Source organism: Schistocerca nitens, chromosome 4, assembly GCF_023898315.1.
Source record: "Schistocerca nitens isolate TAMUIC-IGC-003100 chromosome 4, iqSchNite1.1, whole genome shotgun sequence".
Taxonomy (NCBI): domain Eukaryota; kingdom Metazoa; phylum Arthropoda; class Insecta; order Orthoptera; family Acrididae; genus Schistocerca; species Schistocerca nitens.
Window position 1 is genome coordinate 835,378,549 of NC_064617.1, and position 72,089 is coordinate 835,450,637.

General features: G+C 45.0%; 1 protein-coding gene and 1 non-coding gene across 2 annotated transcripts; both read left to right on the forward strand.

Moving 5' to 3' along the window:
* Window positions 1–14,796: 14,796 nt before the first annotated feature.
* On the forward strand, window positions 14,797–14,869 carry Trnat-agu (transfer RNA threonine (anticodon AGU)). Its single transcript has one exon. It is a non-coding gene; the product is annotated as a tRNA-Thr (tRNA).
* An 11,190-nt stretch (window positions 14,870–26,059) lies between these two features.
* LOC126252600 (uncharacterized) lies at window positions 26,060–57,767 on the forward strand. The gene is made up of 3 exons (XM_049953503.1): window positions 26,060–26,175; window positions 32,973–33,214; window positions 57,709–57,767. Exons 1-3 carry the CDS (start codon window positions 26,060–26,062, stop codon window positions 57,765–57,767), a joined length of 417 nt encoding a protein of 138 aa, XP_049809460.1.
* The last annotated feature ends 14,322 nt before the right edge of the window (window positions 57,768–72,089 follow it).

Sequence of the window (72,089 nt, forward strand, 5' to 3'; positions counted from 1 at the left end):
CGTTAAAGTAGGTATCCAGAACGAGATTTTCACTCTGTAGTGGAGTGTGCGCTGATATAAAACTTCCTGGCAGATTAAAACTGTGTGTCGGACAGACACTCTAACTCGGGAGTTTCGCCTTTCGCGGGCAAGTGTTCTACCAACTGAGCTACCTAAGCACGACTCACGCCCTGTCCTCACAGCTTTACTTCTGCCAGTGGCTCGCCTCCTACCTTCCAAACCGTACAGAAGCTTTCCTGCGAACCTTGCACAACTAGCACTCCTGAAAGAAAGGAGAGCTTCTGTAAAGTTCGGAACGTAGGAGGCGAGGTACTGGCAGAAGTAAAGCTGTGAGGACGGGGCGTGAGTCGTGCTTGGGTAGCTCAGCTGGTAGAGCACTTGCACTCGAAAGGCAAAGGTCCAGAGTTTGAATCTCGGTCCGGCACACAGTTTTATCTGCCAGGAAGTTTCGTTAAAGTAGGTGTTCGAAATGTTGTCCCTGCGTCCGAATGCAACACTGAACTCCTCTCTCCAATGAGTTGCGAATCCTCTTAGGCAATCCTGAGAAATTATATAAATGCTGGAATGCTGCTTCAATCCCCAAGCGTAGTTCAAGAGAGCTGACTTCGGTAGCCTAGACCAGGCTTTTGACGTGATCCCACACACAGAAATTCATGGGATTTAAATCCGGTGTGAGAGTTAGAAGCCGGCGCATTCGGAAATGAAAATGTGCTGGAGCACCATCAAGCGTGAACCACATGTCCAGGCGTTGATTCAGTGGGACATCATCATGTATATCTTGAAATAAACTTCGCAGAAACCGCATGCACTGCTGTCAGCTTTCTGTGGTAGGAAGTGTGGTCCAATTATGCGGTCTCTGAGAAATCCTGCCCAGACGTTCAACGATTAACGCTGCTGACGTCGTGATACGTGTGTTACATTAGGACTGACATCGGCCCAAATGTGACAGTTTGGTAGGTAAGAACACCGTCACGGGTAAATCCAGCCTGCTCCGTGAACAGGATACTGCTAGCAGACAGGAGATTCTGGGTACACTGTTGTTGCAGCCACTGGTTGAAATTCTCTATGAGGGAAGTCTGCATTGTTGAGGGCTTGCACTCGCTAGAGAAGATATGGACAGAGTACTTGTCAATGTAAAATCCGCCACTCACTACTGTGGCTCACGACACACTCCCAGGTAGAAATCTTCCTTGTACAAGTACTCGGACGTGCGTGTACAGTGTGTAACACCCTTTCCTCAATATTGGTGGTAATGGATCTGGATCGTCCTTCTCGTATATGGTGTGCAAAACTCGCGGTTTTTCTAAGGCGCTGATGTAACCGGCTTAATGTACGCCTGTCTGGATTCCTACGGAGAGGAAAAACTTCACACACTCGTGCAGCCTCAAGGGCGCTGCTGTTCGCTTTGCAATACATGAAGTGCATGTCGGCGTACCCTTCATTGATGTTATTTCTGCCCATAGTGCCTTCACATTTTAACTCATCGTGAGGCCGGCTTAGCATAGTGCACGAAGGGCGAAAGGAAAGTAGTTGCGCGTGTGTAAACAGACAGTCGATCCCAACCCTTCAGATACCAACGTAAATACCGCAGTGTCCATGGGCGTTTACAGCTGGTTTACATCTCGAATTAATGCGAGACCACAGCAACGTTTCAGCTGCGAACCCATGTTTGTTGGAGGATTTTAGCTACTTTCGCCCTATACTTTCCATGTGTGAATTATTGACCATCACTTCTGGAACACCCTGTATGTTAATTTCAGGCCTAACTTCCACGCAGCTGCTTCCAAAGTAGCATTTATCCTTTCTTAGAGTCTGATCCGCGCGCAACCCAGGGCCTGCTGCAGCATAATAGCAATCTCTGTGTGTCTGCAGGCAAAGTGATGCAGCTGGCCCAGTGTCAGAGACCAATAAAGCGCTACGGTTCGTGTACGTAGCGTAAACGTAGTTGTGCGTGTTAATAAATTTTCATTCGATACTTTAAATGAAATTACCAAATTACGAGGGCTATTCGGAAAGGTATTAAAAACCATGGAGAAGAAATAAAAAGTTTGAGGTTCGCCGATGACATTGTAATTCTGTCAGAGACGGCAAAGGACTTGGAAGAGCAGTTGAATGAAATGGACAGTGTCTTGAAAGGAGGATATAAGATGAACATCAACAAAAGCAAAACGAGGATAATGGAATGTAGTCGAATTAAGTCGGGTGATGCTGAGGGAATTAGATTAGGAAATGAGACACTTAAAGTAGTAAAGGAGTTTTGCTATTTGGGGAGCAAAATAACTGATGATGGTCGAAGTAGAGAGGATATAAAATGTAGACTGGCAATGGCAAGGAAAGCGTTTCTGAAGAAGAGAAATTCGTTAACATCGAGTATAGATTTAAGTGTCAGGAAGTCGTTTCTGAAAGTATTTGTATGGAGTGTAGCCATATATGGAAGTGAAACATGGACGATAACTAGTTTGCACAAGAAGAGAATAGAAGCATTCGAAATGTGGTGCTACAGAAGAATGCTGAAGATTTAGATGGGTAGATCACATACCTAATGAGGAAGTACTGAATAGGATTGGGAAGAAGAGAAGTTTGTGGCACAACTTGACCAGAAGACGGGATCAGTTGGTAGGACATGTTCTGAGGCATCAAGGGATCACCAATTTAGTATTGGAGGGCAGCGTGGTGGGTAAAAATCGTAGAGGGAGACCAAGAGATGAATACACTAAGCAGATTCAGAAGGATGTAGGTTGCAGTAGGTACTGGGAGATGAAGAAGCTTGCACAGGATAGAGTAGCATGGAGAGCTGCATCAAACCAGTCTCAGGACTGAAGACCACAACAACAACAACAACAACAACATTCGGAAAGTAAGGAACGATAGGTCGCGAAATCGAAACCACAGTGAAAATCAAAACTGTTTTATTTGCAACGGTTAGCTACACCTTCAAGCTACTTCTCTACACAGTCGCCGCTTAGACTCAGACGTACGTCGTAGCGTTGTACCAACTTATCAATTCCCTCGTTATAGATGACAACCGCCAGTGCTTTTAAACAGTTTTCTACTCTGGAATGCAGCTCGTTGTCTGTGTCAAAATATTGTCTTCATAGTCAGCGGTTCATTTGAGCAGAGATGAGCCCCCGGGGGTAGCCAATTACGGGCTATATTGTGGGTGATCAAACACTTCCCATCGAAAACGCATAGCTTCAGGAGAAATCTTTTGCCAGGCCCTCATACTTGGCGGGAGGCGCTAATTTCTAGCCATCTTTACGTTCTCACTGTGAGCTCAGAACTGAAACGAGTGACATGATGCGATCGACGGGCGTACTAGACACAGTGCCCAACACATCTGTGCAAAGATTATCAGATTTTCACTGTATTTTCCATTTAGTGACCGATCGTTCCTTGCTTTCAGTCTAACCCTCGCACTTTATGATAAGTATTACACTTTCTTTCCGAAGAATCCTGCAATCGAAGTGGCGCAGAGGTTAGCACGCTCGACTTACATTGGGGAGGATGGCGGTTCAAATCCGTGTCCAACTATCAAGATTCAGGTTATTCGTGATTTTCCTATATCGCTCCGGGCAAATTCTGGGATGGTTCCTTTGAAATGACTCGGGTATATTTCCTTTGCCTTCTTGTTAAAGAAATTACCACTTATTTTAAATGAGAACGTTCACGTTTGCAGTGACATGCATGTTATCACACATCACGCGTGTCTGTATGTGCGTGGCTTACGTATATGGACATAACGGCATCTGGCCACCTAGTACCCCTAGCAGTACATCATCTGCAAAATAACATGGAAATTCCGTGGAGATATGCGATAACGCTAGGGGGAAGAACCAGATTACATTTTTGACAATAATATTTTTAATATATTGTAATTACCAAAATTTACTACAATTACAAAGTTACTGAAACTCGTCATGACGCCGGCCGCGGTGGTCTCGCGGTTCTAGGCGCGCAGTCCGGAACCGCGCGACTGCTACGGTCGCAGGTTCGAATCCTGCCTCGGGCATGGATGTGTGTGATGTCCTTAGGTTAGTTAGGTTTAACTAGTTCTAAGTTCTAGGGGACTGATGACCACAGATGTTAAGTCCCATAGTGCTCAGAGCCATTTGAACCATTTGAACTCGTCATGACGTACTGAGGAAAACGTAAACACAAATTTTAAACTCAGAACTGGTTGTTCGGAAACTATTTAAAAAATGTATGTGAAATCTTATGGGACTTAACTGCTAAGGTCATCAGTCTCTAAGCTTACACACTACTTACCTAAATTATCCTAAGGAGAAACACACACACCCATGCCCGCTGGAGGACACGAACCGCCGCCGGGACCAGCCGCACAGTCCATGGCTGCAGCGTCGGAAGCTGTTCATTCAAATTAATACAGGAGGTAGAAAACATCAAAACAAATGTGTATGATCCCTGACGGCAATTTCCGATGCTAAGGTCGATTTACACAGAAGGTAGTTTAGCATGCTACGTACAGCAGTGGCATTCACTCATACTGCCCCAATGAGCGACCATTGGTCTGCATGCACGCAGTACGTAGTTGGACCATGGACTGTGTCAGTTCGAAGGTTCCTGGCATATCCTCAGTGGTGCCAGAAAGAACGGCAGTTCTAGCGACAAGGTCTTCTTACACATTCACAACGGTTTCATACACCAGCTGCTTCGTATGACCCAGAGGAAGAAATTCAGACACATGAGGTCAGGTGACCTTCGTGAGAAGGCTACAGGACCACCTCGGGAGATCCATCGATTCCTGAAGGTGGGTCTCACATGATTCCTCACAGCAATGCTCAAATGGGCTGCCATCCCATCGTGCTGGAAGTAAATCCTTTTTCTAACATTCAGAGGTACATCCTACAGCATGTTCCACGAAGATGCGATATCTCCGCCCGTTGAGACGGACTGGAAGAATGTATGATCCAGTCAACCTATCGCCGAGAATACCTTTTCGCACAAGAGCACCGTATCGCTGTTGAGTATCTCGTGAATTCGCATGTGCCCAAACTTGCGAACTGTGGATATTTGAGTGTCAGTATACATTCCCATTTAACGACAGCGACACAGCATCTAACGTCAGCACCACTAACAAAATGTTCCGTAGTGTTACCAGCTGTCTTCAGAAAGCATATGTTCCTTACCTGAAAATATTTTTTTTGATATTGTCTGCCTGCTGTATTAATTTGAACTAATATTCCGGAACACCCTGTATACATCAATGCTGTATCAATTTTGCATGGTTTGTGTTTTTAAAAATCATAAATCAACAGTTTTTAATTTAATATATTATTATTTTTCGAAACATGCTACTAATATCTGCAGAACTTTACCGTGTATAGAATCATGCCGTGTTTCTGCTTATATTTGGAATTAAGAAAATGCTTGGAATGTACCAGTCTTTAAATAACAAAAAAACATGTCTTTTATATAAGTATTTTGAGTATATTTACAGATGACGTGATGAATGGTAATCAGTGTTAGTGAAATATAAAACTTGAAATAGTAAACATCTGCAACCTTACTAAAAGTATGTCGGCATGATTACTAAATGTGTGTGTCGCATTCTGCAATAGTTCCTCTCGATCTAATTCATAACACCATATAATCCGAAAACTGAGTTATTAGTGAAACATTTTACTAACAAAGAGAGGTTCCTAATAGTGGGATCGACTTTTTGAAACCATCTATACGGTGATGTAGGTTAAGATGCCAGGTATCACCCTCTGCAGTCATTCACCCTCGTTGACCCTCGTTTGCGAGTAATTGACAAAAAGAAATATAGGAACTTTGTACGGCTTTCAGTAACGTAGAATCATTACGTTTGTGCTGACTGGTTCCGTGGTTGGATGGACAGACAACTGTCCTCACGTGCAAAAGGGTGTGGGTTCAGATCTTGTCAGGTGACTTACATTATTAATCTTTTTAAATCTTTATTGGAATAACTTCAGTTTTATTCAGTTAAGTGGTTTACATGTAATTTTACATTTCCATCCCTTTGTCAAATTTTAACCATCATTTCAACTTCTTTATTTGCCCTTATTATTCTTCCTATCATTCTTTTGCCACTCCAAAATTTTATGAATGTGTCTTTAACTATGATTATCTTTTATGATATTTAAATATTTGAAAATGTCAGTCTATCGATAAAAAAAAGACGAAATAATCTATGTCGACGGTGCAATGGTGTCCAACGTGTATTTTTCGTTAAAAGATGAGAATTTGTTCTTGGATGGTAATCATCATAAAAAACATCTAAAACATGACCCAAATTCCTATTGCACTAAAGACAAAATAACGCAGATGAAGGTTTAAACTAAAGAAGAAACTCAATCGAAATTAATACCTAAACTTAATTAAAATCCGACGAACAAAGATTTCAAGCGGAAAAAGAATGATACGAAGAAAATGAGGGCAAATGAAGAAGTTGATATGATGATCAAAATGACATGACAAAGGGACAGACATGTGAAATTACATTTAAACTAATTAACTGAAGAGAACCAGTGATCAATTCATATATATAAAGATTTAAAAATGAAAATAAAAAATTGAAATTGCCTTACACGGTTTGAACCGACAACCTTCTGAACGTGAAAGTAGTACTCTGTCAATTACACCACAGAACCATTCGACACGTTATTACTTTCTTAACGCTGTTGAACGTCATGCAAAATTCAGTTTTTTTTTCTTCGATAACTCGCAAACGATGGTCCACCCCGTTGAATGGCTGCAGGGAGTAATAACTGGGATCACCGGATAGATAGTTTCAAAGAGTAGATACCACTCCTGGGGACTCCTCCTTGCAACTTCTCAAATTACAAATTTATAAAAAATATTCAAAATGTTCTTCACTTACCGACACTCAGGCATGAACTCGTCGGATAGTGCACTGTGGCATCCCCTGTAGCGATTAAGTATGTCTTCGCAAGCCTTGTGACACGCTGGTGAAGCTTATTCGGTTCAGAAAAAATGCGGCGTACTGTGGTCTGTATGTCATGTATGCCATTAAACTGGTTCTTCCCTACCAATCCATCCGTCATAGTAGATATCGTGCAAGTCACGTAGGAGATATCATTGGAATGCGCTTCCTCTTGTTAACAGGAACAGATCATGTAGCTTGTCTGGAAGAGTTTTCTGAACACATTTCTTTCAGACAATAACCAGAAGAAACGGCAGGGCGTCATAGAGAGACAGACACAGTTGCCTACCATTCCAGTGCATACACTGAATTGTTGCTGCAGCAGGTGTTATACGCAGAAAATTGAAAGAACAGTTTCTGAGCGAGGTATGTTATATCTTTGTGTGATTGTCTTCGTCATATACAGGGTGGCGCACGAAATGTGTTACCGATTGTTTGTTTCACAATTTACGACGCACATTAGATATCCCGTTTGGATCTCTATAGCAGTACCAGCAGAGCTTGGAAAAACAAATAAGCTACAAAATGACTTGTAATTCACGGTACTGTCGCTAGGAGATTAGTAAGCAGCAATGGCTGACAATGGAAAACTGACGACACAGCAACGATCGGCAATTGTGTTACTTTTTCATGAAACGAAAAGCCTTGTTGTGACTCAGAGGCGTTTTCGACAACAGTTTAACACACGATGGGTACCTTGCAAGAAGACCATCCACAGGTTGTACGATAAATTTGTACAGGAAGGAACAGTATTGGAAGCGAAGCGACCTCGGCCTAAGCCTGTTTGTCCGCCGGAGAAAATTGAAGCGGTACGAGTTGCTGTACAGAGAAGTCCCGGGAAATCGTGTAGAAAGGCAGCACTGCAACTGGGAATATCCAGACGCTCCGTTCAACACATTCTTAAAAGTTACCTCCAAATGTACCCACACAAGATGACCTGTGCACAGAAGCTCACTGAAGAACACAAGCAGCAGAGACTACAGTTTCCCTAGTGGGCGGAGGATAGGGAAGAAACTCTCAACAACGTTTGGTTTTCAGACGAAGTGCATTTTCATTTAGACTGTGTGGTTAGCAAACAAAATGTACGCTTTTGGGCCACTGAAAACCCACAAGTGCTTCATGAACGACAACATTATGCTCCGAGGATTACAGCGTGGGCAGCAATTTCCAGTCACGGACTTACTGGGCCCTTTTTCTTTGAAGAAACTGTAAACAGCGAGCGTTATTTGAGCATGCTTCGCAATAGCTTCATTCCACATCTTCTCGCTACTGCCTTGCCCTTCAACACGCAGTGGTTCATGCAAGATGGAGCAAGGCCACGTACTGCAGACACTGTGTTGGAGTTTTTACACCAGCATTTCGACATGCGGATCATTTCATTCAGGTATCCAGGTCGCTTCAATGACGGACAAAATTGGCCTCCCAATAGTCCAGACCTCAATCCATGTGACCTTTTTTCTTTGGGGGTATCTAAAGGAAAAAATTTTCCCGAAACGTCCACGTGATCTAATTGTGCTCAGAAGACTTATTCTTCAAGCTTGCAGTGAAATTACGGAAGACATGTGCCGTAGTGTAATCGCTAACTACAGTGTTCGTTTGAAGGAAGTTAGGAAACGAAATGGTGGACATATTGAGCATGTGCTGAGCTAGAACAAATCTCCATGGACGGCTCTTCATTGTAGTATATGTGCCTTTCAGACTGTATTGACAATAAAGGTTATATTCAAAAACAAATGGTTCAAATGGCTCTGGGTACTATGGGACTTAACATCTGTGGTCATCAGTCCCCTAGAATTTAGAACTACTTAAACCTAACTAACCTAAGGACATCACACACATCCATGCCCGAGGCAAGATTCGAACCTGCGACCATAGCTGTCACGCGGTTCCAGACTGAAGGGCCTAGAACCGCACGGCCACACCGTATTCAAAAACAAAATGGTAACACATTTCGTGCACCACCCTGTACATCACTTGTACAGAACATGGTGGATGCTTGTGGATTTATGATGTCGATCAGTATTTGTGTGTATATTCATGCTATGGAAATAAAATGTAACTTCTGCGTGCCTCACATGAGTACGAGCCTGGAAAACACGCGAAAAGTAGTTAATGCGAATAAACAAGTATTTCAGAAAGTGAGTGGTCGCAGTTTTTCCGAATATACACTCCTGGAAATTGAAATAAGAACACCGTGAATTCATTGTCCCAGGAAGGGGAAACTTTATTGACACATTCCTGGGGTCAGATACATCACATGATCACACTGACAGAACCACAGGCACATAGACACAGGCAACAGAGCATGCACAATGTCGGCACTAGTACAGTGTATATCCACCTTTCGCAGCAATGCAGGCTGCTGTTCTCCCATGGAGACGATCGTAGAGATGCTGGATGTAGTCCTGTGGAACGGCTTGCCATGCCATTTCCACCTGGCGCCTCAGTTGGACCAGCGTTCGTGCTGGACGTGCAGACCGCGTGAGACGACGCTTCATCCAGTCCCAAACATGCTCAATGGGGGACAGATCCGGAGATCTTGCTGGCCAGGGTAGTTGACTTACACCTTCTAGAGCACGTTGGGTGGCACGGGATACATGCGGACGTGCATTGTCCTGTTGGAACAGCAAGTTCCCTTGCCGGTCTAGGAATGGTAGAACGATGGGTTCGATGACGGTTTGGATGTACCGTGCACTATTCAGTGTCCCCTCGACGATCACCAGTGGTGTACGGCCAGTGTAGGAGATCGCTCCCCACACCATGATGCCGGGTGTTGGCCCTGTGTGCCTCGGTCGTATGCAGTCCTGATTGTGGCGCTCACCTGCACGGCGCCAAACACGCATACGACCATCATTGGCACCAAGGCAGAAGCGACTCTCATCGCTGAAGACGACACGTCTCCATTCGTCCCTCCATTCACGCCTGTCGCGACACCACTGGAGGCGGGCTGCACGATGTTGGGGCGTGAGCGGAAGACGGCCTAACGGTGTGCGGGGCCGTAGCCCAGCTTCATGGAGACGGTTGCGAATGGTCCTCGCCGATACCCCAGGAGCAACAGTGTCCCTAATTTGCTGGGAAGTGGCGGTGCGGTCCCCTACGGCACTGCGTAGGATCCTACGGTCTTGGCGTGCATCCGTGCGTCGCTGCGGTCCGGTCCCAGGTCGACGGGCACGTGCACCTTCCGCCGACCACTGGCGACAACATCGATGTACTGTGGAGACCTCACGCCCCACGTGTTGAGCAATTCGGCGGTACGTCCACCCGGCCTCCCGCATGCCCACTATATGCCCTCGCTCAAAGTCCGTCAACTGCACATACGGTTCACGTCCACGCTGTCGCGGCATGCTACCAGTGTTAAAGACTGCGATGGAGCTCCGTATGCCACGGCAAACTGGCTGACACTGACGGCGGCGGTGCACAAATGCTGCGCAGCTAGCGCCATTCGACGGCCAACACCGCGGTTCCTGGTGTGTCCGCTGTGCCGTGCGTGTGATCATTGCTTGTACAGCCCTCTCGCAGTGTCCGGAGCAAGTATGGTGGGTCTGACACACCGGTGTCAATGTGTTCTTTTTTCCATTTCCAGGAGTGTATATATATTCAATACACAATCGTGGATTAAAGAATATCCCTAAAGGACAAGCCTAATAAGATGGCGCCGGCCGGAGTGGCCGAGCGGTTCTAGGCGCTACGGTCTGCAACCGCGTGACCGCTACGGTCGCAGGTTCGAATCCTGCCTGGGGCGTGGGTGTGTGTGGTGTCCTTAGGTTAGTTAGGTTTACGTAGTTCTACGTTCTAGGGGACTGATGACCTCGGATGTTAAGTCCCATAGTGCTCAGAGCCATAATAAGATGGCGGTGGCTGTTGGGGCAGCAATACTCAGCACATCGCTGTCCCAGCCGACGAATGTGACTGCAGAAAGCGTTGCCTCCACTTCTTAAGGCAGCTCATCAATTGTTATCGTAGTGCTGACCTGGCCCTTTGCCCGTCTTCCCACAAAAGAAAAATCCATGACGGGAGCGACGATCGATCGCAGCTCCTTCGTGTCCCAGTCGAACATGCAGATGTCTCAACCAAGGAGCGTGCCGTTCGTGTAGTTAGACGTAAGACTCGTGTTACAGAGATTAAAATTACTCGTAGAAGTAACGTAAAGCGGTATAGAGGCCTAGAGCAAACTGCCCAAAAGACAAGAGGCATTCACAGGCTACGGATACCCAGTGAACTTCCTGTAAATTAAATTATTTTGTTTACTTTTAATCCTCAGTCACTCAAATGGTGCCATAATGAAGTTAAGAAAGATTGTAGAACACGCCTGAGACAGGTACGTGTCGCTCAAGATTGTGAGGGACCATAGAGACACACCGTGGTACAATAGCCGTGTTAGAAAGTTATTTCGAATGCAAAGATCACAGGTTTAAGCGGAATCAAAGTCTAGTTGACAAACAAAAGCAGAACAAAGCGAAAATGAGTGTAAGGAGAGAAATGGGAGAAGACCTCAGTGAATTTAAAAGTAAAATTTAGTAAACCGAACTGACTAAAACTTCCAAAATGTTTTGTGACTTTATAGGAGATAAGCTCACGATGTTATTCTTAACGGAACAAAATTGACAGATGGAAAGGTAATTTATGGAGTATCCAAATGTACTGTAGAGCGATTACTGTTCACAACATATGCCTAAGTGACCTCTTGAATAACGTCAGACGCTGCATGAGACTTCCTGCCAACATAAATATGGGATAACGCCAGAAGACTGGAGCGAATTCAGAAAGACCTGCAGAGGATTTGTGATTAGTGCATGGAGTGGCAGGTAACGCTGAACAAAAGTAAATGTAACATTACACGTAAGTAAGTAAAGAGGTCTGCTAGTGTTTGTTTGCACGATTAGTGAATAATTACTGGACACAGTAACAACCTCAAAATACTCAGGACTAACTGTACAGAGCGACCGAAAGCGGAATGCCCACATAAAATAAATTGTAGGGAAAACAGGCGCCTGGGTGAGTGTCACTGGAAGCATCTAAATGAAACAAATAGCAACTGTGAAAGAAGTGACTTACAAAACAGTTGTTCGACCGATTCTTGAGTGTTGTTCCTTACCGGGTTGGATTATTGGATTATTAGGAGAGAGAGAGAGAGAGAGAGAGAGAGAGAGAGAGAGAGAGAGAGAGAGAGAGAGCGGAATCAATGAAGAGTGGCGCGTTTCATCACTGGATCGTTGAGTATGCGCAAGAGTTTTACGGAGATCCTGAACAATCTCCAGTGGCAGTCGCTGTAAGAGAGGCGCTGTGTCACGGAGGGGGGTTACTGTTGAAATTCTGAGTGCGTATGTTCGGAAAAGATTCTGGAAACACAACACTTTCGCTCACCTGTGTCTCGTGAAATTACCGCGACGAGAAAATCAGAGTCCACACGGAAGCAGATTGATAGTCATTCTTCCCACATACCATTCGCGAAAGGAATAAGGAAGGAGGAAAAATTATAGCGGTAGCAGAAGTACTGCCCGCCACACACCTTAAGTTGGCTTGCCGAGTAGAGATGTAGATACAGAACTGGTTTCGACCACTCAGCATGTCATCAACTGATAGCAACGGTATGTGCCGATGATTGTCAGTTTAGTGACTTAAAATTGAAATATGCCGCGCGGAGAAGCCGCTCGGTGTGAGGCGCCATCTCACGGATTGCGCGGATAAGTAGTGTGTAAGTCTAGGGGCCGATAACCTCAGCAGTTTGGCCCCTTATGAATTCACACTCATTTGAACAAAGTTGAAATACGAGAAAAATAAATAAAAGAATTTTATTTAGAAATATCTTACCTCTTACAGGCCAAGCCAAGGTGAAGGCATAAAAGACGGATAGGGGTCGAAATAAACTGCTATGCAAAACAAATAATTTTTTATCTTGGAACTCTTCCATTGGACCAAATGTACATACAAAAACAACAACATGGGAATTGTGGGGCAGAAAATTCCGAACGAGGTACACAGAGCTTATGAGAGCGCTGAAGAGTGCCAGCACACATTCCACTTTCGCAGAACACAAAATGAAAAAAACCCATAGCCCCATTCATTTCGAAAGTTATCTACAAAACCTGAAAAACAGCAACAATTTATACCGACAACTAACAATAGAACAAATTTATTACATACAAAAGGTAATAGTGGAAGGGAAAAACGTAATAATCTAAAACGCAACAGTTTGCAACAGCACGCCCTTTACCACTTTGAGAGTACTGATAGAGGCCACGGAACAGGAAACACGCACACGCAAAGGAACCACCTCTCCCCGACTCCCCTCCCTCCCCACCCCCCCCCCAAAAAATAAAAAAAATCACGCAGAGACATAAATAAGGAACAGAAGTCGTCAGAATCCTCGCTACATGCGATACATTTCTTGCGACACTCACGAACAGCAAAATGGCGTAATGTTTTGGATTATGATCAAAGTACGAAAGTTACGTTATTGTGTGTATAAAAATAGCTGCAAGCCGTCCAACTAACGTGAGTACACGAGAGACTACGTAACAATCTAGTACACACCAAAACTGTACCCACAACACTATAGCAATCTCAATTGTATAACGCTGACACATACAAGTTCACGTTTTTGTATTTGTTTACTACCAGCCGCTCACAGGTGGCATGAGGGGTTTAACTTACCAATCCGTATTGTGAACTTAGAAAACCAAAATGATAGCAGTTCTCATACTATTATTCAGTAAATATAAGTAAGTGTGTCATCTTCTACAATAAAATTAAAAGCTGTTGGTAGCACCTCTCCATCTTTTTGCCTCCTGTGTCATGGTTACGTTGCGTTATTCACAGTCCTTTCTCGTCAGGAATCTTCTGTTGACAAACTTTCACTTCCTTAGCTACCTGTTCACGTGTAAACAGGCAAACTACCCGCCACATGACGTTATGAAAGAAGCTGCTTGTTTGGTTCCACGAAGCAAACAAAGTTTTACTCACATTCTCTCCCAGTCCTGAAATGACACTGACGAAGTAGGCAAGAAAAATAAATAACGCTGTGTTTTCCACAATCCCTTGGTCTTCATAAACATTGATATGTTCGTCATTCTTCACTCCTTTATAAGATCGATGCTACTCTAATGCCTGTTCTTACGTAGCCGCGATGGGGAAGATTAACCTCTGGCTGGGAGGGGAGGGAGATTGATCATACTGCTTCTCTGCTTCCTGAGTGTCAATCGATAGCAGATTTCATCTCTGTGTTTGACCAGCCTCCAGTCGCCCTAGTATTCTGCCCCTCATAACGTCATCAATGTGTGTTCTTTGAACCATTTCAAACACAAAGTCACCATTAGCACGTCTGAAAACGTCTGAACACTTACTCGCATGCTCCATACTCTGACATGCACTAACTCACCTGTGCGTATGTGGACTGCAGCCAGCGCCACCGTAAGACGACTGGAGGTCAAATGCACCACATTGTCATACCCCGAGGTGATTTAAACGCGCAATCCGCCCACCAGAGCGTTGTTTCACCATGTATCAGCATTATCCCTAATTTATGAGCATGATTGTATTAGATTGTGACAGATCATTTAGTGTGTCGGAAGGAGACATAAGTTTGAGTTGAAGCTGTGGTGGAATAACGTTAAGTATCTCTATTGTTCTGCTAGAAATCAAAAAACGATATGGTCAAAAAGGCTTCACTACTATGAATGTGTGATGTCTGTTTTTCCATATACCACGAATTCATGTAACTGATTTGCCTAGATGGGCAATGTATCCACCTTCTTCCGTACGGATGCACAAGTACATCCGACCTCCTGCGCGCATTTCAGAGAAGCGAGCGTGGAAGAAATGAACAAGGACTGCGGATAGATGGTGCTTGGTGAGGCGTGGCGATAATAGTGTCCCAGATGGCGCAGTGGTTAACGCATCTGCCTAGTAAGCAGGAGATCCTGGGTTCGAATCCCGGTCCTGTATACATTTCCACTCTTCGCCGCTGATTCCGCGTAATGTCCCGATGCAGCTGACATCAGTAATCCCTGCCCTGCCCTTTCCTTTCTTTTCTCCCCCGCCTCCCTCCATCTTCAGTCTACATTTAACACCGATCAGTGAGTATTTAAGTGCTTCCGCTAACACAGAAAATAGGTAAGTGGTGCTTCGGTGCTGTGATTAGGCCACCTATAAAATGAAATTCATGTGTGTTCATAATGCTTTCGTACTTGCGCTTCGGTAACGGGGTTTTGTAAATGTCTTTCCAGTCTATTGCATACTAGATTGTAACTTCCCACATTACCTGCCAGCCGTTGTCAGCGTGAGAGTTCATAGAAATCGGCATCAGTAACATTGTGACACAAGTACAGCCGTCGTCCTGTGAAGTGCTTACCTGATACTTCTCTTTCTGAAAATTAAACCGATGTTTCTCTTTAGTCAGGCCTTTTTTCTCTAAATAAACATATCGGATACCTTCATTGATGGTAAACGCAACGTGATTCTTAACAGCTACTTTTCTTTGCAGGGGCTGGATTTTCATGTTTGTCTTCTTTACGTTCCCTGTGTCACTTTTCTGCCTGTCTTAGCATGCTGCGGGTAATGGAAGCTCCAATATTTATGTCCGACGGCCTTTCACGACGTAGCGTTCACGTTGTGTGTCTTTGTGACCGCAAACAGGAAAAGAACAGAGTGCAAAGGGTATGGGGGGGGGGAGTGGGGGGGAGAGGAAGGATTGTTAACATGCAACTGTGCTACACGCAACGAAAATGCTCTGGTCTACTGAAGCACCGTGTGTCCTTCATCCGCAGTTACTACAGTTAATTAGAGGAAGTGACAGAGTCGTGTTTTCGAAATCAGTAATGTCTCCTCAGCATAAACGTATTTTCACCCAGATGAAAGCGCAAACACGCGAGAAAAGGAGGAGATACATCAAACAGTGCTGCAGTCTACTCATGGCGAACTTGTTTCCTGTTTCTGAAAAAATATATTGTGCCTCTAGTTGTACTCAGAGTACTGAATTCAAAACTGTTTTTACTTTTTTTTCTGTCAGGTATAGTTTATGAGTAATCGCAATTTTATTTCCGTTTTCTGTTTCTGATATAGCGCAGCAAACATGAGGTGAAATTCGATAAACAAATCCACATTTTTATTAGGTTATAAGTTCATCACATTAATGGAGGGTGATATCAAACATACAACACAGTAATCTTTGTGTATAAGCTTTGTAGCGTTTATTTGACATGAGAAATTACAGAAGATTGCCAAAAAAAATGAGCCCTTGTATTGTAATGCACATCAGTTTTTTTTTCTTGTACTGTGAATCTTTATTCTCTCGAATGATATTCCATCAATAATCTGCTAACGTGGAAGGTACCCACTTCCCTTCATAACTTCTTTCTATGGTAGAAACGTCTTTATGGAATCTTTCGCTGTGTTCATCTGATATGTCACAACAACTCTCTGTGAACTAGACCGAGCGAGGTGGCACAGCGGTTAGACACTGGACTCGCATTCGGGAGAACGACGGTTCAATCCCGCGTCCGGCCATCCTGATTTAGGTTTTCCGTGATTTCCCTAAATCACTCCAGGCCAATGCCGGGATGGTTCCTCTGAAAGGGCACGGCCGACTTCCTTCCTCATCCTTCCCTAATCCGATGAGACCGATGACCTCGCTGTCTGGTCTCCTTCCCCCAAAACAACCCTCTGTGAAGTAGTCCTGATGAGAGTCCATCATAGGTACCTTCAAAGACATATTGCACCCCAGATCTTGATATGGTTTCATCATACTATTCACCATTGCTTTGTAGTTAGTAGCTCTTCTACTTCTGAGGAAGTTTTCTGACACCATCTTGAAACAGTCCCATGGCGTCTTTTCTTTGTCGGTTAAACGTGCTTCAAAATTTGCGTCTTTCTGCAGATCCTTGATTTGTGGGCCCACATATACACCTTTCTTTATTTTTGCAGCTGAAAAACGGGGAAATCTGGTAGCTAGATATGCAAACCCACTGCCTGTTGGATCCATGGCCTTTACGAATTGTTTCATTAGGCTAAGTTCGATGTGAAGCGGTGGAAGTAGTATATCTTAAAGAGCTACCAGACTATCACGTTGTACATTCTTTTCGCCCACTTTCCATCTCCGCCTAGGCCATTTCTTTTTCGCGTAGTGAGAGTATCTGTCTCGACTATCCCACTTGCAAAGAAAACAGGCATACTTCGTGTAGCCTTGTTGTATTCACAGTATCATAGCGATTACTTTGAAATCTGCACATATTTTCCATTTGTATTCGTTGTGTTGTAATGAATTTAGCGTCCTTTGTACGAATTCGTGTTTGTCTTTGGTCAAGCTGGCGTAAGCTATTGGAACAGAGGGTATTTTATTTCCGGTATGGAGCAAAACACACTTGAGACTTGTTTTCAACACATCTATGAAAGTCTCTACTTCTGTGAAATATAGGTGAAGGTCAGCACATTCATTACGCCAGCAACAACGTTGCAAAATGTCATTGCTCCGTCAGTTGCAAAATAGGAAATAAAGACATGTTCTCTGTGCCTGAACACACTGATTTTGGTATTTTGGAGGAGCAGATTATACTCTTGTAATCTTGATCCAAGCAGCTGCGCCTTTCATTTACCTAGTCCTAGATCACGTACTAAACCATTTAAATCTGCTTATGGAAACAAATGTGGCGAAGTCTCAGTTGCGCAGTGATATAAAACATCATCTGTGATTTCTTCAGTACTAGTTACTTCATTGTCACTCCGAATTTGACCTGGAGCTGTTGAAGGTACTGGAAGACTGCCAGAATGCTATGGGCAGATCTGGGTAAACAATGTGCCTGTTCGATGTTTTGTTTGTAAAACCCTGAATTTTTGTTAGAAATAACAAGCAGTAACGTGGTCCTTGGGCTCTCTTCAAACCATGGGCACAGCGAACAACGCCACATTCTGTTTACCTTTCCACCACTGAATTAGTTTGCAGTAACATGTAGCACAACAGATATGTGGTTCCCATTCTTCATCTTGGTCTCCTACCTCTACTCCAAAGTAATGTTAATATGCTTTCTTTATGACTGTTGAAATTTTCTTCCTATTTCTGACAAAGGTGAACTTCCCCCAGATATAGCAGAGGTTTTTGGCTTATAGTGACATCCACGACGACGTGACATTTCTGAAAACTTAAAAATACCTCTTCAGTAATACACCTGTACTACAATGAAACCAGAGAAACTCTGATATGTAAAAATAAGCAGTCAATTTACCTTCAGCACCAGGCTAAATCACTTTAAACACAGGAACTTCTAAATTCAACTGTGCTCTGAACTATGACAGAGACGGTTACTAGGCAGCCAAAACAATTCGTTAAGATTGATACAAATTACGACTAACACCACTGTTGTAAACTCGGTGCACCTGCCTCTGGGAAGCGTGAGGTTTATGGTACTGCCGAGGCAGCCACCGGCTGTCGCAGTTCGAGTTAATGAGCTATTGGAGGTGGTCGTAATGACATAGGTGTGGCGGGGGATAACCCAACTACGTCTGATTCTTCCCACCTGCTGGTGAACAAGAAATTGTCACGTTCCATCACTACTGGATGCGCAACACACCCGTATTTCTCTATAGCGACCCTGTGTTTGCCATGAACTGTGAATATACATTTAAATATACATGTACATATTACATAAAAAGTATCCCTGACAACGGTATTTTGTTTACATATTTGAATTAGCCATGGTAAACTGGTTTAGAAGCACACACTTTAATATCAGTACTAGAACCCTTGTCGAACAGTGTTAGCACTTCTACTTTCGAAGTTTAACCATAGTAGGTCATTGACACCAAAGTAAGATTTTATATATTCGCTACCATGCGATAAAAAAGGCATAATAATACCGTGAAACTTTGAAAAATGAATACGAAAAGAGATTCTCAGTATTAAGTAACGCTGTTGCCCAGAAGTGAGAACTCAGTTTTATGAACTATAAATGGTTCAAATGGCTCTGAGCACTATGGGACTCAACTGCTGAGGTCATCAGTCCCCTAGAACTTAGAACTACTTAAACCTAACTAACATAAGGCCATCATACACATCCATGCCCGAAGCAGGATTCGAACCTGCGACCGTAGCGGTCACGCGGTTCCAGACTGTAGCTCCCAGAACCGCTCGGCCATATGAATTATAAATGAAGCAGACAATAATAAAAGTATGACAAGTGACATTTTGTGTAAATTTGCAATCAGTTTCTGTACTGTTTGTAGAACATAAATTAACAGTGATCTAAATTCCATGAAGGCGATATTGATTATTATTCGGAGACTGAATGCCAGTGTTAATAATCTGGAATTGAACCAGTAATCCCACCCCTGAGTCTTTAAATAATAGAATTCCGTTTTTAAAAAGCTAGTTTTACACACATCTCATTGTTTATGACATACTTCCTGACATATCTGTCGTACAATGAAATAATTTTGCAGGTCTATTCAGTGGTATGTGTAGTTTCTGTTTTCAAAATGTGTTTTGAGTTAGTAGTAAAGAAATAATAAATTATATTTCAGTGGATGATACCGAAGGTTTGCTGCGTAAACAACTAGTACCTATAAGCAATGACTTTTCCCTTTGTGACTTTACATAATGGATGTTCTGCTACTGACAAGGGAACCTCCCCATCGCACCTCCCTCAGATTTAGTTATAAGTTAGCAAAGTGGATAGGCCTTGAAAAATTGAAGTCTCGTGGTAACGTGAGCAGCTGCGGTACGAAAGGTCGTTGGTTCAAATCTCCCATCGAGTGAAAAGTTTAATTTTTTATTTTCAGTTTATGTGACAAACTCTTACGTTTTCATCACTTTTTTGGGAGTGATTATCACATCCACAAGAAAACCTAAATCGGGCAAGGTAGAAGAATCTTTTTACCCATTCGCCAAGAGTACAAGTTAGGTGGGTCGACAACATATTCCTGTCATGTGACGCATATGCCGTCACCAGTGTCGTATAGAATACATCAGACGTGTTTTCCTGTGGAGGAATCGGTTGACCTATGACCTAGCGATCAAATGTTTTCGGTTCCCATTGGAGAGGCACGTCCTTTCGTCTACTAATCGCACGGTTTTGCGATGCGGTCGCAAAACACAGACACTAAACTTATTACAGTGAACAGAGACGTCAATGAACCAACGGACAGATAATAACTATGCAAAAATAAAGAAGGTAAAATTTTCACTCGAGTGAAGACTTGAACCAAGGACCTATCGTTCTGCAACTGCTCACGCTACCACGGGACCACGACGCTCCTCTGCTCACATTGTCCATGATGTTGCCTATGTAGCCCATGGACTACTCAGTTTGTATATTTTGCTTATTTTTTCACAGTTCCACACAACTTCTTCCTGTTTTCTCAGTTGATCTGTGTTCAGTTTATCAAGGCCTGTCCACTGTGCCAACTTATAACTTAATCTGAGGGGGGTGTGATGGGGAGGTTCCCTTGTGAGTAGTAGATTCTCTAACCAGCAACCCGTACGAGCAAACCAACTGCGACTTTACTTTTGCTGACCGGAACTTTAGTTAACTGTGCTATGTACGGCTCTGTTTAAAAAAGAACAGCACGATGATGTCAGAAGATAGAGCCACACACGTCTGCTTTCATGTTCAGCAGCTAACTCGCTGCAAATAATAATCTATAGCTGTGATCCTGGAGTCAAATAGTCTGCATGATAGCTATAATTGTGAATTAATACAATAAACAGACATATTTATTAAAGTTTAATCAATAATTATTAAAAAGCATTCTTTTCTAACGTCTGAAATTGATGCAGACGACAGAGAATTATGCTGAGTAATGCTTATTCAAGAAGATATGTCACAAATACATGAAAAGTGGTCCAGAGATAACTAAATACACTGCAGACGGAAATAATGTTATGAAATGCAGTAAAGTTGCATTGAGCGCCTTACGAGATTGGTAGCAAAATCCCCAAGCTAAATGGTTATCTAGGACATGTGGAAAAACTAATACCATTTCGTGATCACAATACACGAAATATTTGTCAGTTAAAAATAATTTAGAGTTCGGTATGACGATTTGCATAACAATACACGAGATATAACAAACAGAAGCTCGTGGTTCATCTGTTTTCAATTCCGTGTTAAAGGAAGTGGAGAAGGCGAAGTTCTACATTAGAGCACATGCAGACCTCTCCAGACTTTGACTTCCTTCAAAAGTTAAAGTACTGTGGGAACCATTCATCACCCAGAATCTATCGCCCACACGACCAAACAGCACACTGCATTACAGACATTTCTGCTTTCCCCGCCAAAAATACATCATTATTATGTTCTTCAGATATGATGTGGCTTAACTTGACCACTTTCTGAACCAAATTAATATATTACAACAATATTGAAATAAGAAAATGTTTTGAACGTTGAGTCACTCTTAAACCAATCATAATAAATATAAGTAAAGGTTTATTCATAAATAATTATACAAGCATTCTTGCGGCAGTGGTATCACGTTAAATGACAACAGATTGTCGTTAAATATTGTTTAAACAATTATTTATGTCTTCTTGATAGAAGTGTCTTTTGTTTCTGTTTTCAATGGTGGTGTCAGCTAACACTTTTCAATTATCACCGTTTTTAATATCAATTGTAAATAACATTTAAATAACGCAATTGGCAAAATACCAGCATATTCCTTAAATAACTATACAATTATGACACGGAGTGGCCGAACGGTTCCAAGTGCTACAGTCTGAAACCGCGCGACCGCTCCGATCGCCGGTTCGAATCCTGCCTCGGGCATGGATGTGTGTGATGTCCTTAGGTTAGTTAGGTTTAAGTAGTTCTACGTTCAAGGAACTGATGACCTCCGAAGTTAATTCCTATAGTGATCAGAGCCATTTTTGAACCAATATGACAAGATATGAGGTGTTGATGCTGCATTCGATTGCTGTGTTGTTGTGGAGAATATGATGATTCTGATAGACACTTGCATGATGAGAAAGATAAAAATACATAATAAATCCATAAAAAAATTAGATACATATCAGTAGCTTTCAGGGATGATAGCTATAGTGTAGTGCTATCATTTCAGATATCGTTTGTTGAAATTGTACGTATTTTAAAGTTGTTAATTCTGTAGTTACTTGTGAAAATATTTAGTCACTGTAAATTATAAACTTTTGTAGTTTTAAAGATACTGAAAAATCATTTTCTCATTGGATGCACCTTATTTTTCTGAGATCGATCATATATTCAGATTTGCTTGATTATGTAACTGTGATTTATTATAGATTTTCTAAGAGCTGTAAGTAGCCACATTTGAGACTGTCCAACACTCCAGAATTTCTGGTGTATCTCATGTCGTGCTAAACGAGCAACGGTCGTCCAAATTCTCCAGGATGTACCCATTTCCAGCCATGTGCTCGTCACCCCTGGATCTGGACTCACCGCGTAACGTCCTGTTTATGCAAATTCGCACTCGCCAATTAAGCAAATTCACCTCTCCTCAATGCCAAGCCTAAGCTGCCGAATAACTCACCCACATACTTGTAACGGTACACCTTTCACCATTTAATGGATGGTGCCAGGTAGAAAAAGTTTCGTAATGGTTTGAACTTAGGTGCAGAATTTGTTGGGAGTTGCCAGCTACTTTCGTTTGTTGCACTACTGGGTATAGTCTTGGTAATTTGCACGCCATCAGTTACGCTGTCTCAACACATGTGCACAGTTTCTAAATTTGCGTTAAACCTCTAACGTAAGATTAGGCCTCTTAATGAGTATATTACGATAGCATTTAAAAATTTTTAATTTGAGAGTTAGCCGGCCAGTGTGGCCGTGCGGTTCTAGGCGCTTCAGTCTGGAACCGCGTGACCGCTACGGTCGCAGGTTCGAATCCTGCCTCGGGCATGGATGTGTGTGATGTCCTTAGGTTGGTTAGGTATAAGTAGTTCTAAGTTCTAGGGGACTGATGACCACAGATGTTAAGTCCCATAGTGCTCAGAGCCATTTGAACCATTTTTAATTTGAGAGTTAATTATATCAACTAATAATTTTTTCTTTTTTTTCTTTTTTTTTTCTTTTTTTTTCTTTTTTTTTTTTTCCTGGAAGCCATTCGAGATGAAGCCAGCGACTGAGATTGTGCACCGTTTTACGTGTTTAGTAACACAAATCTTCAAGCCTTTTTCAAACCATAACAGATTACATTTATTGGTATACAACTGCCAAACATCATTGTTCCATTAGACTGTATAACAAACGATCCAGCTCACACAAATTATGACGATGTCTCCCGCCGTTGGGTAGTATTACACTAATCAGTGAATTTTGCTATGATCCGAAGAGGGCTCGTAGGTAAGCCGAAACTAGGAATCGTATAAAATCATATTTGCAATCTTGACTATTACGGCCGGCCGGAGTGGCCGAGCGGTTCTAGGCGCTACAGTCCGGAAACGCGCGACTGATACGGTCACAGGTTCGAATCCTGCCTCGGACATGGATGTGTGTGATGTCCTTAGGTTAGTTAGGTTGAAGTAGTTCTAAGTTCTAGGGGACTGGTGACCTCAGATGTTAAGTCCCATAGTGCTCAGAGCCATTTTTTGACTATTACGTATTTTTCTGAAACCATGGCTTCAAACGGGATAGGTTGATAGGATGCATTGTTGGGCATAAAAAATACGGGGCGGTTTGAATTAAACGTTCGTTACTTGAGAAGACCGCCATGACAAACTGGGGATTGTTGGACAGTGAAACTTTGTGGAAACGTTTGTAAGGACATCCGGAAGAGAAATAATCAATAAACCATTGAAAGAAGTACATTTTAATTTTCACATGAGAGGGAGTCATTTGTTAATTGCGTACCATGTATACGTTTCAGTATAAAAACATTGGTGAATGCGACGACCATCTGCATCGGCGATAACCTGGAGCTGCACTAGAGGTTGCTCAACTCTTTCCCAAATCAATGGTGGGTCAGGAAGCGTTCAGCAGTCGTGACACAGCTCATGGAATGCTTGAAGATCGCACATTACATCCAACACTCTCAGCCGTGACAACAGTAACTTCCTCAAAAACTTGTGGCGCAGTTCGTCGCCGGCCTATTCAACCAGCAGTTCCCAAATCGCCAATTAATTCGATCTTCTGAACCATGTTTTTCAGCTGCAGTGCAGGAAGGAACCTCTACGTACTCCTTTAATGTGCTGACACTTATTAAAACCTGCAGCGCTATGACTGTTACTTTGATAAAACAGCTTTACAGATAAAGCCCTGCTCATCTTGTTCAGACCCACATTGTCTGTCTGCAGTGGAGTGCAATATTGTTTGAACAATGAGCACATTAGACTTAAGGCACAAACTCCTTGATATATGTGCATATAAAGAAAGCTTTGCACATAGTAATTGGAGTGGATAAGAATTTTTAACATTTTTTTTTCATTAACGATCGTTACGTTTATTCATCTTGCCTTCATTTTCCCCTTCACCTTGTCCTTCGCCTTGCTCTTACTCTTCACCTTCTTATCCATTTTGCTCTACCCCTTCCTCTTGCTATTCCTCTTCCCCTTGCTCTTGCTCTTCCTTTTCCCCTTGCTTTTCCTCTTCCTCTCGCTCTTCCTCTTTCTCTTCCTTTTCACCATTCTCTTTGCCTTCACTTCCACCTTCTTCTTCACTTTGATCTTCATCTTCTTCTTCACTGTGCTCTTGTTCTTCTTCTTCTTTTTCACTTTGTTCTTCTCCTATTTCTTTTTCACTTTGCTCTTCTTCTTCTTCTTTTTCACTTTGCTCTTCTTCTTCTTCACTTTGCTCCTCATCTTCTGCATCACTTTGCTCTTCATATTCTTCTTCATCCTCGCCTAAACTTGTCCTTCACCTTGTCCTTCACCTTGTCCTTCAACTAGACCTTAAGCTTGTCCTCGACCTTGTCCTTCATTTCCCTGTTCCCCTGCCTCTTCCTTCTCACATTCCTCTGCCTCTGCATCTGCCTCCCTGTTCCTTTTGCTGACTGAGTGAAGTGGCACTGTGCTCGTATTAGGGACAATGGCAGTTCAAATCCCTGTCCAGCCATACAGATTTAATATTTCCGCAATCTCCCTAAATCAGTTATGGTGAAAACTGGGATGGTTTCACAGTCTTTAAGGGGCTCGTTGTCAGTGTGGTGTTAAACTCTAATATTCAGTCATCCTCCTCCTCCGACACCATAAAGAAATTACATGCTCTCTTTACGAAAAATATTGTGAAGATACATATACACTACCGAGCAGTTGATGTCTGGACCTTATTTGTGTTACACAACTGGGAAAACAGATGCTATTTTAGTGCACTGTATTCGCAGCTGAGAATACAAAAAATTGGTTAACTTCTGAGGTCATCAGTCGCCTAGAACTTAGAACTAATTAAACCTAACTAACCTAAGGGCATCACACACTTCCATTCCCGAGGCAGGATTCGAACCTGCGACCGTAGCGGGCGCTCGGTTCCAGACTGTAGCGCCTAGAACCGCACGGCCACTCCGCCCGGCGCTGAGAATACAGATAAGTCAGCTGTGTAAGGAAATGATGAAAATGGAAACCTGTGCTGGACGAGGACTTGAATTTCGCCAAGTGGTGGCATTAACCACTTTGACTATTTGTGCACGAGTCACGGCCACCACCAGGCTTCGTTATGTCGTCGTCCATGCTCCACAACCTGTACAAAAATTGCATAATGCCTGTGCAGGAGAGCATATTTTAATTGAAAGTCGCTGCCTGACATCGACGGATAAACAGGATATTGCAGTGGCTGTTACGAAGAACGATGCAGTGTTCCTTTGGGCGAGCATGCGTGTTCGAAGGAACATCGCATCGTACTTCTTAACGACACGGGCACTGCAGTATCGTAGGTATTATTTTATCAGATCAACAGAATCGATTCGGGCCTAATATGTAAGACACCGTGGCGGAAAAAGATTTCCGATCGGTTTCGTCGCGCATTTCGCGTCGAAAGCAAGCGTTGTGTCTGTAGCCGAGGAAGGGCAGTGAGACACGGTGCGAACGGCCAGGTGAGGGAACGGCGCGGAGCAGCGGGAGGCGGCTGGCGACTGGCGGCCGGTGCGGCGTGAGAAGAACTGAGCACAGTGGAGAGCAGAGGAGGTGAGGCGGGCGGCTGCGGCTGGTGGAGCGTGAAGGGCGATACGATCGCCGGGCCCGCCATGGCGCAGCACAGCTCGGCACGCCTGCCGGCCGCGGCGGCGAGAAGGCGGCGATCACGCCTCGGACTCCGGACTCCGGACTCCGCCTCTGCCGGCGGCGGCGGCGGCGACGCGCTGTAACGAGTGACTCACGAGGGCCGACAGCGCCGCGCCGCGCAGCGCTGCGTGCCGTGCCGCCACCCCGCTGCCCGTCCAAGTCTACATTTGCATACGCACGCTGAATCAGTAGCTCCACCGGGTGATTCAAAACGAAATAGCTGTTTCAGTGTTTCCTTACAGGCAAACTATGAAAGACACAAACACGTTGCGCCTGACTCTGGATAGAGGAAGGCTCAAACTTTTGAGATAGCTGCGCTGGGACTACATCACAATAGAAATCATTTTGTGTCTTGGAATTTCCGCGAAATCAGTCCATTGCAGCGTACATTCCGCCGTCGATTCAGCAAGAAGCCGCCTCTGTATTATCAGATTTATGACTGGCCCATGACATTTTTGGGAGTTGGTTGTATGTGCAAAGGGGAGAGCAGTGGTGGACCACGCGCTTCCAACAAAAATGTCGAGCGTATTGGAATGCGTTCACGCGGAGCCCGCGTAAGTCCACAGGACGTGCAAGCCGAGATCTTCACTTTCCTCAGACAAACTGGGGCAAATCTGTATGTGGCACCCGAATATGATTTTATACACTACTGGCCATTAAAATTGCTACACCACCAAGATGACGTGCTACGGACGCTAAATTTAACCGACAGGAAGAAGATGCTGTGATATGCAAATGATTAGCTTTTCAAAGCATTCACAAAAGGTTGCCGCTGGTGGCGACAACTACAACGTGCTGACATGAGGAAAGTTTCAAACCGATTTCTCATACACAGACAGCAGTTGACCGGCGTTGCCTGGTGAAACGTTCTTGTGATGCTTCGTGTAAGGAGAAATGCGTACCATAACGTTTACGACTTTGATAAAGGTCGGATTGCAGCCTGTCGCGATTGCGGTTTGTCGTATCGCGACATTGTTGCTCGCGTTGGTCGAGATCCAATGACTGTTAGCAGAATATCGAATCGATGGGTTCAGGAGGGTAATACGGACCGCCGAGCTGGATCCCAACCAGCTCGTATCAGTAGCAGTCGAGATGACAGGCATCTTATCCGCATGGCTGTAACGGATCGTGCAGCCACGTCTCGATCCCTGAGTCAACCGATGGGGACGTTTGCAAGACTACAACCATCTGCACGAACAGTTCGACGACGTTTGCTGTAGCGTGGACTATCAGCTCGGAGAGCGTGGCTGTGGTTACCCTTGACGCTGCATCACAGACAGGAGCGCCTGCGATGGTGTACTCAACGACGAACCTGGGTGCACGAATGGCAAAACGTCATTTCTTCGGATGAATCCAGGTTCTGTTTACAGCATCATGATGGTGGCATACCTGTTTGGCGACATCGCGGTGGACGCACATTGGAAACGTGTATTCGTCATCGCCAAACTGGCGTATCACCCGGCGTGATGGTGTGGGGTGCCATTGGTTACACGTCTCGGTTACCTGTTGTTCGGTTTGACGGCACTTTGAACAGTGGACGTTCGATATCAAAGGTGTTACGACCCGTGGCTCTACCCTTCATTCGATCCCTGCGAAACCCTACATTTGAGCAGGATAATGCACGACCGCATGTTGCAGGTCCTGTACGGACCTTTCTGGATACAGAAAATGTTCGACTGGTGCCCTGGCCAGCACATTCTGCAGTTCTCTGACCAATTGAAAACGTCTGCTCATTGGTGGCCGACCAACTGGCTCGCCACAATACGCCAATCACTACTCTTGATTGGACTCGCATTCGGGAGGACGACGGTTCAATCCCGTCTCCGGCCATCCTGATTTAGGTTTTCCGTGATTTCCATAAATCGTTTCAGGCAAATGTCGGGATGGTTCCTTTGAAAGGGCACGGCCGATTTCCTTCCCAATCCTTCCCTAACCCGAGCTTGCGCTCCGTCTCTAATGACCTCGTTGTCGACGGGACGTTAAACACTAACCACCACCACCACCACCACCACTACTCTTGATGAACTGTGGTATCGTGTTGAAGCTGCATGGGCAGCTGTACCTGGACACGCCATCCAAGCTCTGTTTGACTCAATGCCCAGGCGTATCAAGGCCGTTACTACGGCCAGAGGTGGTTGTTCTCGGTACTGATTTCTCACGATCTATGCACCCAAATTGCATGAAAATGTAATCACATGCCAGTTCTAGTATAATATGTTGCTCCAATGAATACCTGTTTAGCATCTGCATTTCTTCTTGGTGTAGCAATTTTAATAGCCAGTAGTGTAAACGATTTATGTCTTTGATAGGCTTTATATCGCTGACTGTGTAAGACCGCAGACCCAGAGATAGTGGTTCTCGTTAGAGATTATTGTAGTGTTGGGAGTACGAGTGGGCTTGGCGCGCAGTTGTAGGTAGCTGTCGGTGAGCGAAAGACGATGGAATTGGCAGTTTTTGTGGTGTGGAGACATCATCTACAAACGTGAACGTCTCGTTTGTTTCATTATCTGCGTAATTACTGCTCATGGAATCTGATGGATGGTTAAGAATAGACTGAGTACTTTGCAGTATTGTTTCCTCTGACATAGTATTGGCAATCTAATTAATTGTCTGAAAAGTGGGGAAATCACTGATTTCATTCGGTAAACAATCAAAAATTGAATTCTGCACATCAGTCATGTGCAGATCAGCGGCGTCCGCAATACCAGAATCTACCGTCTCATTACTTGTAAATAAGTGGGTGAAATTATAGTGTCAGGAAACTGTACATTTTCTTTGGAAGCGGAACTCACGTTTTCTGTGGTGATTTCCACCTGTTGCACCGCACAATTCTCAACATTGTTGTCAATAATAGGAAAGTCGTTTATTTCGATATCTCTAATTGTAAGATTACGCGCCGGAACCTTAACACTTTTGCGCGACATCGTTAATCACATACAGGGTAAAATTTCAAAGACAAAAAATATTGAACAATTGAAAACAAGGTGGAGCATAAGAATGACGATGAACTGTGGAAAAATTTTGTACAAGTTAGTAAACTGCGTTGCGCCAATCAATCTAACAATTATTATTACTACAGAGTGCTTGAGAGAACAGTATATATATAACTATTTCAATATCAAAGACTGCACAAAGCGAACGACTGGCAGAGCTGTCGCCAAGTGTAACGTTCTTTTAAAAAATGATTAATGCTTTACGACTACGTTGAATGAATGTCTCATGTGTGGAATGGGTACTGAACTCGAATTGTCGTGTGGCGTGTTGTAAGTGTAAGTGGTCAGCTCACTCTGTGTTATCGTTAGCAAAAGCTTTATACGAATTGATTGGGCAATGCAACTCCCAATACCAATAAAGAAATACAGTCACTGTAGAATAGAGTTGGCCCCTTAGGCACTGAATCATCTGGCCCTGTTCAAAACTGATAGCTTTCGTCCCTGTGCACATAACAAATAAATTAAATTGTCGTATCTCTAATGCAAAAACGGTGGAACGCGATATATTCTGGTCTCTCATAAAAAATATATATAAATGCTAACTACAGGCTCAGCAGTGTCTCATATCAACATTATAATAATCTCAGAGCAGAAGCATGATCTCTGGGTCTGCGGTCTTACACAGTCAGCGATATAAAACCTATCAAAGACATAAATTGTTTATAAAATCATATTCGGCTGCCACATACAAATGTGCCCCGGTAGACTTCTTTCAGTGTGTTCTGAAACTCCACCTGCATGTGAGGCCTTAAAAGTTGCAGTTACTACAGCAACTGGCATTCGAAAAGCGTTACTGAAGGTACGAATTTACCATTCCAATTCTCTAGGATATGCCGGAGGACATTTCTTCCAAACGACTGTTTTATTCGGACGAATGGAAGTTTCATACATCGGGTAAAGTAAATCACCATAATGTAAGGATTTGGTGGCCACAAAATCCTGGCCTCGTCGTTGTCTAACATGAGTCACCGAATCTGAATGTGTTTTGTGCCGATTCTGTCCACGAAGTTTATGGTCCTTCCTTTGTTGCGGAGGACACGGTGACACTAATACCATACATGGACATGCCGCGAAGTTAGTTGTTTCCTCAACTTGACGAACATTCCAATGATTTGATTTTTATGTATGACAGGGCCACATCTGACGCGCAGCGTTATCTTCACAATATTGTCCCACAACGTTGGACTGTAAGAGATGGACAAGAAGATCTTGTTACCTTAACAATACTGTCTCACAACATTGGATTGTAAGAGGTAGACAACAAGGTTTTGTTTATATTTTTTAGCCTCCCACGTCACCAGACCTCACACCTTGCGATTTTTTTCTGAGGGGTTACATAAAAGAAAGTATCTTTGCCCCACCTGTGGCAGGTAATCTTAAAGATACAAGGCATCGAATTGTTGAGTCTATCGATTCAGCAAATAGGGACCTTTCCATTCGTGAGTGGAATGAAATGAACAAGCGTTTCTATCTTTCTCAAGCAACACATGGTGCTCATGTTGAATGTATTGCATAGTGTCTTCGCGAACATAGAACTTCGAATCCTGCTCTATCCAGTGACCTGCGCAGCAGTTTTTTTTCACAATTTGTCTATACTAAACAATTGAAATTTGTTCTTTTTTTTGAATCGCACTGTATTTCGGTAGTTTCCCAAGGGATAACGTCGAAAACTCCATGAGTTTTGCAGATGATTCTGTTGTTTATAGAGCAGTCGCAAACCTAGAAAATTGTGGCGAATTGCAGGAAGATGCGCAGAGCATCGGAGCTTGGCACGGGTGTGACATATCATTTCCTGGTCGTACCTGTGGGCTCGTTAGGAAGGTGGCTGTTGTGGCTGCCAGGACTAGGTACCCGGAGAAAGGTGGTGTTCTCCAGCTTGGAGGTGATGAACCGGTCTTTCCCTAATACTCCTGAAAGGGTTGTGGCCGAAGCCCTCGTGGCTGCCGTACGTTGAGAGTAATTTCCCTGTGACGGCCATGTGTTTCAAACAATTGTTACAGCAAACAGTTCTTAAAGTACTGCCATAAGGCAGTACCTTACATAAGCGCTGTAAGAAGAAGAAGAAGAAGAAGAAGAAGAAGAAGAAGAAGGAAATGCCCATTGAGAATTCTGACTTCTGCTCCTGATTCTGATTGGCTGAAAGAGCAACATGTTACATATATTGGCGGATATAAATGCAACACGCTTAAGGAATATGTCCAGTGGCACCAGGGTGTAATATGTGCGTACTCAGGAACTGTAGTTGAATTTTATTGGCAGAAGGTGCAAAGGTCTAAACAGACTGCCCAGACTAAAGCTTGCCGGTTGTCTTGCGTGGTATGGGATCCGCATCAAATAGCAAACATAAAAAATTTAGTTACAAATAATGTTTCATATCAGCGCACACTCCGCTGCAGAGTGAAAATCTGATTCTAGAAACATCCCCCAGGCTGTGGCTAAGCCATGTCTCCGCAATATCCTTTCTTTCAGGAGTGCTAGTTCTGCAAGGTTCGCAGGAGAGCTTCTGTAAAGTTTGGAAGGTAGGAGACGAGGTACTGGCGGAAGTAAAGCTGTGAGTACCGGACGTGAGTCGTGCTTCGGTAGCTCAGTTGGTAGAGCACTTGCCCGCGAAAGGCAAAGGTCCCGAGTTCGAGTCTCGGTCGGGCACACAGTTTTAATCTGCCAGGAAGTTTCATATCAGCGCACACTCCGCTGCAGAGTGTAAATCTCATTCTGGAAACATCCCCCAGGCTGTGGCTAAGCCATGTCTCCGCAATATCCTTTCTTTCAGGAGTGCTAGTTCTGCAAGGTTCGCAGGAGAGCTTCTGTAAAGTTTGGAAGGTAGGAGACGAGGTACTGGCGGAAGTAAAGCTGTGAGTACCGGGCGTGAGTCGTGCTTCGGTAGCTCAGTTGGTAGAGCACTTGCCCGCGAAAGGCAAAGGTCCCGAGTTCGAGTCTCGGTCGGGCACACAGTTTTAATCTGCCAGGAAGTTTCATATCAGCGCACACTCCGCTGCAGAGTGAAAATCTCATTCTGGAAATAAAGATCAGTTTAAAAGGAGCCCGAAAGACTTACTAGTGGCCAACTCCTTCTACTCCATTGACGAATTTTTTAATAGAAACAAATGATGTATTGTATATACTCATACTATTAGTATTGTTATTTCAGCTTAAAAAAATGACATGTTTCATATCCACGAGGATCTCCTCAGCATGGATCTATGGAACGAAAAACTAATCTAATCCAAAGGATTGACGGAGGACATCGAAAAAGTTGAAGGCAGGGTAGCTGGTTCTGTATTTTTGTGAAAATACGAGAGAGAGTGTCACGGATATGCTAGGCGAGATAGCGTGGCAGTCATTAAAACGAGGACTTTTTGGTTGAGGTGACATAGTTTCACTAAATTTCAATCACCAACTTTTTCCTCTGAAAGCAAAAATATTTTGCTGAGGCCCACGTAGATAGGGAAAAAGGATCATCACAATAAAATAACAAAAATCAGAGCTCGCATGGAAAGATTTAAGTGGCCGTATTTTCCGCGCGGTGTTCGAGAATGGGACGGTAGAGAAATAGTCTGAAGATGGCTCGTTGATGCCTTCATTGTGAATTGCAGCGTGGTTATGTAGATGTAGATGTAGACGTTTAGCAACGAAAAAGTTGAAGTACTTTCCTCGCTCCAGCTCGTTCTCAAAGCCCCATTACGTAACAGCGAGCTTCGCAATGCTGCAGCTGCAAAGAACCAGTGGAACAGTTCCAGTAGCTGAGGTCTGCTAACAACAAGCTTGTCGGAAGCACTCCAGCAGGTAGTCCGCGCCGGAGATAACCTCCGGCCGTAGCGGTAGTTATCGCGAATACATGTGTCTGAGATACTGCCAGATGTCAGAGCTAATGGGCGTGTCGTAGCAGCGGCGGAGGCGCCGCTCTGCAGTATTTACTGCCACAGCCCGCCTGCCATTGCCCCGAGCCCAGGAGATCCCAACGAGCTGAAGACTCCGCCCGCGTTCGCAGCTGTAACGCCTCGGCGGCCCTAGCCGGCAGCGGTGCTCACTTGGGCTGCTTGCTGTCGACGCGCATGTACGTGTTTGGCGGCCGTCGTAAAACAAGTGTCTGCGACGCGCGCGCGTGGGCGGTGTGTGCTCTGCCAGGTGCGGCCCACGCAACACTCAGCCGCACCCGTCTTCCTCTGCGAGTGAGCTGCCAGGCGTTAATGACACCACAGCGCTGTAAACCGCTCTTCGAGTGGTATAATTTTAATGGCGCGGCAGTCTTCGCGATAATAGGTACACTTGAGAGAGCTGCCTATGTTTATTTTCTGCCGTTTAACAGAACCCCCATTAGTGGATAACCAGATCTTGAATTCCTGTAGATGTCATTATCTTTCTTTAAGAAGGAAAAAAAAAGGCATCATAGAGCCATCAACAGCACACTCTTGAGCCAAAACGTCATGACTACTGTCCTTCGCGATTCTAACTGCCACCTGCTGGCGTTGCGGGCAAGTTATTTGGTAAAGAAAACAGGCTGCTCTAAAGAATGAGGAGAACACGACTGCAGGTGTCTGCCATATTCCACTGAGCAATAATTAGGATTGGATATTTTAGCAAATTATACGAGGCGTATTCGGAAAGTAAGGTTCGATTAGGCGCGAAATGTAAACCACTGTGAAACTCCGAGGGAACTTTGTGCAGGTGTGTTGGGCTGTGTCTTTAGTGTGCCTATCGATTGCTTCACTTCGCTCTTTTCAGTTCACAGCGCAAAGTGATCCCGTAGAAATTCATAAAACAACAGTGTCTCCCGCCAAGTATGTGGATCCAGTGACAGATTTCGCCTGAAGCTATGCAGCCCACGTAACATAAACGTCAATGCGTCTCTTTCTGAAAGACACTTCTCAGCCTCGTTATGCAGGGGCAATGAAGACGCCCCTGCAGCGTTTTCGATGGGAAGTTGTAAGTAGGCTGTTTAGGTTTTTATATTGGTAACGTCACGTAGTGCTCTGTATGAAAATCACTGACTGTGCTGTGTGCAGTCTGTGTCTGGTTTGCATTGCTGGAAAATTCTGTATTGTAGTGGGCAGTTAGATGTGAACAGCGCGTAGCGTTGCGCAGTTGGAGGTGAGCCGCCAGCAGTGGTAGATGTGGGGAGAGAGATGGCGATGTTTTGAGAGCGGACGATCTGGACGTGTGCCTATCAGAGACAGTAAATTTGTAAGACTGGATGTCATGAACTGATCTATATATATTGACTTTTGAACACCATTAAGATAAATACATTGTTTGTTCTCTATCAAAATCTTTCATTTGCTAACTATGCCTATCAGTAGTTAGTCCCTTCAGTAGTTAGAATCTTTTATTTAGCTGGCAGTAGTGGCGCTCGCTGTTTTGCAGTAGTTCGAGTAACGAAGATTTTTGTGAGGTAAGTGATTCATGAAAGGTATAGGTTATTGTTAGTCAGGGCCATTCTTTTGTAGGGATTACTGAAAGTCAGACTCCGTTGCGCTAAAAATATTGTGTGTCAGTTTAAGCACAGTCATTTATAATTTTTCTAAGAGGACGTTTCAAAGTGTTTGATCACTCACAATAAAGCCCTTAACTGGCTCCCTCCGTTGTTCATCTCTGCTCACATGAACCGCTGGCTACGAAGACAACATTTTGACACAAACAACGAAAGGCAGACCAGCGTAGAAAATTGGCGGGAAGCACAGGCGGCAGCTTTCTATGACGAGCGGACTGGAAAGTTTGTAAAACGCCACGAGAGATGTCTAAGTCGGAGCCGCGACTAATTAGAGACGTCGCTGGAAGGTGTGACTAACTGCTGCGAATAAAAAATTTTTTGATTTTCACTGTACTTTTCATTTGGCGACCAATCGGACCTTACTTCCCGAACAGCCCTCTTACCTTCATCTTTCACAAATTATGTACGAAACGAAACATCGTTACATTCTCTGTCAGTTACATAACAAGAACTGAATTGTCTGAGAGGTGTCGTAAACAAAGTGGAAACAGTCATCCATCCCGTCTCTTAGGGTTCTTTCCATTGGACTTTAAGTTTCAATAACTCAATGAGAGCCCTTGAGAGCTCTTGAGAGTTCTTGGAGAGTGTAGTGAAACCGGACCATCACAAACATGTCTGTTAAGCATGTCCCACTCATGCTCGAAGGGGTTTAGGTCAAGACTCATTGCTGGCGGCCACTCCATTACTTCAATTTCCAGGCTTCGCAAGGCAACCTTGGTCACGCCTGCCACAAGAGCCTAGGCAGTATCGTGCATGAAAAGACATTTAGGGCCACCACGGTATTCAGCAGTACCCACCTGCTCCAATAGCGTCTGTTCGATGTACTGCCTGGGGGCAAGGCGAACATGGACAAGATCCGTACGGCAGCAACGGTTATCAACAATGATAACGCCCAACACCATCCCATAACCTTTACTGAATCTGTCGATTTTCTGGACAACATTCGGCAGGTACTGCTCACCGCTCTCCATGGCGTCTCCACACATGAACATGGCCATCACTTTGTGTCGTTGGAAATGTGACGTCGTCTGCGAATAAAACGTTTTGCCAATGACGAAATTGTCACATGACATGGAAACGGCAGAACTGAGACGAGCTGCCAGATGAGATGTCAAGGAGGTAATGAAATGGGACGTCGGTGTCGTAAGGTCCTTAATTGTGACGTAAACCTTACTGTCTGATCAGAGACAGCTGCTCCAATGACTGTTTTGGGAGCACCTTGCAAGGCTCTGGCGGTAGCCTTATGCCGCTGCAACACACAGATGGCCACATGTTGGTCTTCACGTGGCGTTGTCGACCTTGTCCGAATTGCCTCGTGCGCTGGCATGTCGCCCTGCAGCATATCCACAACCTATGGGTGACGGATGGACAGACATTGGTATGTGCATGAACACAAAGGAAAGTCCATCCTTCTTGGATCAAACACACTGCCCTTGCAACTTCAATTGGATTAAGATGACGCATTGGATGTACTTGGTTGAATACAACGTCCACAAATGAAAACAGCCGCCTGTGTGTCTCACTAGAGAACAGTGAGACAGTGGTACCCATTTGTTTCCGAAGGATCACCTGATACAGGATTTCGTAACACAGCCGATAAATTGTGAATGACTGTAGTCGCTTCATAGATTGAAAACTAAGATCTCAGGCCCCTATCAAAATATATTTAACATACCATATGTTGATATACGTGTTCCCCGAACTCTTTTGAGCAGAGTATATCAACGGAGCAGACACTAATGGGAAATCATTCTAACGGCAGTGGGATCCGCAACTGGTGAAATACACTGACGTAAGCGACTTTGACGATGGGCAGATGGTTCTTGCCCAGTGTTTGGAAACGAGCATTTCAGAAACGGGGAAACTATCGGCTCTTCATGTACCTCTGTCGTGAGCCATCGAAAGTGGTTGAAGGACGATTCCCCATCAACGGTGCCAAATGCCCTCATTTCATGAGACGCTGCGAAGAGGTTTGGAACTGAATACACAACATCGGCACAAAGGCGTGCCGTTAGATACGCTAGGCCACTACCTCTCCTTTCCTTCCCTTCCCAGCCAAATACTGGCAGAGGAAATGTGATCTATCACTAGGATTCCAACCGGCCTACCTCCGAGTCGAGGGCCACCGTACAAGTGTACGTTAGCCCCCTCGGCTACATACGCTCGTAAGTTATTAAGTCTGTATAGCTTTATTTCTAAACCTGTAAGACACCAAATAAGAGGTAAAGCCGAACCCCACCGACAAAATTTCGGATGCTTTTGAGAGTTGTCTGAACATTTCATTATAAGAGACTAATTACTCTTTACAGAGTAATCATATAATAGCGATTTATTTCTATTACCCAGTTCGATTTGTTCTGTGACGATATTTTCACGATAGCGAAAAAATTTGTAACACGCAATCACTAAACCGTAGCTATTACAACTCTCAGATACAGATGAGCAGGAACGCCTCAGCGCAGTATCGCAGTACTGTTCTTGCATTGCTTTCATCAGCAGCAGACCTAACCATACAGTAGTGCATAGCTCTTAACCTTATCATCGGAATTATTCTTCCGGAATGAAAGACATTGATGTACGGTTATTTTAATTAGTGTCGTACATCTACATCTACATGATTACTCTGCAATTCACATTTAAGTGCTTGGCAGAGGGTTCATCGAACCACAATCGTACTATCACTCTACCATTCCACTCCCGAACAGCGCGCGGGAAAAACGAACACCTAAACCTTTCTGTTCGAGCTCTGATTTCTCTTATTTTATTTGGATGATCATTCCTACCTATGTAGGTTGGGCTCAACAAAATATTTTCGCATTCGGAAGAGAAAGTTGGTGACTGAAATTTCGTAAATAGATCTCGCCGCGACGAAAAACGTCTTTGCTGTAATGACTTCCATCCCAATTCGCGTATCATATCTGCCACACTCTCTCCCCTATTACATGATAATACAAAACGAGCTGCCCTTTTTTGCACCCTTTCGATGTCCTCCGTCAATCCCACCTGGTAAGGATCCCACACCGCGCAGCAATATTCTAACAGAGGACGAACGAGTGTAGTGTGAGCTGTCTCTTTAGTGGACTTGCTGCATCTTCTAAGTGTCCTGCTAATAAACGCAACCTTTGGCTCGCCTTCCCCACAGTATTATCTATGTGGTCTACCCAACTGAAGTTGTTCGTAATTTTAACACCCAGGTACTTAGTTGAATTGACAGTCCTGAGAATTGTACTATTTATCGAGTAATCGAATTCCAACGGATTTCTTTTGGAACTCATGTGGATCACCTCACACTTTTCGTTATTTAGCGTCAACTGCCACCTGGCACACCATACAGCAATCTTTTCTAAATCACTTTGCAACTGATACTGGTCTTCGGATGACCTTACTAGACGGTAAATTACAAGTAAGTCATAAGTAACAATATGAAAAAAAAAGAAAAATGTTTCCGACCTTTTCATTTTCCATCGCTGGGAGTGGCGAGACATTGGTATTTTGACTTGGGAGCTGTGCGTCCCAGAGGTAATGAAAAGAATGATCATCCTGTGTTTTCGTTTATAATGTACAGTGTGAACAGGAAGTCCACCGACCAAACTAGAGAAAAGTCTGGTAAACGTGGGTTCTAAAATGCATTCTGTAACAGATATGAGCACTTGTACATCTTCGCATCTGTGAAATCTCCCTCTTCTACTGAACAATTCCTCACAGCTCTTGAGATACGCTGTTCAAAGCCCATGATTACTGGAATTTTTTTTATATATTTTGGTCCATACTACCACCGCAGAAAGTTTATCGTTGAAGTTCTGGTTCAGCTTACACATTCTCGGGAAAGCACTTAGATCTTATTTACGATTAAAGGTATTTGGCATTTTGGTAGATTTTTGCAAAGGACAAGCTCTTTATCACTACGTGCAAATTCGAGTACCTCATGTGACAGTCACATTGATCATCTTACTTGTGCTTTGGTGTGAAGCACAAAGCAATTTGACACATGGTACACAGTAACATGCAGCAAATTCCGACTATTTATCTGATACCTATCGTGGGCTCTGGCTCTGAGCGCTATGGGACTTAACATCGATGGTCATAAGTCCCCTAGAACTTCGAACTACTTAAACCTAACTAACCTAAGGACGTCACACAACACCCAGTCATCACGAGGCAGAGAAAATCCCTGACCCCGCCGGGAATCGAACCCGGGAACCCGGGCGTGGGAAGCGAGAACGCTACCGCACGACCACGAGCTGCGGACCCTATCGTGGGACACATACGTATCAATGGTAGTGAAATGGCTAGCGTACTGAAAGTTGCGTCTGATGTGACTCAGATCTGGCTCAAGGAGCGTAAATGCAATACTCGTTGCAAAACAAAACTTTGACCATACAAAACGAGTTAGTGCAGAGCTCTTTATTTTTTCTAAATCGTTAATATAACTGCAGCTAAAATGTGAGGACTGTACACAACGAAAACACCGCGACAATGAGAAAAAAGCTTTGTGTGTACAGCGGGCTGTGTTTGTAATTCGTGGGTTGTCTAACCATGTAGAAGTCGTGAGGGATCTTGATATTTAAGTCAAGACTGAGATTAACTGTTATGTACTTGTTGTAAAGATTAACATTAAAATAACACAGAATAAAGTTCTCTAAAACTCAAATGAAATCGCAAAATGACTCTGCCACTGTGGGGAAGTACCAAAAAGTGTGGACGACATATGGAGAAAGCGCAACAAGATCTGCATATCTGTGCAGCTCGCACAGAGTTAACGATACAACGTGAGATCACAAATTATAAACAAATAAAACAACGTAAGTTTCATTGCAAGTTAAGCAAGTAACGAGCTGCTGAGAATGTAGATCGCACTGCCACAGTGTACAACACTCACATCTCTCCAAATCAACTAACACGCGACAATCGGCACCAGACGGCAGCCGCAGAAAACTCCCTCTCAATGACAGCCCAGAGACGAAGGCCCAGAATCTACAGGGTGACAATTATTGTACTATATGAAAAAAAGTAAATTTGTTACAAACTACGGCGTGCATACACTTTATTCAACGTGCAAACGTCACTACAGATATTTGGATTTAGGTTATGACATGTTTGATATGCCTGCTATCATTGGTGGTGATGTGGTGCAGATGAATAGCGAAATTCTGCGTGACCCGCTGAAGTGACAGATCAGTGATGCTGTCGATGACCTCCTGAATGGCTGTTTTCAGCTCAGTAGTGGTTTTGGGATTATTACTGGGCACCTTGTCTTTAATATGTCCCTACGAAAAGGAGTTGCATGTGTTCAGATCCGGAAAATATGGAGGCCCATGCCAGCGGCCTGTGGCTACCCCAGAGCCAGAATGCGGTTCCCAAAGTGCTCCTCCGGAACATCAAATACCTCCTGCTTCGATGGGGTCGAGCTCCGTCTTGCGTGAACCACATCTTGTGGAAATCGGGGTCACCTTGGATAAGGGTATGAAACATTTTCCAAAATATTCAAGTGCTGTTCGGTAATCACCGTGACATCAAGAAATATCTCACCAATTGCTCCACGACAGGACATTGCACACCACACAGTCACCCGGTGAGGGTGAAGAGACTTCTCGGTCGCGAAATGTGGATTCTCAGTCCCCAAAATTCGCCAGTTTTGCTTATTGACGAACCCATCCAACTGAAAATGTGCTTCGTCGTTATACCAAAACATGCAGGCACATACTAATTCCCATCATTCCCCGCGGTGAGTCGTGGAATTTGAACGTCCTGACGCAAACAGTTCAGAGTTATGACGATTTTATTTCATATAGTTCAATAATTGTAGCCGTATAAGTTCACAGCTCTTCCGTCTTTATTTTCAAAAAGTGACTTCATCTAAGGGAAAACTGAACGCTGTTGTCATGCGACGGACGTGAATATTGCTTATTTGACTGTACAATAGAGAAATGTAGCATTACCTCCCCACTACTGGCATACAAAGCACACATTCCAGAATGGAAATTTCACTCTGCATAGGAGTTTGTGCTGATATGAAATTTCGTGGCAGAATAAAGCTGCATGTCGGACCGAAATTCGAACTCTAGTCCTTTGGCTTTCGCAGAGTGAAACTTCCAGTCTGAAAATTTCCCCTCAGGTTGTGGCTAATCCATGTCTCCGCAATATCCGTTAATCCTGTGAAGTAGGAGAGAGAGAGAGAGAGAGAGAGAGAGAGAGAGAGAGAGAGAGAGAGAGAGAGAGAGAGAGGGAGGAGGGGGGGGGGGTTACTGGCGGAAATAAAGCTGTGAGAATGGGTCGTGAGTCGTGCTTGGATAGCTCAGTCGGTAGATCTCTTGCCCACAAAGACGAAGGTCACGAGTTCGAATATCAGCCTGGCATACAGTTCTAGTCTACCAGGAAGTTTTAAAACACACATTAACAAACCTGAGGTTGGTACCAGCCTGGAGCAGTGTTCCCTCGATTGGCCACAGTCATCAGGGTGAGGTGGCAGGGCGACTCAGTTCGGTTGGAAAACGAACGTTTTGGTGCAAAAGCAACTGTCATTCTGGCCGCTTGTGCTGTGGTGTTTGGCCTTTGATGTACCTGCAGGAAAGGCAGAAATGTGAAATTGAATTATTTCCTAGGGATGGATGTGGTGGCAGCGCACCCACTGTTCTCAGCTCGGCTGGAGCCTTCCTCTGCCCACAAAATCGGCAGCCTCACATCCACGAAAACTGCCCGCTCTCTCTGCGGAGGAGTGCCTTTCGTACTGGAAATGGAATTGAGCGTTTGGCGTCATTGGCCGGGAGGCCCCTTGCGGGGCAGGTCCGACCGCCTTGGTGCAGGTCTTACTACATTCGACGCCACATTGGGCGACCTGCGCACCGGATGGGGATGAAATGATGAGGAAGACAACACAACACCCAGTCCCTGAGCGGAGAAAATCCCCGACCCAGCCGGGAATCGAACCTGGGCCCGTAGGACGGCAATCAATCACGCTGACCACTCAGCTATCGGGGCGACACCTTTGCTAATGAGATTCGCCGAGTGCCTCCTTACGACAGCATGATTCAGAGTCTACACCAGCAGTGCACCGTCCCATTGCGGCAATCTTCTCTCCCAGGCACACAGGTGCAGTACTCACAAAATAATAAACTTGAAATTGTGTCAGAGGATGAAACAGTATCGCATAACTACACTCCTGGAAATGGAAAAAAGAACACATTGACACCGGTGTGTCAGACCCACCATACTTGCTCCGGACAATGCGAGAGGGCTGTACAAGCAATGATCACACGCACGGCACAGCGGACACACCAGGAACCGCGGTGTTGGCCGTCGAATGGCGCTAGCTGCGCAGCATTTGTGCACCGCCGCCGTCAGTGTCAGACAGTTTGCCGTGGCATACGGAGCTCCATCGCAGTCTTTAACACTGGTAGCATGCCGCGACAGCGTGGACGTGAACCGTATGTGCAGTTGACGGACTTTGAGCGAGGGCGTATAGTGGGCATGCGGGAGGCCGGGTGGACGTACCGCCGAATTGCTCAACACGTGGGGCGTGAGGTCTCCACAGTACATCGATGTTGTCGCCAGTGGTCGGCGGAAGGTGCACGTGCCCGTCGACCTGGGACCGGACCGCAGCGACGCACGGATGCACGCCAAGACCGTAGGATCCTACGCAGTGCCGTAGGGGACCGCACCGCCACTTCCCAGCAAATTAGGGACACTGTTGCTCCTGGGGTATCGGCGAGGACCATTCGCAACCGTCTCCATGAAGCTGGGCTACGGTCCCGCACACCGTTAGGCCGTCTTCCGCTCACGCCCCAACATCGTGCAGCCCGCCTCCAGTGGTGTCGCGACAGGCGTGAATGGAGGGACGAATGGAGACGTGTCGTCTTCAGCGATGAGAGTCGCTTCTGCCTTGGTGCCAATGATGGTCGTATGGGTGTTTGGCGCCGTGCGGGTGAGCGCCACAATCAGGACTGCATACGACCGAGGCACACAGGGCCAACACCCGGCATCATGGTGTGGGGAGCGATCTCCTACACTGGCCGTACACCACTGGTGATCGTCGAGGGGACACTGAATAGTACACGGTACATCCAAACCGTCATCGAACCCATCGTTCTACCATTCCTAGACCGGCAAGGGAACTTGCTGTTCCAACAGGACAATGCACGTCCGCATGTATCCCGTGCCACCCAACGTGCTCTAGAAGGTGTAAGTCAACTACCCTGGCCAGCAAGATCTCCGGATCTGTCCCCCATTGAGCATGTTTGGGACTGGATGAAGCGTCGTCTCACGCGGTCTGCACGTCCAGCACGAACGCTGGTCCAACTGAGGCGCCAGGTGGAAATGGCATGGCAAGCCGTTCCACAGGACTACATCCAGCATCTCTACGATCGTCTCCATGGGAGAATAGCAGCCTGCATTGCTGCGAAAGGTGGATATACACTGTACTAGTGCCGACATTGTGCATGCTCTGTTGCCTGTGTCTATGTGCCTGTGGTTCTGTCAGTGTGATCATGTGATGTATCTGACCCCAGGAATGTGTCAATAAAGTTTCCCCTTCCTGGGACAATGAATTCACGGTGTTTTTATTTCAATTTCCAGGAGTGTATATGAGATAGTTATGTCACAATAGAACTAACAATGCCAGAGAAACAACTCAGACAAAAAACCGAGAAGTACTGAATATGAGCTTGAGGACAGAAAGTAAAGCGGGAATTATTGTTCAGATGCTGATCGTAGGGTGGTGTTGTGTACAACTAGCACTCCCGAAAGAAAGGATACTGTGGAGACACGGCTTAGCTCATTCTGGAAACATCCACCAGGCTGTGGCTAAGCCGTGTCTCCATAGTATCCTTTCTTTCAGTAGTGCTAGTTCTGCAAGTTTCGCTGGAGAGCTTCTGTAAAGTTTGGAACGTAGGAGATGAGAAAGTAGCAGAAGTAAAGCTGTGAGGACGGGGCGTGAGTCGTGCTTGGGTAACTCAGATGGTAGAGCACTTGATCGCAAAAGGCAAAGGTCCCGAGTTCGAGTCTCGGTCCGGCACACAGTTTTAATCTGTCAGAAAGTTTCACATCAGCGCACACTCCGCCGCAGAGTGAAAATCTCATTCTGGGGACAGTACTTGTGATGACTGGTACATACATTTGCTTTAAATAGAGAATGGGGAGAAAAAGGAAAGGGGTGGATAGGAAATCGTGATTTACAGCCGCACAGGGCACTGTGGTAACGCAGTGGTAAAAATTTAAAATCTGTGCCGGACCAGCACTCGAAACGAGATGTATGGTTCTTCATGATCAGTTGCCTTAACAGCTTCGGCCATCCGAAAACGGTCCCAAACCGGTTCAAATTTCCAACTTAGAGCATTGTGGTTTAACGCAGTATCAGAGTTTTCGCGGCTTCTCGGCAAGATATTTCGCTAACATATGACGTAGGAAGAAGATGTACGCTTAGCACATTCATATTTTTGTATCAGTTAGAAAAAAGTCAAGATCGCAGAACCATTTACACTACTGGCCATTAAAATTGCTACACCAAGAAGAAATGCAGATGATAAACGGGTATTCATTGGACAAAGATATTATACTATAACTGACATGCGATTACATTTTCACGCAATTTGGGTGCATAGATCGTGAGAAATAAGTACCCAGAACAACCACCTGTGGCCGTAATAACGGCCTTGATACGCCTGGGCATTGAGTCGAACAGAGCTTGGATGGTGTGTACAGGTAAGCTGCCCATGCAGCTTCAACACAATACCCAAGTTCATCAAGAGTACTGACTGGCGTATTGTGACGAGCCAGTTGCTCGGCCACCATTGAGCAGACGTTTTCAGTTGGTCAGAGATCTGGAGAATGTGCTGGCCAGGGCACCAGTCGAACATTTTCTGTATCCAGAAAGGCCCGTACAGGACCTGCAATATGCGGTCGTGCATTATCCTGCTCAAATGTAGGGTTTCGCAGGGATCGACTGAATGGTAGAGCCACGGGTCGTAAAACATCTGAAATGTAACGTCCACTGTTCAAAGTGCCGTCAATGCGAACAAGAGGTGACCGAGACGTGTAACCAATGGCACCCCATACCATAACGCCGGGTGATACGCCAGTATGGCGATGACGAATACACGCTTCCAATGTGCGTTCACCGCGATGTCGCCAAACACGGATGCGACCATCATGGTGCTGTAAACCGAAGCTGGATTCATCCGAAAAAATGAAGTATTGCCATTCGTGCACCAAGGTTCTTCGTTAAGTACACCATCGCAGGCGCTCTTGTCTGTGATGCAGCGTCAAGGGTAGCCGCAGCCATGGTCTCCGAGCTGATAGTCCATGGTGCTGCAAACGTCGTCGAACTGTTCGTGCAGATGGTTGTTGTGTTGCAAACGTCCCCATCGGTTGACTCAGGGATAGAGACATGGCTGCACGATCGGTTACAGCCATGCGGAAAAGATGCCTGTCATCTCGACTGCTAGTGATACGAGGCTGTTGGGATCAAGCACGGCGTTACAGTCACTGGATCTCCAACAACGCGAGCAGCAGTGTCGCGATACGATAATCCGCTATCGCGTTAGGCTACAATCCGTCCTTTATCAAAGTCGGAAACGTGATGGACGCATTCCTCCTCCTTACACGAGGCATCACAACAACGTTTCAGCAGGCAACGCCGGTCAACTGCTGTTTGTGTATGGGAAATCTGTCGGAAACTTTCCTCATGTCAGCAAGTTGTAGGTGCTGCCACCGGCGCCAACCTTGTGTGAATGCTCTGAAAAGCTAATCATTTGTATATCACAGCATCTTCTTCCTGTCGGTTAAATTTCGCGTCTGTGGCACGTCATCTTCGTGGTATAGCAATTTTAATGGCCAGTAGTGTATTTAAACCACCGCTTTCGGCACGTTCAAAAGACAGTCACCGTTGTGACTACACGCATCTGTTCATCACGCCGCCAGCTCCAGCCAAATGGTCTGATAATCTGAAGATGGCCGTTTAAACGTGCCGAAACCGGTCATTTTAATAAATGATTATGCGATTTTAACTGTTTTTCCCCTAATATTCATCATCAAGAACAGTGGCTGTTACCCCGATCATATGTCAGTTAAAATGATGGTGAAACTTCCTGGCAGATTAAAACTGCCGCGAAAGGCAAAGGTCCCGAGTTCGAGTCTCGGTCGGGCACACAGTTTTAATCTGCCAGGAAGTTTCATATCTGGTAGAGCACTTGCCCGCGAAAGGCAAAGGTCCCGAGTTCGAGTCTCGGTCGGGCACACAGTTTTAATCTGCCAGGAAGTTTCATATCAGCGCACTCTCCGCTGCAGAGTGAAAATCTCATTCTGGAAACATCCCCCAGGCTGTGGCTAAGCCATGTCTCCGCTATATCCTTTCTTTCAGGAGTGCTAGTTCTGCAAGGTTCGCAGGAGAGCTTCTGTAAAGTAAAGTTTGGAAGGTAGGAGACGAGGTACTGGCAGAAGTAAAGCTGTGAGTACCGGGCGTGAGTCGTGCTTCGGTAGCTCAGTTGGTAGAGCACCTGCCCGCGAAAGGCAAAGGTTCCGAGTTCGAGTCTCGGTCGGGCACACAGTTTTAATCTGCCAGGAAGTTTCATATCAGCGCACTCTCCGCTGCAGAGTGAAAATCTCATTCTAAAATGATGGTGTTTTTATAGACGCACGAATTTCTGCTAAGGTTTGCGTTTTGATGCCGTAGAGTGTGTGGGAGTTGGTCGTGTGCCGGAGGGATTCTGGGAGGAGGCGAGTGACGCTAATAGCGACGCTGGGCGGTGGGCGTTGGGCGGCGTCCCGTCACGTTTATAAGTAGGCGGCCGGGCGGCAGGGGCAGCGGCGGCGGCGGTGGTTATTATCAGTCAACAGGTGCGGCGGGCGTGGCGAGGCGCGGCGCAGCGTCCACCTGTTGCCGGCGCCGACACGGCAGCGGTGCTGGGTGGTCGCCCGCCGCCTGCTATATGTGTGTCGCGCCACAACACGACACGGCCGGAAACGGCCGCCACACACGCGCCCGTCACTCAGCGACCTGGACCCCGCCAAGCGCGAGAGGCCTCGCTCTGCTGATCCACTTACTGTACTAGAAATAGCAGTAAGGGGAGGGGAACTTCGCATGTGCGTGCAAAGTGTACCATGCAGGCGATCACAGGGGCATCCGAGTCTTCAAGAATTCAGTGTTCGATGCGGAATCGTACACTATCTTGTGAGCGCTGGAGCAGATGATATGTGTTGCGACTGCTAAATTCCTCGTCTGTTCCGATTCCCAGAGTGCCCTTAACTTCTTCCAGTAACCCAGCAAATAAAGTAGTCTAGACTATCCAGGACGCCCTTCTCCATCTGCAAAAGCTATGGTGCGCTGCAGGGTGCCAGCACACGCTTTTTCCATCTTCATCTCCGAGTAGCATTTGCATCCTACGTCCACTGTAAATTTGCTGACTGCGAGCGAGGTGGCGCAGTGGCTAGCACACTGGACTCGTATTCGGGAGGAATACGGTTGAATCCTGAGTCCGGCCATCCTGATTTAGGTTTTCCGTGATTTCCCTAAATCGCTCCTGGCAAAGGCCGGGATGGTTCCTTTGAAAGGGCAGAGCCGACTTCCTTCCCCGTCCTTCCCTAATCCGATGAGACCGATGACCTCGCTGTCTGGTCTCCTCCCCCAAACAACTCAACCCAACCATACAGCTGCAGTCGTGGGCTCTCACCCGTGGCCACCGGTTTTCAGCCGCCAAGACATGCGTCATGCACTTCCATTTCTGTCGTACTGTCCATCCACAAGCTGAACTATACCGTGACGACCAATTGCACATCGTGGTGCAGTGTTACAAATTTCTGGGACTGGTCTTCGGTGCCCCATTAACTGACTTCCCACATCTTCGCCAACGAAGCGAACGTGCTGGTCATACCTTAATACTCTTCACTGTCTCAGTGTCATCAGCTGGGCAACTGACCACTCTACACTTCTGCGGCTTTATAAAACATTAATCTTGTCTCGTTGGGCCGGCCGAGGTGGCCGAACGGTTCTAGGCACTTCAGTCTGGGACCGCGCGACCGCAACGGTCGCAGGTTCGAATCCTGCCTCGGGGATGGATGTGTGTGATGTTCTTAGGTTAGTTAGGTTTAAGTAGTTCCAAGTTCTAGGGGACTGATGACCTCAGATGTTAAGTCCCATAGTGCTCAGAGCCATTTGAACCATTCTGTCCCGTTGAGATTATAGGAGTCAGGCAGCTGCCTCTACATTGGATCCGACCGCAGGGTCTGACCTGCGACAGATGCCTTTAAGACCAAGTCTGTAAACATCCTATGTGTGGAGGCTGGGGTCCCACCACTACAGATTAGACGCCAATAACTGCAGCTCAGATATGTGATACAAATTTGCTGTTTTCCTGAGCATCTGAACTACAGTGTCCTTTTTCCTGGTAGGAGATCCACCTCCCACCAAGTGGCCCAGGACTGGCAGTTCTCGTACATTGTCCCTCCAGAGAACTCCAATTTTCCCCACTGTCACCTCTAGTAAGGCAGCATCCATGTAGAGCCCCATGGTGGGCATCTCATCCTCAGAACTGTCACAGTCTATCCTTTGGACCGAAAGACTGCTTTGACCCCATGGTCTTTCCTCAACTCCCATCCTTGATACGTATCTGCTATTGAGAGACGCATTGGTTTTACCTACACACTTGCAAGGGGCAGTGAACAACACTCCCTGTAAAATGGATCCAGTGTATTGAGATCAGAATTGGTTGAAATGCCTGTAAGCAGTGTGGGACTTAACATCTTGGGTCATCAGTCCCCCAGACTTAGAACTACGATAGCCTAACTAACCTAAGGACACACACACATCCATGCCCGAGGCCGGATTCGAACCTGCGACTGTAGAGGCCGCGTGGTTCCGGACTGAAGCGCCTAGAAGCGCTCGACCACAGCAGCTGGCGCAGAATTGGTGACCATCGCTCGAGCCCTCAGTCACTTTCGTTCTTGTACTGGCGAAATGTCCTTAATCGACCGTGACTTCCTGAGTAGTCTTCAAGCTGTCAACCAGTGCTTTGCTCCACACCCATTGGTTGTGACTATCCAGGATCTCCTTTCTGACCTATCAAGTTGGAATACTGGTCGTCTTTGTCTGGATCCCAGGACATGTTGGGATCTCAGAGAATTAACATGCTCACCAATCAGCCAAGGGGGCTACTGGGATTCCGACTTTGGATATGAGAGTAATTGACCACGACCTTTGGTCGACTCACAGCTGTCCATTGTTGGAGGCTTGCAACACATTTGATCTGCCGGTGCTTCTCTGAGCAACTTGCGAGCAATAAAGTGGACCAGGACCATGTGGCTGCGTTGCCTTCATGCTTCTTACAGAGAATCTATCAGTCTCTGTCGACTTTGCATTGGCCACATTTGGCTGATTCATGGACACTTCCTAGTAGTGAAGATATGCCCCACCGTCTGTCCGATGCTTGTCTGATAGCGGCTCAAATCCTACTAGACTGCCCTAATTTGGCCACCCTACAGCACAACACGCTGCCTCTAGTGCTAGCAGACGAAGCCAAAGACGCGGACCTGGTGTTATATTTTACCCATGAGGGTAGTTTATACTCTTCTTTGTGAGATAGGTCACACTGGCTCCATCGACAGCTTCAGGGATTGGAGGGATGCCCTATCGCCTGATCTGACCCACGGAAACCATAGCTGGTCTTGTCACATAGTTCAGTCTGCCTCCTGCCCTTTCCACCTCTTTCATTCATTTTATTCTTTTACATCTGTCGTTGGTTTACTCTCTTTGCATTAAAGTTCTCTCTCTTAAAATATTATCAACTTCTCCGCGTTGCTAGCTTTCTTGTGATAATAGACAATGAGAAAACAGCAGTCAGATGGAACGGGGTGTCTCTCTCGTCGCATAATATGTCCCAGGCGTTTTGAACTGCTTTCTGAGCGGAACAACTCTTCCACCTTAGTCCTTCTACCCGGCTCTCACTTCTACTTGCTTCTATCCCATGGTTTTACTGATTCTTGGTTGCAGCTGGGTTCATCAGGATTTGTCTTCTGTGTCCGTCCTCTGAGAGAACTACTCTCAGCATGATGCATATCGAATTGAGGGACCAATGACCTTGTAGTTTGGTCCCTTTAATCCCGTCAGTCCAAGCCAATCCCCAAATCCTCAGTTATTTATTGGATGTATTCCAGTCTCTGCCTTCCCCTGTAGCTTTTATTCTCTACAGCTCCATGTAGTACTTTGGAAGGTACTTAACCGATGTCCTGTCATCTTGTCTCATCTTCTTATCAGTGTTTTCCATACATTCTTTACCTCGCCGATTCTGTGGAGAACCTTCTCGTTCCACACCTTTTCAGTATACGTAATTTTCCCCATTCTTCTGTAGCATCACATGTCAAACGCTTAGAGTCTCCTCTTTTTCTGTTTTCCCACCGTACACGATTCACTACCATACAACGCTGCTCTCAGAACCTGCATTGTCAGAAATTTCTTCCTCAAATGAAGGCCTACATTTGATGCCAGCAGACTTCTTTTGGCCAGAAAAGCCCTCAACGCCTTTGCTAGTCAACTTTTTGTGTCCTCTTTGCATCATCCATCGTGGACTGTTTCGCTTGCAAGACAGCAAAATTCCTTAACTTCGTCTACTTCGTGATCATCAGTTTCGATGTTAAGTTTCTCTATCTTCTTATTTCTGCTACTTCTCATCATCTATGTCTTTTTTCGGTTTACTCTCAATCAGTATTCTATACACATTAGACTGTTCATTCCATCCAACTTATCCTTTAATTCTTCTCCACGTTCACTGAGGATAGCAATGTCATCAACGAAACATATCACTGATACCCTTTCATGCTGAATTTTGATGTATAAATTGAACAGTAGGGGCCAAAAACTGCATTCTTGTCTAACATCCTATTTAATCCGAGCACTTCGTTCCCGATCTTCCAGTGTTTCTGCCCCTCCTGGTTCATGCACATATTGTGTCTTAACCGTATTTTCCTATAGCTTACTCTTTCTTTCATAATTTTAAACATCTTGCACCATTTTCCACTGTCGAGTGCTTTTTCTAGCTGGACAAATCGTATGAAACTGTCTTGATTTTCTCAGTTCTGCTTCTGCTATCAAGCGGAACGCCAGAACTACCTCTGTGGTGCTCTCTGGTGTCTTTAACTTTCCTAAAGCCAAACTGAGGGTCATCTGACAGATCGTCAGTTTACTTCTCCATTCTTTTGTTTATCAGTCTTGTGAGCAACGTGTATTCATGAGTTGTTAAGCTGATTATATGATACTTCTCACACTTACCTGCCCTTGCTGTCTTCGGAATTATGTGGAAGATATTTACCCGAAAGTTAGGTGGAATGTCGCCAGTCTCATACGTTCTACACGCCAGCGTGAATAGTCGATTTGCTGCCACTTCTCCCAGTGATTTTAGAAATTCTGATGGAAATTTTATCTATCCTGTCTGCCTTCTAATACAGGATTCCCCTCCCGCCCTCTCTCCCAAATTGACTCCGTTTTGTCCTTCTATCACGTCATTGGTCGCGAGAATTAACGGAAATGAAATGACAGATGTAGGAGCCAAGAAGGTATGTCGCAATATCGAGATAGTTCATTGTGAAATCCCTCTACGTGCTGGTACCTCACTGTTGAGGTACAAGGTACAGAGTGACGCGTAGATGGGAAGAAGAGTGGCGGGAAGTGACAGACAATAATCTGCGATTAGCAAAGTGAACAGCTCTGCCAAGCGGTACCTCCTTAAGGCCACACTGACGCGATGACATACTTCTCGCTGGTCTTCGCATAGGACTCAACGCTGTGACGCATAGCTTCTTGTTCCCGTACTGGACGATTATACAGGAGGACAGTTCAGCGTGCGGTGCTTTTGGCGTACATATCACAGTCCGCCATATTTAATAAAAAAATGGTTCAAATGGCTCTGAGCACTATGGGACTTACCATCTGAGGTTATCAGTCCCCTAGAACTTAGAACTACTTAAACCTAACTAACCTACGGACATCATACACATCCATGCCCGAGGCAGGATTCGAACCTGCGACCGTAGCGGTCGCACGGTTACAGACTGAAGCGCCTAGAACCGCTTGGCCACACTGGCCTGCCATATTTAATAGACAGTGTTATATATTCACACAAACAATAGCTATTGCCCTCTGTTTTAACTGACAATGACGCAAACGTGGTATACGTGAAATGTATTCGCAATTGCAAATATGGACAACCATCAGCTGTATAATGGAATGACGATAGTGAAAATTTGTACCGGACCGGGAGTCGAAACTGGATTTCCGGTTTATGGCGAGCGGTCGCTTTACCATTTGGCTATCCGTGCACGATTCATGGCCAAGTCCAAACTTCCATTGTCGTCATCCATGTGCCTACAACCTGTACTCGTACATCCATTATGTATAGTCCCGTGCATTTTACTTGAAAATCGCTTGCCTGGTGTTGGCAGATAAATACGATATGCATAATGGATGTACGAGTACAGGTTGTAAACAGGTAGTTGACGACATATGGATGAACGTTTTCGTAGTCTGTGGACGACACGACGCGGCAGCCCCGACTAAGTAAAACGCCAGTATAATGTGCTGAGGAGAAAGGTTGATACTGCGCAGAAAAATCCGCCTTTTCGCTCAAAGTGAAGCTTCCCGGAAGGCAAGGAAGTGAGGAGTCATTCGCAAGATATCTGTTCTTTCTCTTGGGAAGGCATACTGTTGCAACTGTCACGAAATTTTTTCTTCTCTTTGGTGCTGAATGACCTGCCAACACCTAAGAGCAGCGGGTTGAATGGCCTCTGTTCAAGTAAAAAGCCGTGTGGTATCGTCCAAAGACCGCAGTACCACACCAAAGTCTGCAACGTGCATCTATGCCACGGACATTATCGACGTCACGCTGCAATCCGCAATGACGAATGGAAGTGGCTGAAGAAGAGACTCCCTGTCTCTCAGCACAGCAGCGCCATCACACAGAGATCAATATAGAGTTGAGCATGAAAGGGCTCTGGCCCAGTCCATGACTGCAACTGAAGTAGTCAGCATAATCGAGTAGGACTAAAGACTTATTCAAATCTTAGATATAAATCTACTTCCGTAATTGTAGAACATTGTACATCAAGAGAAGAGTTTGCTAATTAGTGCGTAAGTGATGCTTTAGCAGACAGTGTCAGTTGTAAATTATCAAGCTTTCCTGTGGCAAAGGATTTTGTCAAGTTAAGTAAGTCTCTTTATCTTTCAAGTAATAACGTGAAGAAATATTTCATATGTTGTAGCTAAGATGAACCATCTCCCAAAGCAGTCAAAGAGCCCACAGTTCTGGCTGGGCGATTATAGCTCTGTCAGGTCATAACAAGCGGGATACAGAATCGTTGGCTGATTTTATAAGAACATCACTGAGTCGGAGCTAGCAGGCCAGCTTCGGAGAGTTTCAGGCGTAGGTTACAGCAGACTGGCCAAAGAAGAAACTCTCTCCGAAAACGGGGATTAGGCATTGAATCTCTTGAGACATGGCTTATGTGGGAAAAGAGACAATGGGCTACCAGTTAAAACTTTTACTAGGAGAGTATTCGGGTAATTCGTTAAAAATACCGTTGGACAACTTTTGATGAAGCCGTCTGATTGGAGCAGTTGATTTTTCTCGGTCTTCTGGAGAGCTAAAATAAAACAGTTTGGCCGGGAAAGCACTTCTTCCACTGTGGGAGAGAACAGTCTTGTCTAAAAGCACTCAGCCGTCAGCTTTGGGAGAGAACACTTAGAATCTGTCTTCGGGTGAGAAGTCTTCGGCTTCTGCCAACAGAGAACTTGCTTTTTAGCTTCCGCAGCATCCAGTGGCTGATGCCCAGCTGTTGGCAACCGACCACACCATCCACCGAACTCCATTCTCCAGCATGTTAATTATGGTGAGAACTCGTAGCACTGGCAGTCGGGAAATGAGAGTTGTTAGCCGCCGGTATGCGCTTTGCGTAGGCGGTATTAAGTTCCGCGACTTCTACGGGTAGTTTGTATGATCGTAGCCTCACCAGTGACCAGGATATTTATGTTATTTCCATGTAGTTATCATTCACCCTTCTGCCAACATCGGTGCAATCACTGTGTAATTGTAGCGTTCATCTGTGGTTTTTTTTATGGTGTGATTGCAGTGTTCATGTTTTTCTTGAATGACTTGACATGATAAGCGCTCCCATTATATTGTCAATTGCTCTTAAATATTAGTTTTCGTTCTCTCTGTGTTTTATCAAAAATGGTTCAAATGGCTCTGAGCACTGTGGGACTTAACTTCTGAGGTCATCAGTACCCTAGAACTTAGAACTACTTAAACCTAACTAACCTAAGGACATCACACACACCCATGCCCGAGGCAGGATTCGAACCTGCGACCGTAGCGGTCGCGCGGTTCCAGACTGTAGCGCCGAGAACCGCTCGGCCACCCCAGCCGGCTCTGTGTTTTATCGATCACGATAACATTTCGTCATAGGATCATATGCATGCATGAACACACAGAGAATATTGTAGTAAACTGGGGTCAGTTTGGACCAATATTTCGTTTCAGTAGCTACACGATCTCAGACTTGTCATTTCCGACATCTTTTTGAAAGAACGAATACCCAGAATTCACTTACTAGACCCATCCATTTCATATACTTATTCCATTGCACGGCTGTTTCGTTACAGTAATTGAGTTCATAGAGCGGTGACAACTAAGTGGCATGTCGAACTCAGTTGGAGTTGAGTTTCTGTGTTTAGCCCGACTTGTTCCCTAAAATTTTAGGGATTAGTTTTTATTTTTTTATCAGACTTGCTTCCAAATTTTTTTCTTTTCTTTTTCAAGTGATCAACTAGCTACATATCCATGAGTAATTGTTTTAACCTCCGGCTTGTGTTACGTATGTTTTAATTGGCAGTTATATAACATATAACCATATTTTTGCCAGTCTTTCAACACTGTGAGGCAGTGTGATTAAGTGTGTGACAGTGAAATTGTGGAAAAGTGAGTAAAATTCCATATAAGATTTACTGTTACTTGTTTTATAGCACTTCAGACGTAAGGGTGCTAATAGTCTCACGGATCACACCCATAAGCGCCCTCCGCCCTCCCCCTCCCCACACACAGTTAAAAACCAAGGTCACGTATCATACAATTTATTAATAATTTTGTCAGGGAGGTATAAAGCGGGAAGTTGTCATGACGTCAGAACTTGAAGCCAACGTCCGCCGTGTTAGTACCGCCAAACATTAGCTTGTGATGAAAGAGTTTTGATAAGAAATGGCAGTTTGCACCATTTACAGGTCTATCAGTTGTTTTGATGATAGTGCAAAGGAATCAAATTTCATTTGTGAGTGGACTCGTTCAAGAGATATTTTCCCTTGTATATATGAATTTTAACTGTGCTGGTTACTTTTACTACAGGAGTTTTATGTCCGTTGTCTGACTTAAGATTTCCTACAGTTACAAGTATAGAGCACTCTGGTTTAACGCCGTCAGAAGGAAATATTGCTGACCGTCCAGACATAGCAAAACATATTCTTGGCATTTTCGGGAAGAGGACGTGGACGGAACGTCAGTTTCGTTATTCCGTATTAAAAAAAAAAATGCTGGATTACGAAAGTAGCCTTTTCACATCAAAAACTTCGCTTCTTGGTACTCGAAACATGTAGCAAAGAGGAAGTTACATTAACGAGGCAAAATGTGTCGTATTACTGGATCAAATCTGCCTTTAAGACCTGAAAAAGTCTGAAAATGCCTTCCTAACACTGTTACTTACGAAAGCACTGTACAGTTTTTCTGTTTACAAGAGCTGTTGCGTGAACACGACAGAAATAAAGAGCAAGAATGAATTTGTAAACAGTAGACCGCTAATGTTCAGGAACTACTAACATGGCGGCGCGGGCTCACATCAATGTACGACCTAAGTCTGTAGCGCCACCTTCCCTTACTGTGCTTCATGGTTTTCGCTCATCAGACGCGAGCATCCTCAGATGTTAATTGGAACGAAGTGAGTGACTTTATACTTTTGTCTAGATTATTCGGGTACCATGAACTCAGCTGTTGGCTTGAAATAGTCATACACCTTTTATGACAAATTTCATTAAGGAATCATTATGCTGGGATGTGATACGTTAGAATTTTCAGTTCCTGGAAAAGGCCTCCGCAGGACGTTTTTGATGTTACTGAAACAGAAACTAAACTCCTTCCGAACAGGCCTTGGAAGGCCCAACGTTACCGACTGGCCGCCGTGTCATCCTCAGCCCACAGGTGTCACTGGATGTGGCGGGGCATATGGTTAGCACACCGCTCTTCCGGCCGCATGTCGGTTTACGAGACCGGAGTCGCCACTTCTCAATCAAGTAGCTCCTCAGTTTGCCTGACTACATTCGACTCGCGAACAACGCTCGGGAGACCGGATGGTCACCCATCCAAGTGCTAGCCCAGCCGACAGCGATTAACTTCGGTGATATGACGGGAACGGTTGTCAACGACTGCGGCAAGGCCATTGGCTTTTTGATGTTACTCCAAACGTAATTTCTGTTGCACTGTTCTGAACTCGGAAATTTTGAGCTCGACTTGACGAGTTTCTCCAAGATATCACCTGACACAACATCATGGAAAGAAAGTAAACAAAGATTCGCGCCTTTTTTTATTTTTGTATCACATATTCCTTTCATCTTCCGCATTGCAAATAAATATTTATCTAGGCAGTTTAGTAGTTCAGTGGTATGCTCCTACCAGTTCAATTTGTTATCAAGTAGTGATCCCTAAGATTTAACGTTATCAATCTCTTCCCTCTACTTGCATTATTTTAACTATTTACAGAGAGGAAGTCCCTTGAGAGTTCTGAAGTGTATATAGTGTGTCTCTTCAAAGTTAATTTACAAATAGTTAGGTAGAAACCATTTATTAATGAGCATGAACATTTCATTAACTGCTCTTTTTAAAACGATACTTGATTTGCTATTTATCATAATGTTTGTAGTACCTGAAAACTCAAAAAAGTACCATTTGTGATGTCACTGACGAAGGACCATTCATGCAAAAAAAAAAAAAAAAATGGCCCTAAGATAGAATCTTGTGTCACACCACATGTAATTAGTTGTCAATGGGGTGGTGACTGATACCTTAACAGAGGTCTCTTTCCTATTGAAAGTCTTTGTTGCCTGTTGGAGAGGTACGTTTTTAACCATTTTGTGGCCTTTCCTTTGATACCATAATATTGTAATTTACTTAAAAAGATATTGTGATTCAAGAAGTCAAACACCTTCGATAGGTTATTTGATGATCGTCTTATGCCGTCACATTACAGACAGTTTGCTTCAGTCGTCGTTATTTATTCGAAAAACTGGGACGGTAGGGTTTCATCTCAAACTCTCCTGAACTACACCGCGGTTCTCAAAACTTCAGCCCATAGCGTGATGGTGAAACGTTAGTGGCGTGTACGTGGGCTGCTTTATCGCGATAAATATAATCAAACTAAATCTCCCCCATTCTTTGCTTCGGCCACAGCAGCTTACGCTCAGCATTCAAGCAGTAGTCGACTCCAATATGACGGTATTATGCCGTCAGAATAAAACTATTTTTAGTAGTCCACACAAAAACCATTATCGATCATAACTGCACATTCTCGCCACAGGGAAAATAGCTTGAGAAGAAAAGATGCTTTACGCTAACAGTCCAAAGGGAAGAAGAGCAAAGAACGTGTGTCATGTCCTTACGATGTTTTCTTCGTATTTTCTGAGTGAGGAAGCACGGATGGGAATGTGAGTTTAAACGTAAATTGGGGGTGGTGGACCTTATTTTAGTAAAGGAATTAGCTATGTATGCAGTTTGTGACATGCGCTCGTTTTATTTGCGTTGTTGCTATTTGAATATGGCAGACAAACTGTTGAAACCCCAAGTGAAACATAACAAAAAATCAAATTACATAGTTTACTGTGCTAAAATACTGGCCCGTTATACTTGCTCAAACAGCCAAAACACTCACCCACGAAACAGATAACCAAAATAGTATGAAAATATTATTCAGTGTCATTAAATATAACTATCCACAGACATGTAGCACAAGTAACCGTCGATATTACGATTTTGTACACATTAAAGGGCGTTAGTGTCGGACAAAACATTAGCTTGGTAAACATCAAAATACTACCTTTGATTTGATCTCATTGGATTAGAGCAGCAGCAGCAGCAGCAGCAGCAGCAACAACAACAACAGAGATCATGTTTGCGCTGACGCGCGCACCATATAAGCGTTTCATCGCTTTAAGTTTACAAAAACTTACCACGCATAAAGTTGTAGGCTGGTAGATCTTTTAATCTGCGCTGAATATTATTACGTATATGTTCGTACTGATATAAAAATTTCCCGTGAATTGGTAGCCAAGTGAACGAAAAAAGTAGTGCGGTAATAACCTTTACATTAATGACAGCAGCGTAATTTATCAGAAGCAGTTTTGATAATTTTTAAATAAGGTTCTGATACAGTCTGACATTAATGACAACCATTTAACGATCTATACTACCGATGGAATTACGTTTACACGCTCGCGCGTGAATCACGAAACAAAATAATTTTAAGTCAAACAGATACCGAAAATTATTACACTCTAGGACTCAATGCAGAATGAAATAAGTGTCAGTAATAACCATGGCTTAGTACAGATAGAGGGAGATCGAAAGAATTTTGTGAATTACAAAATCATCAACGTTTACGCAACTTCCTTTGGTCTACCGGTAATGCAAAAGAAATATCTTTCCGCGTATGAGAGGTTGTTTTCTATAAAAGCCCATCACAGGCGCCTCTGTGTTACTGCGTTTTACTTCGTTGTTGGAATCTAGTACTCTTTGACGACAATTGTTCACGATGCTTGCATTCGGCGATCATGAATGACGACTTCAGACTGTTTATCTGTACGTTTTAGGCAGTATTCCGACAATAACCCTCTTCATTTTATAGTCGAGATTTTATACAGCGGGCTCCCGGTATCAAGACGTGTACAACATGAACATGAGCCATATAATTCATTACAGAGTGTAGCTGAGCACATACTTACTCACTCTACACTAGCCACGGAACAGGATTTGTCTGCTTTGTTGTTGATATAGCCCATAGTTTATCCTCAGTTAATCACAGCCCTTGTTCTGTTCAGATTAATCCAGTTTCACGTGATAGTATTAAGTGTTTTGTTAATGACCAATGTACCGTATTTATTTATTTGCGTAAGACGAAGCACTTCGAAGAGCAGCTTAACGGAACGGACAGCGTCTTGAAAGGAGGATGTAAGATGAACATCAGCAAAAGTAATGGAATGTAATTCCAGGTGATGCCAAGGTAATTAGATTAGGAAACGGGACATTCAAAGTAGTAGATGGGTTTTGCTGTTTGGGCTGCGATATAACTGATGATGGCCAAAGTGGGAAGGATATAAAATGGAGAATGGCAATGCCAAGAAAAGCGTTTATAAATAAAAGAAACTTCTTAATATCGAATATAGATTCACGTTAAACGAAGTCTCTTTTGGAGGTACGCCGCGCGGGATTAGCCGAGCGGTCTCAGGCGCTGCAGTCATGGACTGCGCGGCTGGTCCCGGCGGAGGTTCGAGTCCTCCCTCGGGCATGGGTGTGTGTCTTTGTCCTTAGGATAATTTAGGTTAAGTAGTGTGTAAGCTTAGGGCCTGATGACCATAGCAGTTAAGTCCCATAAGATTTCACAAACATTTTTTTTTTCTCTGGAGGTACTTGTCGGGAGTGTAGCCCTAATGGAAGTGAAACATGGACGATAAAAATTTTAGTACCTTTTGAAATGTGGTGCCGCAAAAGAATGCTGAAGATGAGATCGGTAGATCACGTAACTAATGCGGAAGTACGGTATAGAATAGGGAAAACAGAAATTTGTGGCACAACTTGACTAAAAGGAGGGATCGATTGCTGGGACACATTCTGAGACATGGAAAATATCACCAGTTTAGTATTGATGACATCTGGGACGTGTGGCGGGGCCGTGGGGATCGTAGAGGGAGACAAAGAGATGAATACAATAAGCAGATTCAGTAGGATGTTGGTTGCATAGCTTTCCGATGAAGAGTCTTGCGCAGGATAAAGTAACATGGAGAGCTGCATCAAACCAATGGTCGAACGGAAACAACAACAGCAATACCACAATTTGCAGTTTAGTCACAGTTATGATACCCGTCGTACTGTTGATGTTAACGTCACCCAACATTGTTTGAACTACCGGCGCGAAATTGTTATCCATACTTCTAACGAAACCGTCCTGTGTATTGAGTTCAGATCCACAGATCACCGGTCATTTACCGCTAGTCACTGTCATTGTACCTCCCTTAGTAATCCAGTCCACACGGCGATTACTACATTGTAACAGCATCACGACACACGGGAAAATCACGAAGAGCCACGCTTTACCGTCCCAAACTCTCCCCCGACAGATCACTATCGACATTGTATTCTCGACTCACTATCACAACAAAGGTTACTTACCCGTACTTCGGCCGGCCGCGGTTCTAGGCGCTTCAGTCCGGAACCGCGTTGCTGCTCCGGTCGCGGGTTCGAATCCTGCCTGGGTCATGGATGTGTGTGAAGTCCTTAGGTTAGTTAGGTTTAAGTAGTTCTAAGTTAGGGGACTGATGACCTCAGATGTTAAGTCCCATAGTGCTTAGAGCCATTTGAACCATTCGAACCCATACTTCGAGACTATTAACAAATAAATTTGCATTTAAAGTGCACGTAGGTACTTGAACTAAATATTAGACAATAAAACAAAATAAAAGTATTTACATGCCCCCTCCTCTTTAGCTATATCGTTACGAACTCTGCTCTTCACGTATACATTATCTTAACGAATTAAAATTAGTTAGCTACATTTGTCTGCTTTCTTACATTTGTTAAATTTGTCACATTTGTCTGCTTCTGGCGAATAAAGACCTGGAGACATCGACACGTCGCAGCAGGGCGTAGATAAATGTACGAGGGGCGTTCAGGGAGCAATGTAACACTTTTTTCTGAACGTTGGTTGGTTTCATTTAAGATTCCAACATATCATATTATTCCCCAGTCTTTTGTTTATAAAACTCTATTTTTCTACACAATCTCCGTTCAATACGACAGCCGTACGCCACCTTACTGGGAGGTTATGTATTGGCGCGTGGTACCACTCTATATCGGAACCAACGTCTTGCTGCTTCAATAACCTCTGCATCATCCTCGTATTGCTTCCCGCAGAGTGCATCCTCCATTGGCCCACATGGAAGTCGGAAGGTGTAGGGTGAATGAGAAAGAACGGTATAATGAAAAGTTGTGTGAGCTGCTCTATGGTGGGCGGACTTACGTTATGGAGAACGAGAAGTTCTCGTTTGCATTTTTGTGGCGACGGACACGCTGAAGTCGTTCCTTCGATTTCCTTAGGGTAGCACAAGACACTTCTGAGTTGGTCGTTGCACCATGAGGGAGGTCATCAAGCAAAATAACCTTTCAGAGTCTCAGAAGGCCGTCGCCATGTTTTTATCGGGTGAGGGTGCAGCTTTGAACGTTTTTTGTTTCAGAAGAGAGGTGGTGGGGCGCTTTCTAATGGACTACTGTTTTGTTTCGGATTCGAAGTGAAGAACCCATGTTTCATCGCCTGTGACTATGTTCGGCAAAAAAATTGTCAGGATCACTCTCGCAACACGCAAGTAATTGTGCGCGGATGGTCCTTCGCTGCTTTTTATGGTTTTCTGTTAGGCGGCGAGGAACACAAGAGGCACAAACTTTCGAGTACCCCAACTAGTGGACGAGCGTGTCAGCACTACCAACGAAGACGTTAAGTTGTGCAGCTAGGAGTTTGTTCGTGATCTATCAGTCACCTCGAATGAAAGCGTCGGCACGTCCAACATTGCAGGAGCCACAGCTGTAAAGCCGTCTGCACACGGACCGTGCTGTTGAACGTTAACGTTGAGCGTGCTGAGCTCAACGTGCTGCTGAACGCTCAGGAACGATGCGACTTGTGCATACGGTACGTGGGCCCCAACGTGGTATACGCGATCGCATCTCACTCCAGCGGCAGTTGAGGGATGTTTCTAGGTCGTAAATCACACTGTTTACGCAACGGGGGCGAGTAAAATTCCCATATTAGCTCTATTAAAACGCACATTTCCTCCACCGTCCAAGAAAAGGAAAGTACCACGTCCAATCAGTAAGGACAGAGGCTTATAAAAGTTTCATTACAAACAGGGCTGTACAAATTTGGAATACTTCCCCGCATAAGAATAATAAATAATGTATATTATTTCATCATTCCCACATTTTAGTAAAACCCCAAGGTCAGCCTTACTTGATCACTGTTCCTAACCAGTAGCAGAATCTTTGCAACATATGAATTACGAAGCGTAAAAGAAAAAGGAGCAAAATATCTTTATACAAGTAGAGCAAACTGTCTTGTAGATTAAGGCAATTGAACAAAGTCACCCCTCAAAAAAAGGTGAACTTTTATTTACATAACATCAAATATTATAGTATATACTTATATTAAACCAATGATAAAGTATCAGAACGTAATAAAACGCGAATGTTAGGAAAAAATATGGAAGAGTCAAGATGCGAACCGCCGCCCCGTCAAACAACTCCTGACAAGACCGTGACTCTACTCATTACGCTAAGCCAACAACACACTCCATTCATCTAATCATAGTATGTTACCCTTTGCTGCCGGCCGCTGGTGGCCGAGCGGTTCTGGCGCTACAGTCTGGAACCGCGTGACTGCTACGGTCGCAGGTTCGAATCCTGCCTCGGGCATGGATGTGTGTGATGTCCTTAGGTTAGTTAGGTTTAAGTAGTTCTAAGTTCTAGGGGACTTATGACCTCAGCAGTTGAGTCCCATAGTGCTCAGAGCCATTTGAACCATTTTTACCCTTTGCTAAAAACCTTAATCGTAAATATGTTACCAATTGAAATTTAATTATAACAAATTATACCAAGAACAAGGCGTTTTGGGTGGATCTTCAATGTGTCGCTGCCTTCAAATAGCCTACTCTCATAATACGCAAGTCACAATAACTCTTTTGCCACGAATATGATGTTTCTCATTATTTTATTGGAACGAATCCCACAGTTAACAACGGTTTTTCCAGTGAATCTCAACTTGCTGGTGCCCAGAAACGGCATATATACATATAGGCTTAAAATGAATGCCAATATGGCGCCTCACAACTCTGTACTGAAGAGAGACGGCGTATGTATGACGTAGGTCGCGTTGTGCCATCTCATTCGTCAACGCTCAGACGCACGCTCAGAATATCTGACATGCCAGATATTGCTCTGCACGTTCGGAAAGACTCCCGAACGTGCTATTCAACGCTATGACGTCAGAAACTCGGCACGCTCAACGTTCAGACGCACGGTCCGTGTGACGACGGCCTTAGGGCCGGCCGGCACGCAGTACATCGGAGAGGTTTGCATCCCCAACGACTCACCGTGCTTTTGTTTACTCCCAGGTCTCCGTAGACATTCTACAAGCGCCTATGAATATCAACGATGCTCTGGTTTTCCACCAAAAGAAACTCAACAACAGGTCTCTGCTTGGAACCCACATTTGATACAGACGCCATTTCGAAGCCTACGTATAGCGCCGTCAAGTATCGGATCTTCACGAAATTATAGGGGCGGAAGCGGAATATTCCAACATGTCCCACAACAAATTCCGCATTTTTTCAGTCTATATTGGCCGAGAAAAAACTGTTGCATTACTTATTGGCCGGTGGTGGTGGCCGAGTGGTTGTAGGCTGCTACGGTCGGAGGTTCGAATCCTGTCTCGGGTATAGATGTGTGTGATGTCCGTAGGTTATTACGCTTAAGTAGTCTGTCCTCAGAAGTTAAGTCCCATAGTGCTCAGAGCCATTTGAACCATTACTTTTCTCTGCCTCGTGATGACTGGGTGTTGTGTGCTGTCCTTAGGTTAGTTAGGTTTAAGTAGTTCTAAGTTCTAGGGGACTGATGACCATAGATGTTAAGTCCCATAGTGCTCAGAGCCATTTGAACCATTTTTTTGAACCATTACTTAATTGAACGTCACTTGTACATACAGGGAATGGAGAAAAATGTCACAAGATTGGGAAATCAGTATGGCATAAACAATTTAATAAATGCTCTTCCGTATTCATAATTGCAACAATAACTCGAAAAAATTAATCAGTTTTGACCGGCGAGCCACTATTCCTGCTAATAAACTATGTGGCGGGCCGGATAGCTACTCCGCTCCACTAACATTTCTCCACAGATCTGTGCGTCTGTAGACGAAGAAGGCACAACTGGAAACAGGTGTGAGTTTCGCTCGGCTAAGCGAAAGGCGGCGTGTTTACCTGGGTCTGATTAACTACTACCTGCCTCATTATTTAAAACTTAAGTACTAACGGCTAGGAGAACAGGTTTAATGCATATGCAGGGTGTACCCAGATTAATGGCTTAAACGCATACAGTTTATAAGCACCCGACACTAGAAGCCAAAACGTCTGCATAAACGTAGGTCCACAAACAATATGAGAGACGAATGCGACTTTACGGCCGCCAACCACTGCTGACGTGATTGCGTGCAAACACTGCATGCCAGTCCGTGCTGCCGTCTTTTTTTACATTGTCGAGACGTGCAGTTGTAAACGGAATGGACACGACAGTACAGTATTAGTCGACTACAATATTATTGCACCTGGGGGTGACGGTGCTTCGGTCGCCTCGTGTGTTTGTATGTGCGCTTGAAGACGACCAGACTGTGTGCTCTGCTGTTTTAACGACAAGACTACTTGCGGGGGAAGCCAGTCGCACTTCTACAGTGTGTACGACAATCAAACGAATTGATGTCCTTTTTATTTACTGTGATGTCACCGCCGTTTTACTGTGATGTCACCGACCGTTTCTCATAAAGGCCAAGGAAGGCCAGGTGCAGTAATATCGTGGTGGTCTAGCCCACAGTCAGATTGGCAGTCATGTGAGTTGTTTCCGGACCGTTAAGACGTAATCACCTTCAGTGGTTTCATTTCAGATGACAGTCGAAGAAATTATGTGTTTAACTCAGCTTTAATGCAGAACCTCCGCTTAAAATATCACATGGATTCAGTTTTACGTTCTGTCAGACAAATTTCCACGTGTCGACCAAGAAATAACGTAGTTGAAACACACCAAATACTTAAAAGGGAACCTCCCCATCGCACCCCCCTCAGATTTAGTTATAAGTTGGCACATTGGATAGGCCTTGAAAAACTGAACAGAGATCAATCGAGAAAACAGGAAGAAATTGTGTGGAACTATGAAAAAAATTAGTAAGATATACAAACTGAGTAGTCCATGTGAAGATATGCAACATGAAGGAGAACGCGAATTAAGGGGCGCCGTGGTCCCGTGGTTAGCGAGAGCAGCCACCGAACGAGAGGACCTAGGTTCAAGTCTTCCCTCGAGTGAAAATATTAATTTTTTATTTTCAGTTTATGTGACAAACTCTTATGTTTTCACCACTTTCTTGGGTGTGATTATCACATCCACAAGAAAACCTAAATCGGGCAAGGTAGAAGAATCTTTTTACCCATTCGCTAAATGTACAAGTTAGGTGGGTCGACAACATATTCCTGTCATGTGCCGCACATGGCGTCACCAGTGTCGTATAGAATATATCAGACGTGTTTTCCTGTGGAGGAATTGGTTGACCTATGACCTTGCGATCAAATGTTTTCGGTTCCCATTGGAGAGGCACGTCCTTTCGTCTAGTAATCGCACGGTTTTGCGGTGCGGTCGCAAAACACAGACAATAAACTTATTACAGTGAACAGAGACGTCAATGAACGAACGGACAGATCATAACTTTGCGAAAATAAAGAAAGTAAAATTTTCGGTGGAGGGAAGATTTGAACCTTTTTTTTTTTTTTTTTGTAACCATATATATTTATTTAAATATTTTAACAGCGATACATTTAAAAAAAAGACATTTTATTCTATTAATCTATTATCCTAGTGATGATTAATATTATTGTCATTTCATATGTTTTCGTTTTTATATTTTCCTTTTTCGTTTTTCTCTTATTGTTTGTTCCTTAAACCCTTTTACATGGCCATTTGTCTTTTTTTTTTGAGGGGGGTAGACATTGCAGGACAGGCATAACAGTTTATATTTGGCATCGTTGCATTGATTTGAGTTTATGTTTCTGTATGTGATGCACTTGACACAGGCACATTGTGTATTCTGGTTTGATCTTTTCCTCTAGTTACACTGTTTAGTGGGACAGTGTGAAGGAAACGTCACCATGATAAGTGGAGCAGAAGTGGAAGAAACTTTTTTTTTTTTTTACATATACTACAGAATATACCTAATTGAAGAAGAGAGAAAATTTTGTCATATTACATAAGAGAAGCAGAAGGGATAGTGTGAGTAATCAATAGAATTTTATAGGCACAAAGTAAAGGAAATCAAATATCTAATAATAATGAGTAGTTGGCACTTTCCACTAAGGAGCACTTTGTGTCACTGATTCCACTAGGAAGAAACACTTTATACTACTATACTTCACTATTTGATGCGAGAAGAGAAAGCACTTTATCTTTTTTGTTGCACTTGTTCACTATCACTGCACACGTTATTCTTGTGGTGAGTGTGGTGAGGTGGCTGGTGGCGGTGCTGAGAGTCACAGGCTGGGAAGGACTCTGGCGATTGCTGTCTGCAGTGGAATCTGCAGGAAGTTTTTGAAGTTGTCGTGGTATCGCCTGTGCTGCTGGGCCGTCTTGTTCTCCTCCCAGAGGTCCATCAGGAAGGCCAGCCGGTCAGTCTGCCTCCGCGCTACGATGGCGTGTGCCGTCATGGCGAGGATCCAGAGAGTCGCCAGTCGCTTGGGTCGTGGAAATGGGTTGCAGTCTGGGGCGGTGATTGCTTCCACTGTGATGCTTCCCGGCGCCGTTCTGTTGATGTGGGCCACCATCTGCTGGCACGCTTCCCAGATGTTGATGGCATTCCCGCACGTGAATCGGTGCTCGAGGGTGTCGGTCATGCCACATACGTCACACTTGTCACTTGCGACGAGTTTTATTTCCGCCAGTCTTTGGTTGGTTGGTACCGTTCTGTTAATTATTTTATACCATGTCTCCTTCGCATGTTTAGGCAACATGTTTTCTGAGACGTTCCCCCATACTTGTTTCCAATTGTATTGCGGGAGTTTTTGTTCAATTTTGTTTTTTGCCGGCTTCCCCCTGAGGGCCCAGTATATTCTCTTGGCTGTTCTGTGGCTGGGGTTCGCCACGGTGTCCAGAACGTAACTTTTGTTGGCGTAGTGCAGCCTGACGTGTCGCATTCTGCAGGGAATGTGTCTCGTGTCGACCGGCGCTACTTGTGATGCGGGCTTGTATCTTCCAATTATCTCGGCTGTGACGCTGTCAGGGTTTTTGTCCTGGATGGCGAGCGTTCGTTTCAGTAGAAGGGCTGCACATTTGGTCTTTATATCAACTAGACCTAGTCCCCCTTCTTTTGTTGGCAGCGAGCACGTTGCTTGCGCCACTTTGAATATATTTCGACGCCACAACAGGTAGTACACTGCGCTCGTTAGTGCTCGCGCAATTTCTGTCGGGATGCTTAAGATTTGCGCCAGGTACCAAGCTTTCGACAGGATCGTCGTGTTTATCAGTTCTGTTTTCTGGTGGATTGTTAGCTTCCGGTTCGCGTGCTGTCTGGAGAGACCTCTTATGGTGTGTAGCACGTCCCTCCAGTTGTATGCGGCCATTCTAAGTGGACAAGACTGTATATATATTCCAAGAACTTTATGGCTTTCTGCTATTTTATACCATTGGCTGTCTGGTTTGAGTCGTTGATTCCCTATCGGCAGTAGCACTGTTTTTCTGGGGTTGGTTTGGGCGCCTGACGCTTTTTGAAATGTATTCATGATGGTTTCTACTCTCCCAATATCTTCCTGGTCCTCAATAAAGACGCCTAGGTCGTCAGCGTAGGCTATACATGCTACTGCTTTGCCTCCTACGGAGAAGCCTCTGATGTCGTTTGTGAGTTTCCGCAGCAGCGGGTCCAGTGCTATAGCGAATAGAGCCATTGACAATGGACAGCCTTGCCTCACGGATTTGTCCAGTTTTATCAGTTTTGTTTTCCAACTATTGATTATTACTGTCGATCTCGCAGTACTTAGTATCTTCTGGATGATTGCGATGAACTTTTGCCCAAACCCGAGTCTGTTTAGTGTCTCTACGAGATATTTGTGGTCGATCCTGTCGAAGGCTTTGTTGAAGTCCACCGAAATTATGGCACCTGCGCTTCTGGTGGTGGCTGCCTGTGCTATTATGTCCCTGTAGGTGCATGTGGCGTCAAATATATTTTTCCCTGGTACCGCACATGTTTGCCACGGACTGACGACTTTCCTCATCGCCGATTTCAGGTTGTTTGCGATGCATTTGGCTATTATTTTATAGTCGGCGTTGAGGAGCGTAATCGGACGAAACTCTTCAATGCGGCGGGCGGCTCTCTTCTTAGGGATGAGTGTTATGGTCCCTTCGGTCAGCCCAGGTGGAATTTCCGCCCCATCGAGTATCTCGTTCACCATTTCCGTGAATTGCCCTCCTAGCACGTCCCAATATGCGAGGTAGAACTCGAGCGGGATGCCGTCGGCGCCGGGTGCTCTTCCTCTTGCGCTGGTCCTCATCGTTTCTTTGATGTCATCCACGTCGACATTTTCTGTCAGCAATGCCCTGTCTGCGTCTGTGAGCACGCTCCTCGTCTGCTGGAGGATTTCAGCAGTTGCCGCGTCGTCTGTCGCTTCTCGACGGAACATGTCTCGGAAATAGTCCTCGATGTGTTTTGTTAACTCCGTTTTCGTCGTGAGCGTCTTTCCCTGCTTGTCCTGAAGCTCACTTACGCACTTTCCTGCGCCTCTCTCCCTTTCCCTATTTAGGTGGTGCATGGTGAGTGGCTCTTCATCCACCTCGCCATATGTTTTACTTCTGGTGAGGACGCCTCTTATTTGCTGTTTCTTTATTTGAAGGAGTTTTGCCTTGATTCTCCTCACTCGCGGCAGGTATTGCTGGTCGTCTGCTGGTGCGTCGAGTGCGTCTTTCAGGCACTGCTGGTAGAACTCGGCCGTGGTTCGCCTCCAGAATGACTTTTCCGCGCTGTATCTTATCAACAGGCTGCGCATTGTCGGCTTCGCTCGTGCCAGCCACCACTCGGTCGTGCTGCTGTAGCGTGCGCGCTGTGCCAGGCATTCTTGCCACATTTCCACTATTTGCTTGCGCAGTTCCGCGTCCTGCAGGTGTTCCGTATTTAGCTTCCACGTGCTTCTTTTGCTGACGTTCTTTCCTTTTTGGAGATGCAGGCTGCATTCGTAGCTGCAGTGGTCCGAAAAGATGACAGGATAGACTTCGACGTGCGCAACATTTTTAGTTGCTGCTCTGCTGATGTATATACGGTCCAGTCTGCTTTTACCATTTTTGTGGTGGTATGTAAATTCAGTGTGTGTTGGATGGAGAAGGCGCCACGAATCTTCTACTTTCAGTCGTCGGATCAGTTCTTGCAGTTCTGGGCACATGTTTGCTACAGGTATTTGGTCTTCAGCTGCGGCGACACAATTAAAATCTCCTCCAATGATGATGTTGTTATTGTTCTGCATCAGCAGTTCGGCTACTTCTTCATTATAGAAGGTGCTTCTTGCTCGCTTGTTGTCTGTACCAGAAGGTGCGTATATGTTGATAAAGAGCGTCTTTTCTATGCTTAGCGCTATCCCTCGGCCGCTTGACAACATTTTAGTCCCGCCAAAGTCGATCCCGTTCCGTACCATTATTGCCGTACCGCATTGGGATTCTGGATCTATATTTGTGATTGCCGCATATCCTGGTATCTGGTTTATTTTAGTCGTAACCACTTCTTGCAATAGTGCAACGTCTGTTCTTCTATGGTGTAGGAAGTCCGCGAGGGCTCGAATTTTTAAAGATGTGCTCATTTTATTTATGTTAACTGTGACAACTTTATAGATTGTATTTGCCTGCCTGCTCATTTAGTTTATTAGTCGGTGCTATAGTCTGTGTCCATGCGGACATCTCTCTGGCTGTTTTCTCTTCGGTCCTGTGACGAGTTGGAGCTGCGTCTTTTCTTGTTTTTCTTTGCGGGTTTGTTTACCGTTTTCGTCGTTTGTGTCTGTTCGTCGTCTGTATTTTGTTGTTTTTTCGGTTTGTCACTGCTTCCCCTGGTGGATGACTTTGCGGTGACATCGTCGTTTTGGTTGATCTTTAAAACTTTTCTCAGGTGGTTACTCTTCTCCTTTATCCACTGCTCGCGCGTCTGCTCCACGGTCGGGACGGCGCTCCCGCCCGCGGGCGTCTTCGCGTCGATTTGCATATTTTCGGTGGCCTGTTCCTCTCGTAGTTCCTCCTGCACCTGTTGTTGTGGCGCGCGCTCAGTCATCGGCTGACCTTGCTGCTCCGCCTCGTCCGAGCTGGTGTCGCTAATCTGCCTTTTATCTGCGTTTCCTGCCGGCTGGCCCGTAGCGGGGACAGGGACCGGTTCACCCTCGCCCGAGGGGGAGGGCTGCGCGGCCGCCGCCGTTGTCTCCGCCCCGGCTGGGCTGCCGCTGCCCGCGTTCTCCTGCTGTGGCGCGTCCGCGTCCCTAATCGGGGGAAATTCGGCAGCGAGATTCTGTGCTCTCCCAGCGTATGTATCTTCTCGGGGCAGCTGTAGTGGTCTTTTTCGCGGGCATTCATTTCTCATATGTCCTGTAGCGTGACAGATGGAGCAGGTCTGCGGCTGTCCGGTATACGAAACGAAACCCCTGTGCCCGCAAACGTTAATGAAAGACGGGATATGTTTTCTGAGCTCCATTTTTACCGTTCGGACGCCCGAGTCCACCTGTATTCGGTAAGCGCTCCCCCATTTTTCTCTTGTTAGTCCAAAAACATTCCCATAAAGCCTACAGCTCTTAATGATTTCTTCGTCCGGTACTTCAAACGGTAAATTGTAGATTTTGACGTTACGGATCCCGTAGCCAGAAGGCTGCATCTGAACGTTGCTTAGTGACCCATCTCTGTGTTTAAATTTCCAAGTTCCCCCATTTGTATTCACCAGTCTGTCAATTTCTGCGGGATTTCTTATTTTTATAAACAGAGCGTACAGAATAAAGTCCAACTGAATTCCAAGAATGTCCTCTATCGGCACTTTTACGTCATCAACTATCCAATTGTGGATGTCGAAAGCAGTCGGCTTCTCTAAATTCCTATCAAACGTGCACTGGATCGTGTCTTCACGATTAAGCGTCGTCATGATTTTCCGATTTTTAAACGTTAAGGGTACAAAGTTTTATACTCGCCAAGTAGCTGCAGCTCGGCGTCCACCTCAGGCGGCGGCGGGCGCGGGGTCGGTCTCGTGGCCGGCCGGCGACGGCGGGGCGGCCGGGAAATCCTCTGCTACCTGGGACGCACAATAGCGAGCGGCACACGTGTTCACAGGCGGGCAGCCAACCAAGGACCTCTCGCTCCGCAGTTACTCACGCTAACCACGGGACCACGGCGCTCCTTGAGTCGCGCTCTCCTTGATTTTGCATATCTTGGCATGGACTACTCAGTTTGTATATTTTACTAATTTTTTTCATAGTTCCACACAACTTCTTCCTGTTTTATCGATTGATCTGTGTTCAGTTTTTCAAGGCCTATCCACTGTGCTAACTTATAACTAAATCTGAGGGGGGTGCGATGGGGAGGTTCCCTTGTTAGTGTGTTTCTGTGGCCATCATCCGCAGCAAGCACAAAAATATTCATTTTGTAAATAAAATCCGCCTTTTCTTGGTGCAATACAGCAAGAAAGGCGGTTTTTATTTACAGAACGAACACAAAATACTCTTCAGCCATACTGAGATGACAAAAGTCTGAGGATATCTGTTCAAAATGTGTGTGAAATCTTATGGGACTTGACTGCTAGGTTCATCAGACCCTAAGCTTACACCCTACTTAACCTAAATTATCCTAAGGACAAACACGTACACTGATGCCCGAACCTCCTCCGGGACCAGCCGCACAGTCCATGACTGAGGATATCTCTTAATATTGTGTCGGACCTCGTTTTTCCAGCCGTAGAGCAGAAAATCGACGTGACATGTTCTCAACAAGTCGGTGGAAGTCCCTTGCAGAAATGCTGAGCCGTGCTGCCTGTATAACATCCCTAATTGCGAAGGTGTTGCCGCTGCATGATCTTGTGTGCTAACTGACCTCTCTATTATGTCCCATAGACGTTCGATAGAATTCATGTCAGGCGATCTGGGTGGCCAAAATATCCGCTCGAACTGTCCAGAATGTCGCGAACAATTGCGGCCCGGTGACATCGTGCATTGTCATCCGTAAAATTTTCATATTTGTCTGGGAACATAAAGTCCCTGAGTGGCTGAAAATGGTGCTAAAGTAGCCAATGATCGGTTCAGTTGGACCAGAGGACTGAGTCCATTCTATGTGAACACAGCTCATACCATTATTGAGCCACCATCAGTTTGCACAGTACCTTGTTGACAACATGAATCGAAGAGTTTGTTGGGTATGCGCCACACTCGAATCCTAC

Excerpts from the sequence above, each read along its gene's own strand:
- LOC126252600 (XM_049953503.1), top strand. The coding sequence starts at position 26,060 with ATGGCGCAGCACAGCTCGGCACGCCTGCCGGCCGCGGCGGCGAGAAGG. Across the intron at positions 26,176-32,972 it reads GGCGGCGGCGGCGACGCGCT|CAGCGGCGGAGGCGCCGCTC; the intron begins GTAACGAGTGAC and ends GGCGTGTCGTAG. Across the intron at positions 33,215-57,708 it reads GGCGGTGTGTGCTCTGCCAG|AGCAGCAGCAGCAGCAGCAG; the intron begins GTGCGGCCCACG and ends TCATTGGATTAG.